General features: G+C 44.5%; 5 protein-coding genes across 6 annotated transcripts; 1 reads left to right on the top strand and 4 right to left on the bottom strand.

The window, feature by feature from the left end:
• Positions 1-314: 314 nt before the first annotated feature.
• ADAT1 (adenosine deaminase tRNA specific 1) lies at positions 315-19,255 on the bottom strand. The gene is made up of 9 exons (XM_009908932.2): positions 18,991-19,255; positions 18,254-18,322; positions 17,084-17,138; positions 15,904-16,034; positions 13,627-14,245; positions 12,038-12,183; positions 9,608-9,707; positions 7,519-7,605; positions 315-810 (listed from the first exon to the last, which is right to left on the bottom strand). Exons 1-9 carry the CDS (start codon positions 19,226-19,228, stop codon positions 678-680), a joined length of 1,578 nt encoding a protein of 525 aa, XP_009907234.2. The 5' UTR covers positions 19,229-19,255; the 3' UTR covers positions 315-677.
• Positions 19,256-19,802: 547 nt separating this feature from the next.
• KARS1 (lysyl-tRNA synthetase 1) lies at positions 19,803-28,284 on the bottom strand. Of its 2 annotated transcripts, none has more exons than XM_009908933.2 (14): positions 28,177-28,284; positions 27,359-27,509; positions 26,992-27,157; positions 26,501-26,594; positions 26,050-26,236; positions 25,745-25,870; positions 24,542-24,661; positions 24,149-24,311; positions 23,880-24,053; positions 23,127-23,212; positions 22,365-22,450; positions 21,924-22,050; positions 20,310-20,453; positions 19,803-19,913 (listed from the first exon to the last, which is right to left on the bottom strand). In XM_009908933.2, exons 1-14 carry the CDS (start codon positions 28,236-28,238, stop codon positions 19,827-19,829), a joined length of 1,773 nt encoding a protein of 590 aa, XP_009907235.1. In that variant the 5' UTR covers positions 28,239-28,284; the 3' UTR covers positions 19,803-19,826. The 2 variants fall into 2 exon arrangements, with proteins under 2 accessions (XP_009907235.1, XP_054026041.1); XM_054170066.1 differs by lacking the exon at positions 28,177-28,284 and adding an exon at positions 27,969-28,149.
• Positions 28,285-28,295: 11 nt separating this feature from the next.
• On the top strand, positions 28,296-29,823 carry TERF2IP (TERF2 interacting protein). Its single transcript, XM_054169982.1, has 3 exons — positions 28,296-28,803; positions 28,919-28,995; positions 29,367-29,823. Exons 1-3 carry the CDS (start codon positions 28,296-28,298, stop codon positions 29,799-29,801), a joined length of 1,020 nt encoding a protein of 339 aa, XP_054025957.1. The 3' UTR covers positions 29,802-29,823.
• Positions 29,824-32,491: 2,668 nt separating this feature from the next.
• Positions 32,492-33,639, bottom strand: CHST4 (carbohydrate sulfotransferase 4). Its single transcript, XM_009908935.2, has one exon. The coding sequence runs from the start codon at positions 33,630-33,632 to the stop codon at positions 32,496-32,498; it is 1,137 nt and encodes a 378-aa protein (XP_009907237.2). The 5' UTR covers positions 33,633-33,639; the 3' UTR covers positions 32,492-32,495.
• A 10,292-nt stretch (positions 33,640-43,931) lies between these two features.
• Positions 43,932-53,173, bottom strand: TAT (tyrosine aminotransferase). Its single transcript, XM_009908937.2, has 12 exons — positions 53,082-53,173; positions 51,180-51,422; positions 50,899-51,003; positions 50,032-50,099; positions 49,497-49,655; positions 49,189-49,327; positions 48,646-48,698; positions 48,144-48,296; positions 47,097-47,225; positions 46,594-46,677; positions 44,940-45,038; positions 43,932-44,176 (listed from the first exon to the last, which is right to left on the bottom strand). The coding sequence occupies exons 2-12, from the start codon at positions 51,412-51,414 to the stop codon at positions 44,033-44,035; spliced, it is 1,368 nt and encodes a 455-aa protein (XP_009907239.1). The 5' UTR covers positions 51,415-51,422; positions 53,082-53,173; the 3' UTR covers positions 43,932-44,032.
• Positions 53,174-57,147: the final 3,974 nt, after the last annotated feature.

Here is a 57,147-nt window from a genome sequence, read left to right as displayed (position 1 = left end):
GCCCACAGAAGCAAAGCAGGTGAAGGGATTATCTGGCAAAGTCCTGAAATTAAGAGAGATGCACAGGATGTAAGTGGTTCTCCCCAGAACTCTTCTGCTCTGGCTATATTTAGTAAATGGACGATTATGTGAAGGACTCCCAGAAGGAAGACTCTCTAACAGAACTAGTATTTCCAGTTAGAAGCAATGGGGCCAGAGGACATGGAAAATTCTACCAAGCTTTGGAGGAAGACAGCCAAGAGTGAGGGTTGTCCCAGCAACACAAACCCAACTATAACAGTATGAAGAGTAGAAGAAGAAAACCGTAATAAAATTTTACAATACCAGCCTTCCTTCCACTGCACTGCCTCAGTTTCAGTTGACATTACTTCTGTTGCAATGGACTATAGCTGATAGATCATATCCTCAGAGAACAGGACAGCACATCACTTCTTCCTTTCTTTTGGAGGCATATTGTTTCATGCAGCTCCGAACTTTGTCTGCAATGATCTTTTTCTGTGTTTCAATAAAAAAGGGATCCAACTCAACCAAAATAAAGATTTCCCTAAATTGCTTTCCTTTTCACTCCTCCCTGCAGCACATGAACTAGAGGACACCTTTTCCTAGCTCTTGAACTGCAGAGGTGTCTCTGCTGTGCACCAGGGTTCATTGCTGGATTTACACCTTTGCACGTATTCTCATGTGAACTGCAGATATTCCTTGGCGTTCTTGATCCAACCCAGCAGGGCTTGGCTACACAGCACTTTCCAGGCTTCCTGATAATTCAGTGCAGCTTCCTTGTAGTCCCAGTATGTTTCTAGAGTCTTCATCCTGACAGAAAATACACCCAAAAAAATAATTAAATTCTATTATCCTATTGGATGCAACATCACAAAATGAAGAGCAAGAAAACATCTAAAACCATGCTGCCCCCCTGTGAGCTCTTTCATGCTACAAAGTAAAGTTTTCTTGTGCTTCTAAAGAAGACTTGGAGAGGGCCATGCTCTGAAGCTCTTGTGTCTAGACATTGTTAGTCTTAAAAAAAAAAAAAGGCAAAACAACTCCTCTACACACTCTTTAACAACAAGCATGTCAGTGTTGGACTGTCACAATAGGTTACAGAAAACTTCCATGACAGCAAAAAGTGCTGAAGCAAAGCAGAAAAGGTGACTAGGTAGATGCTTTGGACTGGGTGGCCTTGTTTTGCTAGCAGAATGATTGCTGGCTGGAAGGGAAGGGGACAAGGCAGAAAGTTTTTTTATCTTCTCCCTAAAGCAAAAAGATTCTGAGCAGCTTTGGTGCCCTCATCCCCTTCCTCATGTAGCACCTGCTCCCCACAACCGCAGCAGAACAGTTGGTCACTGCAGGGTGCATTATCCCATAAATTTTGAAAATAGGGAAATTCAGGTCTAGAATGTCTGAACACAAGTGCCTCCAAGACAATTCCATCAAGACTTCTTTTCCTTTCCTTGCATTCCTTTCTTAGCCTCTTTCATTTTCTTTTGCCAAATAGCCTGTCGGCCACATGTGGCATGTAAAGTTTATACACTCAACAAGTTATGAAGGGAAGATTGTAGGCAACATGACATATAAATATAGATCCAGATAAAGACAGATAGATGTATTTTTTAAATTATTCTATTCCCTGCCCCTAACCCAAGAGAAAGGCTCCAATGCCCAGCTGTTCTTTATTTATTCCTTGCTAAAAGTTGCTCTTTTTCCTGAATCTGCTGGCAAACCAAGGCCTCTTCAGCTCATATCCGGTAGTCTGATTCAACTGAACTAAGGCACATGTGGGATTTTTCTAACATAGATTATTCCACAGATCCTTGTCTGGAAACTGTTGCAGTACATAAGGGTAAAACACAGCTACCACAAAAGCAGGATAGACAGTAAGGAGCAGCTCAGTAGTTTCACCCCACTTTAGCAGCCAGAAGAGCACATGTGACCACAGCCTCTTGGTGTCTCATTCTCCATGCAGACAACATCACTACAGGATTTAACAACAGATGAAAGAGAAAGCTAAAGCCCTCTTGGAATTAAATCTGGAAAGGGATGTGAAAGATAACAAAAAGGGCTTCTTCAAGTACGTCAGTAGGATAAGGAATACCAGGCAAAATGCCAGCCCACTGCTCAGGGTAGTGGGTGCCCTGGTGAGAGAGGCTACAGAGAAGGAGAGGGAATCGCAGTCCCTGGAGGTAAGAGAGAAAGTCTGGATGAAGGAAGGCTCTCCTTTAGTCAAGGCAGACTGGGATAGAGATCATCTAGACAAGCTGGACAGCCACAAATCCATGGGTCCCGACAGGATGCAACCACAAGCACTGAGTGAGCTAGGTAAGGTTTCAGAAGGTCGTGGAGAACAGGGGAGATACCTAAGGACTGGAAGAAAGCCAGTATCACTTCAGTCTTCAAATAGGGCAAGGAGGAGGTCCCAGGAAACTACAGGCCAGTCAGCCTCACCTCCATCCCCAGAAGGCTGTTGAACAACCTATTCTGGAAGTCATCTCTTTAGTGTGTGGAGGAAAAGATTATCATGAGTAACCAGCATGGATTCAAAAAAGGGGAAGTCACCCTTGTCCAATCTGATAGCCTTCTACAATGGTGTGATGAGGGGAGAGCAGTAGACATCGTTTACTTCAGCAAGACTTTAGGACACTATCTCGTAACATCTGCAGAGGTAAAGCTTAGGAAACATGGGTTAGATGAGTGGACAGTGAGGTGGATTGAGAACTGGCTGAATGACAGAGCACAGAGGGTTGTCATCAACAGCACAGGGACTAGCTGGAGATAGTGATGTTCCCCAGGGGTCAGAATTGGGTCCAGTATCTTCACCAATGACCTAGACAGAATGCACTCTCAGCAAGTTGCCTGATGATACAAAACTGGAGGTCAAGAGAATGAGGCTGGGCTCTTTTCAGTGCCACCCAGTGACAGGACAAGGGGCAATGTGTACCAACTAGAACACAGGAGGTTTCACTTAAATGTAAGGAAAAGCCTCCTTTACTTTGAGGGTGCCAGAGCACTGTAAAAGGCTACCCAGAGAAGTTGTAGAGTCTCCTTCTCCAGAGACTTTCAAAACTCACCTGGACATGTTCCTGTGAAACTTGATCTAGGCATGCCTGTATTAGTTGAGGGGTTGGGCTGGACTATCTCCAGAGGTCCCTTCCACCCCCTACCACTCTACGATTCTGTGATTAAAACAGTTGCCTCAAAAAGCTAACAAAAATCAAACAGATTTAATTCATGCGCAAATTCTGCATTAAGATTCTAAGAAATTTTCAACATATATACAGGAAAAATGTTTTCAAATATTAAGTACATTACAACTGCCTAAAAAACTCACATGATTTGACTCTTTCAGCTTTGGTTGGGCCATTAAGGCTCTGAGAATTTGTAATGAAGAACCTGTGACTTTTGGGGGCAGAAGGGAATGCTAGTTTGCTGCCTCTGGCAAAACCCAGTACGATCATAAAATCTCCAGCCTGTCCAGGTTTGCCTGACTACATTCCTTTTGTTTGCCTTTACTATTTCAATCCCTCCCCTATGCTACTGTGCAAGAGGTAACAGTGATTCCGATGGCTGCATGCCAAAGACATGAGAGGTGATCCACAGATTTCATTCTGCAAGGTATCACATATTGGAAAAATACTGACACAAGTCAGTGTTACGCTAGAACACATTCATGTGCTTAGCCACAAAGAAAGCTAAGCATGAAAGGGCCCACAAGCAAGACAGCCTGCAAAGAAAAGCAACACACTGCTGCAATCGTTTCTCCTCAGCAAACAACCCTACTTTTAACCCCATGTCCAGTTTCAAACATTTACATTCAATCCATAACATGCTCTTGAAATTACAGACATACTGCACATGAAGAATACTGACCTAAGCGCAAGGCATCAGCCAAAGCATTACTCTTATACCAAAATGAATGAATCACATCTAAGAGGGCAAAAGGCTCACAGATCTTCAATACCTAAAAACCTGCTCTAAATGCATAATGATAGTGGCCCAGGAAGCTTGGCCTGACAATAACTTTTGCAGTGCTTCAACTAAAATGCAGTCATTGCAGGCAGACTTTGTAACTGACACCAACTGTTACAAAAATACAGAATGAAGTAAGAAGTTTTAACAATAACATAAGATTATGCAGCATTTGGAACATTGTTACTGCATTACCCTCTCCAGCTTAGGAGACAGGATTTTCAGAACGTCATTGAAAACTGGAAAGTTAGCTTTGTAGCTTTTGCCAGCAACATTTAAGATGGGGTGGGGGAATCATGAAGAAAATACATAGAAGCTAAAAAATAACACTTGAGATAATTATGATGGGTGTTTTGATGGGGCAAAAAAGGCTACATAAAAGGCTCTTCAATCTGGCACAAGAATTCAAGTCAAGAATTAAAGGGAATGGAAGGCACAGAAAGCAGAAGTGGTTTTACACACAGGAAAGAAAACAGAAGAACGTTGGGATCGGTGTACTACTTCCATGTAAAGTTTTAACTGCCCCAGCACCCTAGTTCTGACAGTGGACAAGAGTAGATGAAGGAAGGGTTAAGTAAATAATGATCCCTGCCCTAAGATACACTACAGCTACCAAGACAAGTTGCTCAGGACATCTGAAAGGACTACAAAATGAGATTCCCCTGATACAGCAGAAAAGATGGGAGCCAAGACACCAGAGAGTGATCGAGAAGAGGCAGGGCAGGAACTTAGAGGCAAAGATGGAAAAGGAAACTGAGTGACAGTGTAACACAGTATTTGTGGGAGGAGATACCCAGATACATTTGAGTGGAAAGAAAATACAAAATTGGATAGCAGTTAAATACACAGTAGTCTGAGGAATAAATCTGAGATTTGGGATTTCTTATCTCAGATTTCAATTACAAGGAGGAAATGAGGGAAAAGGAAGAAACTACATCAGAATATTCTCTGGAAAGGGAAGAAAACATGAACAGCAGTGCAAGACATTCATTTATTTTGCCTTTTAAGTGAAGAGTAGGAAAAACAAAGACTCCAAAAGAAAAGCATTTGGACAAGCTGACTGGAGAGCTAGCACCTCCAGTGTATAAGTAGAGTTTATAAATACAGTCTAAACATGATGCCACATCTGCTGATCAGCTGGATTTTGTCAGGAGAAGCCCAGACAGAAAAATGGTTAAGGACAAAAAAGTCAAACGGAAATTACAAAGCCACTGGAGTCCAGAAAAGCCCTGAGGTAAAGTGTCTTTATGTAAGCAGCACATGATCAACACAATGAGTCACCTACCCAACAGTGCACTGGCTCACACTCCATTCTGAAGAAATTATAACGGCTAAACAAGCGAGGACAAACTCCCACCCAAGAGAGGCTAGTAATTTCACATTTAAAGAAGAATTAAGGAATTAAGGTGTATTGTCACCTACAGAATCAGTTTAAAACATTTCAGCAGTGGCATGGCTCATGTTGACATTGCTATCCAAGTGGAACTGTTTGACTAAATGCCGAAGTTATAGTGATGTTAAGTTAGGGTTAAATACACTGCACTCAGCAGGGCAAGCTTAACTTGCTGGGAACTTAAAGAACTGCTGACAGACTGAGGATGCCTAGCCTGTGCTGGAAGGTCCCATCCAAGTAAAACAAAAGGCTGTAAGAAGACACCAAGTACATCAGAACCTAAAGAAACAAGAGCTTGTCATCAGAAGAAACATTTATCACCAAACCATGGAGATGTAAAACTGTTGCAACTTAGGTTCCTAATAAGTGAACTTCACTTTCACTCAAGTGAATCTATCAGAATACTGAAACCCACCCTTGTGCTGAGAAGCCCCTTAGTGCAAGACCACCCCTCTCAGAACATGTGCTATCAAATTTGGACATATTGTTGTTTTAATTTAAGAAGTTTGGTGATATGAAATTGTATATAGCACGTGGGGAATTTCTGGGGAGGTGTGCTAGCTTTGTGGGTGACTCCTCAGCATCCAAAGTGGTGCAATATTGCTGAGCTCTGTGTGTATACTGGCTGTTGCACACTGGGTGAAATAACCTGTTTTTCAGACAACATCATCAGAACTTTAAAATAGTTATAAGATGCTGCTACAGACAAGAGCTGATAATTAAAGATCCAGAGTGTGCTGATTTTGGCTAAGTTTATCTCATCTAATGTCTTAGTACCATGAAAGATAGAAATGGCCTATCACCCCAGCTTCCAGCCACACATACCTCCCACTTCCTTTGCATAGGTTTCACTATCTTTCTTAGCCTAGCTCATTAGTCCAACAGAAAACAGAGAAGGCATGAAAATAATTTCTGCCACCTTAGCTAGTTGAATTTGGTCACTCTAAGGTTGGAGAAGTGCTACTGATAGAAGGGAGAAAACAGGAATCTGTAGCCAGTAGCAGCAGAGACTGCTGCAGAGCCACCCCCATCATCAGCTACAAGCACTTAAAGCAGCTCAACAGCTGGTATAACTGCATCCCAGCACTGCTGAAATCATATCTAAAACAGCATAAACCTTCCAAGGCAATGGATTTCGAACCTTCTCTAAGCCCAAGTGAGGTAGAAGTTTCTGTATATACAAAGCTACACCCTGCTCCGTGGTAGCTTTTCAGGCTGGAATACCACCAAATACTTAATGCATGCAATGCAGGATTGGAAGATTACTGCAAGAAACTCCAGCCTGATAAACCAAACCTTTTTCTAATAATGTAGAAGAAACCTCCATGTATACTTTCTTTAGACAGAAGCTTCTTTCTACTCTTTTCCACAAAGTCTCCACCTCTGTAAGATATGCACTGCAGAAATAGCCCTGCACACTACCTCATCTTACTGGGTCTGACTCTACCATACATTTAGATGAAAAAAGACGTAAACTTTTTGTTTACCTCAAACTCTTCCTTCTTGTGAATCTGAGAAGTGGCATTTGATAGAATTAATAATCACCAACCAGGCACCAGTAACTCCATGCCAGTTTTGGGATAGGGGAGTTTGAACACCACCAAAGGCACAGTGCTGCAGGCAGCTAATCTAACAACTCACATTTTCAAAAAAGGATAATACTTTCTCCTCTCTTTTCTCTCTTCACTTCTTCTGCATCTGGCCACTGCACTTTCAGACAAGTTCATTATAACTCAGGGGTAAAAAAAAAGAAGAAAGAGGTTTCTGCCAAGGCAGCAAGTTGAAGAGGCTTACAGAGGTGTCCAACAGACACCGGATCTAGCACAATAGAAGGATAAGGCTCCATCATCAAGAACAAAGTTTACTCTTTTGAGAAGAAGTAAGCCTTCAAATGAGATCAGCTGTCCAAAACTGTTACCTTAACTCCAAGCAAACCAACCACCTGCAATTTCTCCTGTCAACAACACATGAGATGTGTGACAGCTGTTTCACCAAGGAGATGATTAGAAAAAGCCAAAAGGAGAGTCTTCCTAACCCATCAAACACGTGCCAGAGTTCTCAAGTGTCAAATTTTAGCCATGAAGTTATCTAAAGTGAGATTCATGAGATTCTTGAGTTCCATTAAGATAAATGCACTCTTCTAAACATAATGAAAATGACTTTACCGGAGAGTGTCTGGTAGATCCTCTTGTGAAACACTTGCCACCAGCTTTTGGAACGTATGAAAGAGCTCCACTTTACAGATCTTGGATCTGATAGAGAAAAACTTAAAATAAAAGAATGTACAAAGTTCTCAATTTAACTTTTCCTGCCCCATCCAAGCTGCCCACTTGCCCTTTCTTTAATATGTTCCATTGAGAAAGAGCAGCATTGTCCCCATTATCCCAGCCAGCATTGTCAGTTTGCAGAGAGAACGCTTTAATACCCCCGCATTGTTATCTCTGCGAGATTGCACCATCATCAGCTCAAACTACAGCAGGTTTAGCCAGAAGGACTAGTCTCAGAACCCATCAAACAAGCAGAGAAGGCCTCCAAGGTTTGTTCAAACTGGCAAACTTTGTATTATTCAGGACAAATGAAAGAACCAGCGGAAGTATCTGGAACAATGCTGTCCTTTTCACAATGGTGACACATGCCGCAGCCCGGCTGAACGCTAACTGGCTCATCGAGAAATAAAGGGAAACAACGTCTCAAAAACCTTTTGAAGATACCGCATGCATCTCTGTCAGCTTTAGGCCCTTAGAGTGGTAGTTTTAGGCTATTCCTTTAAAATTCACTTTCCTTGATATTTAGTGTTATCTAGCACACTGAGAGGGGGAAAAACCTCAAACAACAGCCCCCCCCCACCAATCATCCTGAGGTTTCTTGAGGGAATAAAAACATGGTATAAACACAAGTCTTGTTTATTACTAAACACATCCCCCTCAACAAGGCTGTCAATTCCCTATTTTTATGATAAAAGTTCCTTTTGTGACTATTTATCATGAAAGTGTAAACAGTTTAATTATTTCTTGAGATCACTTTTAGTCCTTATTTGCTAAGGAAAGGAGACCTTTGCAATGCCAGTGTCTTGTAGGCCCTCTCTAATACCTTTTGAATGTTTTAGTCAATTTTGAGCGTATGTGAGAAAAAGAGAGCAACTCTCAACACGAAGTTCCTACAGTTTTGTGCACATGCTGGCAGCTAGCAAACAGCTCTGAAGTTTTAGAGCTGATGCACAAATGCTACCCAACAAATTTAAGCCTACTGAGAAGAAACAGGCTGATTGCTTTGTCTGATCTTTCTGGAGTATGTTACTCATCACATACTGAAAACCAATACACATAAGGCAGATAAAGACTGTCTCTAAAAACACTCCAGCTCACCCGGGTCATCTGTGCTAATGATACCCCAGACATCAGTACTGGACACAAATGACAAAGTTCCTGGTTCTCCTCTTTCCAGGGAAAATTTGGAAATACTAAGGTATACCAGGATGAGCTTCAGCCAAGTCAGGCTTAAATTCAAGAAGCTCAGAATGTGCAACTGACTGGCATGTGAATGAATTCCCCACAAGAACTGTCCAAGCTCTACTAATAATTTTATTTAATACTGTCAGGATTACCTTCTTTCTCCCAAAAGACCTGGGAAAAATGAGCAATGTGACTATTGACAAACTGGTAGTATAAGCAGTCAACCACCAAAACATGAGCTCAGCTGTGAAGCTGAACTTCCACAGACCAACGATAGCTCTGCTCACCTCCCCATAAGTGAGCAAACTGTGAAACAGAACTAGAAATTTCCCTGCAGAGGTTTACAAGCACATTTTTCAAACTCTAAGGCACATTTCACAGCAATACTTTTAACAATCATACATCCAAGGTCAGAGCCTTACAGAAAAGAAATGTAAAAAGAGGACTTGCAACACACATTTCCTTCACAGCCATCAACCTGAAAGCACAAAGCAAAAATTCTGCAAACTTCACCAATAAATGTCTTAAGTCAAATTGATCATAGCTACTCACTACCACGCTTTCTTTAATCAACAGTGACAAAGAAATAGGATATGCTTTAACTCTCAACTTTTGTCACTACTACTCTTCTCTCCCTTACACAGTTACTCTTCCTTTTCCTCCTCTCCCTACCTTTCCCATTTTTCTCCCACTCTTAGATTTCTCTCTGCTGAGATAATCCACTGCACATCACATGAGCGGACAGAAGCATGTATGCTAACGAGTAAGATATCTTCATCCAGGTATCACAGCATTTCCACACCTGCTCTGAAGGCTCCCAATCCTCTTCTTTGTTGTTCCCTGCCGGAAGCCATCTGAGGTGACATCCAGAGGCTGCTCAGGAACTGCACTCCAACTGATAGCTGTAGAAAAAATGATTATGAACAAGGGAGACACTCCCATCACAAAGGCAGAACTTAACAGTTCCTTTCAGTCTATGTCTTCACATGGTAACATGCTGCATCCCAAAATAGTTTAGACTAGAAAGAGAGCCGTGTTTTTTTTAGTCAGGATTCCAGGACCTAAAAGAACAGGTATATTATGTTCAAATAATTAAATAAATAAACAAAGTATATGCATACACACAGAGCTTTCATCTTAAATCCCATCCTATAAGAACCCATGCTTCTACACATTTGATCTCCAGCTTATTAAGTCTCTAATTCTTAGAGAGATTCTGCTTTTTTCTGTGCATCCTATCCAGACCAACATGGAAGAAATTTCCAAGTCAACCAGCTTCTTTTCCTATCAGGCTGTGAAATACTCCCCCACATTACCTGCACCAGTCACACTATGTTTTCCTTACTTATTGTATGCTACTATTTTATGGTATACTCTATCTCTCTGTGCTTGATAATTGATATACATCAAAAACCTGTAAGACTTCAGCTGAAAAATGCATTAGCTAGTAATCAAATAAAAATAATTTGTTAGGAGAGGTAACAAATGCCACCAACCTTATCCTTTGCCCCCATTATGGTAACCTTATTACCATCTTAGACTGTAAACTTCTTAATGCTGAAGCTCTGCACATCATATTTCAAAGATTTATAAATAACTAGCAAAGCATCAGTAGCATGCTAATGAAACCACAACTGATTGATAGGCTTAATCTGTCCTTCCATAGCCTAATAATAGTTCCTTTAACTTCCACAGCCTTGAGACAATTTTTGTTCCCTGAGTTCTTCCATTTCTCCCTGTTCCTAACAGGCACAGCAGCTGCACATGCATTAACTCTAAAAACAATTTTCAGAGCTTCTCTCCTTCATGATACCATCATGCTGTTCAAGATGCTCAAAGACTACACAGGATAAAGCCTATTATGGAGACTGGTTATGTTAATCACACTTGTGTTATGATCCAGCTGTATGATGCAGCTGCCGCACTCTTAAGTATAAATTGCATTTGTATTGTGACAGGTACAACACTGTATTTACTCCATGAAAATCCTGTGCAATATCTTAGAACATTAAACACACACAACTGCTATTAAACATTAAACCCTCCAGGTGTGTAATATTTAAAACCACCTGGTCAGAGGACAAGCAGATAAAAATGTACTGAAAATGAAAGTGTTATCATTTCTTCACAGTTATCACAAGTGTAAAAATATCAAACAGGACACATTCTTCTTTTTAAAAATACCAGCTGAAATGTTCCTATTGAGCATATTTCAACACTCAATGTAAAGCAACCCTGAATCCAGAGTTTATTCTGATTTCAACTCCTTCAAGAAAAATATCAGCTCAGCATAATTCATAGATGCAAAGTGTGATAAAGCATCATCCATCTTTATTTAACAGAATGACCTGAGCAACTGTACAGAAAGACAGGCACACAGAGGAACTTGGTCACAGTCAGCTTCAGATCTTCTTTGTTAAGTGAATTGAGACTATTTTTCAATGATGGATTTTGTTCTCTCTCTCACAGTATCAGAAGTATTTTCCTTCCTAGCACCTGTAAGTAACTCCAATGTAATGAATTCCATTAAGGGACCCCCTTTTTTTCATTCTACTTTATCATCAGCTCTTTGTAACAGAGTAACTTCCAGCTCCAGTTAAGCCAGAAAATTACACAAATAGAAGGCAGGCATGCCCAAGTTTAAAGAAACTGCTTAATCATACACATACAGCAGCAGCTCCACTGTTTTTTTTCCTCCCCAAATGTTGCTGAATCACAACGTGACTTGCATGTTCATTCACCACTGTGACAAAAAATGCAATGTCCAAAATCTCTGTCAATTAAACCCTTACACTATACTGCTCTGTATTCTTTCTACACTCACAGATTTCTGGAACAATTACAAGCATAACACAGCATGGCAAGAGTGTTCTGCTCATTACCAAGCAGAATGCAAAACTAACTGAAACAAGAAGCCTTTTGATATTTTTGTTTTCTTATTGCCCTCAAAACTTTTGCTTTTGCTGGTTATTTTCTGTTTTGGTTTAGAGTATAAATTCTTTATAGTATCAGCCAAGTGTTTATTCAGACTGAATATTCCCTAAACGGAAATAGAAGTTGAACCAAGTAATATGAATTATTAACAATTAATTTCCTGCTAAAAGTCACACTTTGCCTCTGTGATGATAATGAATGGTAATGAATGATGTTCAATTTTAGGAAACCAACAAAACCACCTAATTTCTATTTGGACTTCTACATACAATTATGCAACCAGCCCAGCTTAACTCACCTGCACTACAAGGAACAAGTTTTGTTTTGCTGTTAGCTTGAACCTCCTGGATTGCCTGACGGCTATGCTCAAACTGAAGATTCGATTGCAGCATCTTCACCTCCTGAGCACGGAAACCGTCCGGTAAAAGTGAGATGTGCTGACACCTAACGTAAGCACAGAAAAGTGCAAGTGGTTTTGAGTCTGGTCCCAAACAGATTCAGTGAAATTTATGATAGAATTGTCAGGGGTGGAAGGAACCTCGAGGATCATCTAGTTCCAACATCCCTGCCATGGACAGGGACACCTCTCACTACATCAGGTTCCTCAGAGCCCCATCCAGCCTGGCCCTAAAAACCTCCAGGGATGGGGCTTCTACCACCTCCCCAGGCAACCTGTTCCAGTGTCTCACCACTCTCAAGGTGAAGAACTTCTTTTTAATGCCCAATCTGAATCTACCCACTTCCAGTTTTGCTCCATTACCCCTAGTCCTATCATTACCTGACACCCTAAAAAGTCCCCCACCAGCTTTCTTATAGGCCTCCTTAAGATACTGGAAGGCCACAGTACGGTCTCCTGGGTGCCTTCTCCTCTCCAGACTGAATATGCCCAACTCTCTCGGTCTGCCTCCATAGGCGAGGTGCTCCAGCCTCTGATCACCACCCTCTGGACTCAGCTGTTCAGCTACTTTTCAGTCCACCTCACTGTCTGCTCATCCAGTCAGTACTTAACAGGTTTTCTGTGAGGGTCTTACAAAAAGCCTTACTGAAGTCTAGGTAGACAGTATCTGCTGCTTTTCCCTCACCACCAAGGCCAGAAGCTTTATCATAAAAGTTTTTCAAGTTGGTCGAGCGTGACTTCCTCTTGGTGAATCCATTCTTTTTCTGATTATCATGTGCCTGTAAATGGGTTCTAGAGCCTACTTCCCAAGGCTCAAGAGGAGGCTGAACAGCCTATAGCTACCCAAGTCCTTATTCTTGCCCTTCTTCAAGAATGGACTGACATCTTTCCTCCAGTCTTCAAGAACTTCTTCCAACTGCCATGATCGATCAATGACTACCAGAAGTCACTTCACCTTTAGGACAGATGGATTTGGTGACTTTTTAACTTAATTTTAGAAATGACCCTGCAAGGAAGAAAAGCTGCTTTTCCTCACCAACACTGTTGTATAAAAGGGAACTTACAGCTATTCAGAATGACTTTGTGGAGTATGGATAACTGAGTAAGTTAAAACTTTTCTTGATTGTTCAACTTCACTAGGCGAAAAATCTTCACTATGCTGAATTTCTGTCCTCCTAGCTGCTTTTTCTGCTGGAAGGCTTCTAGAAAAATCTTAGGTGGGTAACAGCTTCTCACTGCTCTGTAAAGGGACAATCAAGGAGATCATCCTGAATCTAATGGAAAATCTTTTGTGAATCTTCAAGTTTGATCTGTTAGCAGTAGTCATCTTTTTCCATACTATACAGGGCTATTTTCTGAAAATATGTATTTGCAGAAATTCACATTTTCTGCAGATCACTTTGGTGCAAAGTCCTGATATTTATGTGACATTGTCTTCCATAATTGATTTGTCTCCACACTCCTTTCCTGACTTCCCAAAGAGCACTTACCTTTCAATAATTGCTCTCCGCATAGCTTCTTGGCTGTATGGACACTTCCCCACCACAATTGCTGACAGATACACTGGATACTGCAGGAAGTGCATCAGAAGAGCTCCCTGACATCCCAAGACATTCCAGCGAGCCAGTTTATCACTGCAGGACATGGAGCACGTTCTGTCACCACGACCTGGCTTCACTCGTAATAATCCCACACAGTGATACCCGAGCCCAGGTGTTTTGGCATCACCTAGCTCTCCAGGCACACATTTTGCTCCAGTTCTATGAACATCTACTACCTCCTCTCTCCCTAAGCCAGTGTCTTTATTAGCTGCTGGCACCTCTGCAGAACACTCACAACTCTTTGGATTACTGTCATCTTCTTGTTTCACAGACTCTTGCTGAGTTGCCAGGTCTTCAGTCATGACAGGAAAATAACCATCATCATCAGTTTTCATTCTCTTGATCATATGATTACTTGGCATTTTCTCTGATTTCCTTTTATCTCCTGGGCCTAAATGATCATGGTTACTGCTACACTCTGCTGATTGTTCAGCTAAATCATCTCCAGCCACTGTCTTGGAAAGCTGCTTCTCTGTCTCAGTAATTGGAATTATAGATGCATCTCCACCTAGAACAAAAGAAAGAACATCAAAACTGGCTGAAAAATGCATCTCTCATTATTACAATACATCACACCAGTAGTATTACAACCACTACTAGCTTTCATAGAGGCACAGACATGAAAATTGAATTATGAGAACAACATTGCCCTGTACAATGATGAATCAGACTTCACTGACATTTGAGCCAATGTAAGTTTAATCTCAAGTTTTGCATTCTACCTACAAAATAATTTTTAAAAGGCAAAATTTAAACCCAAAATTATAAAGCAAAAAGTCTCAAAGTCATTTGACAGACAAGGAAAGTAGATGATTCATAATAAAACTAGTTTAATTACTCTTTTGAGGTTTGTATTGCTTAGTTAAATTAAAGAACAACTCATCAAATCAGGATGGAAATGTTAATCTGTATCACTAAACAAGCTCAAAACCAAAATTCTGAAGCTCATTTCAAAGCAAACAAAGCCTGACCAGCATGTGAGAAAAAGGCAGTCAAGAAATTATACTTGCTACAGAACTTGATGTAGGTTCTAGTCTCATACTGCACTAACAAAGAAAACCACCACAGCATATTCCATCAATGCTATGAAAATCATTAAAATGTTGAGCAGCTCATTTGCTACTGAAGCGCTGAGCAGGCAGATTTTGAGAGCGCTTAGACCTCTTTCTGTGGCTACAGGCTAGCAGTTGAAGATCACACCAGTGAGAGTGTAGTAACATTGAGTGAGACAAACAGTAAGCTGATACACCAAGAGGTCACATTCCTGCATTTTCCATGACAAAACAAAAAGTTCAATTCCATTCCACAAAAAGTTGGGGAGAGTGGCTTTTTTTTTGGCTGTTTGTAGAGGAAGCTTGTTTTGTGGTTGTTTGGGGTTTTTTCCCTGTTTTCATTTTTTTTGTTGGCTTTTGTTTGGTAACTTGGGAGTTTTGTGTGTGGTGGGTAGGGTTTGGGGGTTTTTGGGGCATTGTGGTAAATGCCAATGTTTTCCCTTAAAATTTGAATGCAAAGAGCCAATGTTCAAAAGCACCCAGCATATGACAGGAGCTCTCTTCAGTTTCTGGAAGAGAAAACAGTAGCCATTATGTTTTAAAGAGATGGTGAAATATTCCACTGTATGACCAGCAGTACATGACCTCATTAATGGTTATAAATACATGAAGGGCAAGTGTCAGGAGGACGGAGCCAGGCTCTTCTCAGAGATGTCCAATGAATGCAAGATGGAACACAGGAGGTTCCACATGAGCATAAGGAAAAACTTTTTTACTGTGAGGGTGATGAAACACTAGAATGGGCTGCCCACAGAGGTTGCAGAGTCTCCTTTTCTGCAGACATTCAAAACCCACCAGGATGTGTTCCTGTGTGATTTAGTCTAGGTGATCCTGCTCCAGCAGGGGGTTTGGACTAGATCATCTTTCGAGGTCCCTTCCAACCCCTAACATTCTGCACTTGGGATTTATTGAATTCTCATGAATCACATCCAGTGAGATAAAACATCAAATTTATCTGTGAAGGTCCAGTCAAGTACATCTTAAGGGGCATACAGATAACACTGAGTTACTGCCTCACTCACTCCAGACCAAAAACAAACCAAAGAAAGGCAAGGGGCAGAAAAAAAATTGTGCTAGGGTGAGCCATAAAACTGATTCACTCCTGAATACTCACATGGGGTGTGACTGCAGAAGAAAACAAATATGATACTTGGGTTGAGTTTCCATTTCCCAGTTTCCATTCCTGGAATAAAGATGCTGCCTTGCTGATGGGAAGTTGCCAGCCACATCTGGTGGAGAAGATACCTGTTAAGAAAGTTCTCATGAAACATTTACAATCTTGATTCATGGGAAAACAACAAAAATGATATGCCCACTGGTCTTTCCTGATGAAATCTCTAATGGAAAAGGCAGTTAGGCTTCTACAAATAAATCAGATCCAACTGACTCCAGAAACACAAACACGTTATTGGCACCTTAATAACAGACCACAAAGGGTTCAATTCAGTGAAGTTAGCTGCCTCCTGAAGTCATATACCTAAGGTCTCCTCCTCCCAGTCTGCATTTTTACCAGCACTGCAGCTCATCTGATTCTGTGAGCTGGTTTACAGAATCACAGAATCAGTAAGGTTGGAAAAGACCTCAGAGGTCATCAAGTCCAACCTGTCACCCAACACCTCATGGCTAACTAAACCACGGCTTCAAGCGCCACAACCAATCCTTTTTTTGAACACCTCCAGGGACAGTGACTCCACCACCTCCCTGGGCAGGACACTCCAATGGCCAACAACTCTCTCTGTGAAGAACTTTCTCCTCACCTCAAGCCTAAACTTCCCCTGGCACGGCCTGAGACTGTGTCCTCTTGTTCTGGTGCTGGTTGCTTGGGAGAAGAGACCAACCCCCTCCTGGCTACAACCTCCCTTCAGGTAGTTGTAGAGAGAGTTTGGTGGCACTGAACTGCAAGAAATGTACTTGTTTCAGTACCACTACTATTCTCCTGGCTTAGTTCCTTGAACCAGCTTACCCAATATGAATAAGAGGACTGGTATGTTTGAAACAGCAAAAAGGCTACCCTTGACAGCTAACCATCAGACTAGCACTGACAGTACATGAAACCAGATCCTACTTTTTCAGAGTCTCTACAAGAATGGAGAAGAAAAAAAGTCTTGTTAAAGGGCCTTAACAATACCTAGAAGTGTAAAAATTAGGTTAAACTGCTAACAAAGAGGGAAAAAAAAGTGTTACCTACTCTCCTCTCTGAAGCTGGCTATTTCAGCTATAGGTCAAAACCATTTCTATCACAACAAAAAACATCAAGAGGCAGTGGATAGCAGCACGTGGATTTCACACCTCACCTTTGGAAGCTCCTCTTGGCCACAATTTCAGCATGACTGTCATTCAGAATGTCTCCTAAAGCAACAACCAAATGAGAACAATATGAACCACTACTGGAAAGGAGATGAACAAAGCAATCTGAGAGACAACAGTTCTCCAGATTTGTTAGCATTTGAAAGTTTGACATATTAGCTTATTGCAAAATATTTAAACTTCCAATCACTACAAAAGGAGGTCAGCCTACTTAAATGAAGGATAAGTCTTCATTCCATGACAAGTCAGACTTGTTTAAACACCTTATTTTAATTCTTCTAATACCTGAAATATTTTGAATTGAATAAACAGTAGCTTCCTATCTCCCTCTCTGGAGATATTCAAAACCTGCCTGGATGCATTCCTGTGTGAACGGGTATGGATGATCCTGCTCTAGCAGGGGGGTTGGACTGGATGATCTTTCAAAGCCCCTTCTAACCCCCTAACATTCTGTGATTATCTTATTCCTTCAAAAACCATCCTGATGTTTGTCTTGAATAGTAAACCTTGATCTTCTAGGATTAAGTATAACATCCAGAAAGTTTCAAGTGTTTGTCAAGTTTTTCATTGCAGTTTCTTCTTGTACTATGTCCTACAATTTAAATTACTTTTCTTTGTAAGTAATTCTGATGTTTACCAAATCTCACCCTCAAACTTCCTGCAGTGCTTTCCTATTGCAGTGTCTAAAGGAACAGGATGTGTAGATCAGCTTTTATTTCACAAATAAGAGGCCAGATTATAGGAGTCCTCTTTCTAGAAGTTTTTCTGACAGATCACCTGGTTTCACCCCTACCCTTACTCAGCAGTGGTATCTTTTGCCACACACTACTATAAAACCAGAGTGTAACAGGTGACTGAAATACACTTATTTTGCTTATGTTTTGGTTTGCTTTTAATTATGAAATTTGTCTTTAAATACGCAGACTCAGAGCGTAAACTACAATTTCCACATACAAGGAAGTTTATTCATTTTCAAGGCAGCAAGTGAGGCATACTTTAAGGGCAGTCCTTCTGGCTGCCTGTTGCCCTCTCTTACACTTCTGGCTTCCATCCACAAGCCTGAGCTCAGTGCCTTGGACATTTTCATTGATTCTATGACAGCAGCAAGAACAAAGGTAGTATAGGTAGTCTGTTCACGGGTTTTACATCATACTTACCAGTTTTTCTCATTTTGTTTTGGCCAATACATTTTGTTCCAGTTCCCATAGCAACAACTTCCTTTGTTACTGAGAAAAGAAACATTAACTGAACAAACTTGTCACCAGGAACATTGTTCTCATGCAGAAGGGAAGGTACAAGGAGGCAGGGCATGTGACATTCCAGAAAGGAAATGGCATCAGCTGAAGAACTCAACATATCAGCAGAAGCATTAGTGCTAGGAAATAAAAATCTTAACATTCCATAGCAGGAGTACTAACACAGGATTGATATGCTAAACACACAGCAGGATATGCTAAACACACTAGTATAGGATTCCCCAAACACATAAGAAAGAAGCATGGGATACAATCTGCATGACAACAGTGCCAGTAAGGGAAAAGATGACAATGAACTAATACAAACACCCACTGTAATAATGCATCTGCCAAGGGAGAGTAAATGGAGACCTTCCTAGGCTTCTTTCAAACAGTAGCTGAACACACTTTTGCCAAAGTTTACATTAGCTGCAGTCTGGGAAGAATGGTATTTCACTAAACTATCTCTATTCAGACAGAAGCTGTAAAAGCTGTCACAGTAATAAAGAGCAAAGAATTTAGGAGGAGACAGAAACAGGACAAGCAGCAATGTACATCTGGGTTTTTTTAATGTGTCTTGGAAAAACAGAGAAGCATCAAGGACTGCCATCTCTTCCCCTTCCCCCCTCAGTCCACACAACTCATCAATTTAGTCTTACCCTGCAAATTCCCTGGACTAGCAAGAACCTCTCTTTGAGTTGCAGACTCCACTTTGACAACAGCTGCCAGTGAAGTCCATTCCCTCTTTGGATCTGGTTTCCCCTGCTTAGGAAGTCTGGTCCTATAATGCAGGTAACACAGCTCAGCAATTTCATCAGCTGACCACATGGCTCCCGATGCAAGGGCAAGCTCTAAACGGAATTGGATTCCATTACAATACTGATCAACAAACCCCATCTCGTCAAACCCTACTGCTTTCTTCTGCTTGACACCTTCGTGCAGCAGATTCCAATACCCAAGGGCTAATCGCATCACCTCTTTCATGATTTTGTACAAGAAATGCACCATACGAATTAAGAAACTTTTTCAAATCTCTAGGAATAAAAAGCAATGACAGAACCCCGAGTTCAGCAGCAGGTGGAGCTGATGTACTCCCAAGGTTCCTGTTCCGCAGCGGCGTGCACCAACACCGCCGCCCCCATGTGGTCCCAGCTTCACATCGCCGGAGGAACGGCACCACTCGTTCCGATGCCTCCAGGCCCCCGCTCTGCCCCACCGACCGGGGAGCGCGGAGTTCCAGCGCCCGAGCGAGCCGGTGTAGCACTTGGGGACCAAGACCCTACCCTGCAAAGTAACAGTACGACGGTCCTAGGGAGGCCGCGCTGCCAGGGCCCAGGCTCTCCAGACCCGTGCCGCGCAGCCGCTACCCCGTGCGCGGGGCCCGCCGGGAGCGCCAGCCCGGGGAGGAGGCGGGCCAGCGCCTGCGCAGGCGCACACACAGACACGGAGACAGGCGGCTGAAAACAGTGTCTTTATTAACGGAACAGGCCGGGATTCATACAGAAGTGCCTTCGCCAGGCTGGTCAGGCTGCACCTCCTTCTTGTTGTCCTCTGGTTTCATGGCAGGGAAGAGAAGCACCTCCTGCGAAACGGAGTACCGTCAGCGCAGCCAGGGCCACCCCATCGTGCCCCCGGGCCCGGGGAGCAAGACCCACTGGGCAAGTCCTGTGCTAGTAGCCCTCCCTTGACTCTCCCCGGCTCCCCCGCACCGCGGAGCCAGCTGCCCAGTGCGGCCGTGTACAGCGTAACACAAGCACACCGCCGTGCTCAGGCACAGCCACACTAGCGCTGCAGGCTCTGCAGAGGTTTGTAAGCATGTGCACCAAAGGAGCACTTTTCTGTAGTGAAGTTCTTTAATTCTTATTAATGAATCCTGAATGGCTACACTGCCTGGTGTTTGTTTATGGCCTGCTTTGCAGAATCTCAGTCCTGTTCTCTGACAAAGGCAGCAGCAGACACTGCCATCTCTCACATTTACCTTGATGTTATTGGAGTCCGTAAGGAACATGGTGAGGCGATCAATTCCCATGCCCCAGCCAGCTGTAGGAGGAAGGCCATACTCCAGTGCAGTACAGAAGTTTTCATCAATAAACATGGCTTCATCATCACCTGCAGCTTTTGCCTAGATGACAAAATTGCATGGTAAAAGGTGGATTGTACGGAGTTAGATAGTACCACATCTGCCAACTCCTACCCGAAAAAGAGGAATATTGGAATTTGTAGCAGCCAATGAAACCAAAGCCCTATACAAATAGCTCTAGGCCCCACTCCTTCCTGATCTGTAAGTTTCCTTTTCAAGGCAAAGGCCCTTCAATCAAAGCATCTCCAGGACCATAGGGCAGCAGATGACAGTGGACCAAACTGCTCTCAAAGGCTTCTGAGGTTCTTTTACTGCTTGCAATCTTTAATACTAGTTTGCAGAAGCAACCAATAATTGTTTCAATTGTCAGTAGCTGCTTCATGAAATAATGTTCAGGGACTGTTTTTTTCAAGTAGAACAAAGTAACACTACACTGAGATGGTAACTAATACATCTGACCCTGCCAGCCTCCAAGTGCCAAAACACAAATTAGCTAACCCTATTCATGTTTAGAAAATGCCAAGCATGTGTTAAAACACAGTAAACATCTTTGTTCACAGGTTCCACAAACACTTTAGCAGTCTTCTCCAAAGTAAACTTTACCACCCGAGCCTAAAATCTTGAAATGCAAACTACCATCCTTCCATCTCAATCTCCACCTTAATATTGAATTTTTAGGCAAATTTTTATTCAATACATATAATCATATGCCTGAAAAGTTTGGGCATACTCAACTGCAGCAAACATAAATACAACGGACCAAAGGTGAGAAAATCTGTAACGTTAGATTCATTCTGGATGACAATTTTGGAACTATCAAAGTTAGTTAACATAAGTCAGCTTTCCTAGTTTTGAAAACAGTTTAATCCTCTCAGACACTGTGATCCATTAGAAAGAGCAGGAAATTGGTGCAGACCCCAACATCTGACCTCAATCAGGCATGGGCACGCATGCGTTGATGGATGTGTGTACCCCACTGAACAACAAAAGCAATTTTGGTCACTCCTTTCTAAGGCTTGTCTATAGAAAACTACTACAATAAATTTGTAGGCCCTAATAATTTCCAGTCTGCAGCAGTGAGCCAATTTAAAAATAGATCAGGAAGTTGGGCTATTTCTTACTATTCAAACTCTAACCAGCCATGAAAATTAATTTAAGAACCTGGAAGTATAATCTTGTATGACTACATAAAAGCTTGACTGGGGAAAAATAACTTTCAACCTGAGACAGACAGAGAAATACTTTGTACATTTGCTTCTTGTCAGTTTAGTACTTCAGGCAGAGTAAGAGGGAAGATGTTTCAATACAAAGTTGCACTAGGGAAAACTAAATCAACAGCAGTGCTTGGACCTGGTCTCTAAAAGAAAACAAGCTTTCCCTTAAGCGAGAAACATTCACTCCAAGTAGTGAATGTCCCTTTTAAGCAGTAGGGACTAAAGACATTTGGAATAGAGATAGGGAACATTCTTTGCTTATGTGCCTATACCATTGATTCACTATCAAACACCATACCTTGGCCTGTTCCTCAAAGAGCTGTCGCTGCCGGATGGGATCGTTAAGTTCTGTGTATGCATTGCACACTTCCTTCTTCATTACAAAAAGTTCAAAGCGTTCTGTGAGCCCCGGGTAAGAGCGATGCCTATGTCAAGAAGGCAAAACAACCATACCTTAAAATAAACTTCTTTGCAGAAACAAAGGGCACACAGATTACTTCACAAGGATTGCCCATGCTTAGGGGCAACCGCTGTCCAAACTTCAAACTACTAAGCATCAGCACACCTCTTCCCTGGATGATGGCTTTCGGCTCAGGAACCAACATCTGTCTTGGCTGGTATTAGATCTACGAACATTAAAATCTCTATTTTGGCATATACGACTTTTTTTATGATTTCCCCCACACACCCAAGGAAGTAGAGGAGGGTTTAATTATTACACATTAATTGTTTCTCTTACCATTTGGCTAGAGGACTCATGACTTGTGGGTGATCACAGATGAATGTAGGGTTGATACATGTGACTTCCAAGAATTCACCGACTAACTGGGAAAACAAAAGCAAAACCATTATGTAGAGTGCAGTTTCACTTTCCTAGTGGGGCCTTCTGCAAACATCCTGCCTTCCTTCTATTCACTACTGAAGAATGTAATATAAAACTGGGATTTCCCAACTAGTAATAATCCTGACCATACTAATGCCCTTATTAACAGAGAGTCCATGTCCTATTTAGGTAAAAAAAAAGGATATTGTAAAGGCTGTATATAAAAAACCCAACAACTTACATCAACTTGGACATTACAATGAAGGTGAATGTGAAAATCTGAAGAGAAACTGCTATCAGGCAGTATTTTGGGTTAGGAATATTTGAAATACATGTGATAAAACTATATGGTAAGCCTACCAGTTTGGTAAGGAACATATGAATACACAGATCTCACAGAAAAGTGGCAGAACTGCTTTAATCACAAGAGACCAGGTATTCAACTAAAATCCTCCAATGCAGGCATCTGTAAACTACATTTTGGTGTAGACAACATAAAAAAAAAAACCAAACCAAAACATTTTGACACAGCAAGTTTTCTCACTGTGATACAGGAATAGCTGAAGTGTAGTTCAGTGAGTTTTCCCTGATACAGTTAAACTTTGGTTCTGAAGAGACTCCTTTGGATACAGGCATATCCTCAAAAGACATTAGGGTTATAAAAACACCTTGACTTACTTTGTCAAGAAGCCTGGCTGTTGTTCTGGGAGGTGGACACTCAACATTTCTCTCTGCACAAAGGTCATCAAAGAATTTGCGAGTTTCTGAAATTGTTGTAGACAAAAGTTAGAAAAGCTACCTAGATAACCATATTTTTTTTCCTTCCTGCATACTTCAACACATCAGAGTGATTTTTAAGATCTTAATGGTACACCTCAAGGAAAACATGAGCTTAAATGTGAAACTGCAAAAGTAGTAATTTGTTTTAAAATAACGTTACACCAAAATGTAAGTTACTTTATAGTTCAGAAACTTGACAACAATTAAGCACAACCCCACACAACTGCTGGACATAATCACCTGGGGGAGGGGGGAAATATAGGGAAAAATCACTACAAAGTGTGAGTAACAGCTCTGGATTCCAGGAGTAAAATAAACATACATAATTTAGAATGACAAATAATGCTATTCCTAACCTATGAACACAGGCACAACACTGCACAAAAGACAGAAGAAATAAAAAGCTGTGTCTCTTCGAGAGATCAAGAACTCCCCAGATCATGCCTCTTGAATACACAGCCATCAATTACACTCAACAAAGAGGCAGAAGGGTCAGATCCTACCAAAGAGTGCAAAGCACAAAGGCTTCTTTTTGGACTCTCAGGTAACAGGCCAATCCCATGCTGACGGAACACAAACTGAGAACTCCAAGACCTTTTGCATTTTTTCTGTTAATGAAGAATCATAGGACATTCATATTGATCATCTGACCTTCAGTTTCAAAACACTCAGTTGATGGAAATTTCACTCCTAAGATCTTTTCCAGATCATGCACCATGCTAATTCGCCGGAAGGGAGGGGTAAAATCTATCTCATAGGCTTCTCCATCCTGGCCATCTGGATGGTAAGTGATCTTGTAACTTCCAGTAATATGTTTCACCATCCCTACAAAAGGAACCTCAAGTTTAGGAATATGCCACATAATACACAACTCTTCCAGAGAGGCTTACTCTTTTTTTCATTAATTTTGTATACATCACCTGAAAGCAACTTCTCTGTAATTTCCATCAAGTCATGGTAGTCTGCATAAGCCATGTAGAACTCACAAGTTGTGAACTCAGGGTTGTGAGTTAAATCGATTCCCTCATTCCGGAACTGACGCCCAATTTCATATACTCTGTCCATGCCACCAACCACCAACATCTGAGCAAAAGAAAATTCTAGTTAAGACACTTAACTTTTCCACAAGAACTAACACACACACACAACTGCAACACAACCTCACATATCTCATTCATGATGAATTTTGTTTCCTCCAATCCAACGTGTCTACATTTCTTCAAGAACAGTCTTTGCTTCAGCTACATTTTTTTGGAGCAAGATCACAAGACTCTGGACAATATAGGCTTAGCCCTAAAGGCCTTGTATTTTACCTTGTGGTAAAGCTCAGGAGCAATTCTCATATATAAATTCATATCCAGATCATTGTGGTATGTGATAAAAGGTTTTGCCACAGCTCCACCTGGTATTATATTCATCATAGGAGTTTCAATCTGTAAAATGGTAACAATACAAATATTAATTGAACAGTGTCATATTTCCAGGCTCCTACCTCAATGCCTTGCTTTAATCTGTCTCCAAAGCTGAACTCTGCAGATCAAGCAAACAAACCACAGCTAGCTCTAATAAAAAAACTCTGTATTTCATTATTTGACCTTCCAGTATATGAGAAAAATTCTGAACTAAAGAACAGGTCTTCAATGCTACCAACAACCACTGTTATTTATTACAAATGCTAATCTCCTGGATTCAGGTTATGGAAGCCAAGTGGGCTGTAGGATTGTCACATAATTATCTCTGCATTTCAGATAATGAAGTTCAACAAGGCCAGGTGAAAGCTGGTCAGGTCAATCCCCAATCTCCAGTTCAACCTGGAGGGTGAATGGATGGAGAGCAGCCCAGCAACCAACTATATCCTGGGCTGCATTAAAATAATTGTGGCTAGCAGGTGGAAGGTGGTAACCCTCACTCTCTGTTCAACATTCCTGAGGCCTCACCCAGAGCACTGCATTCAGCTCTGAAATCCCCAGTACAAGCTTGAAGAACACAGACCTGTTGGAGCAGGTCCAGAGGAGACTACATATTCAGTTGCTAAAACAGTTGCAAATAAATCACATTAAGTTCCAACCTTTTGTTAACTGTAAAGTAGAACCAAGAATCTGGATGTAAGAGAGAGCAGAGCTAGTTTCATTTTCTCATATGCTACTCCCCAACAGAGCTTAAGATAAAACCAATTTTACTTACTGAAAAACCTGCAGTTACCTCCAGAGGCAAAACACCATTTTAAAGATGTTATTTTCACCTTAATTTATTGAAATAGGGAAGAGGCAGCAGTAGTTTGAAGTACTACCTTCACAGAAGTTTCACGAGTCACAGCCTAAACCAACTGAGTAATAGTCTTAACTTTGAGAGGAAAGGAATGGCTCCCTCTACATTAAACTGATAAAACACATAATGCTGAGGTAATTATTCTTACTTCTGTAAATACTTTGCACATAAGCCCAAACATAAAACATCCTTGAAGCTGAAGAGTTCTAAACGTTCAGTATGCAGAGAAATAAATACTGAAGTCTTACCTCAAGGAAGCCCAACTCATCTAGAAAGCTTCGAAGGTATGTAATGATCTTTGCACGGGTTATAAATTTCTGCCTCACATAATCATTAAGAATTAAATCCAAGTATCTCTGACGATACCTAGTTTCCTGAAAAGAACAAATATCTTCAGGACACACTACACAAACTGTGCTACCAAAGGAAGAAAAAAATCTCCAAACAAAACAGATGTTCCTTTGTTGACTGACACCATCAGCAGATTAAAAAAAATCATCCATTCAGACTTATGTGCCAAATTGCCTCCAGGAGTGACAGGCATGACAAGTACCTTATCTTTGAGGCCAAAATGAAGATGAGGCAACATGTGCAGGCATGGAGACAAGAGAGTTATTTCATATGGAATAATACTCAGTTCCCCTTTCTTTGTTTTCCCAGGATTCCCCTCTACACCAATAATGTCCCCACGACGCAGCTTGTTGTTAATACGGAAATAGTCTTCCTCAGATTTGTAGAGCCTGCAGATACAAAACCAATGCAGGTAAGTTTGATTAAAATTCAACATTCTAAACTGTCCTGCAAGTCTTCCCCCAGACCAAATGCTTTTAAAAAAGGATTCTTCCATGAGGGAAGCCAACCACAACATCCTAAGCAAAATACTGCCTAAGCCAACATACAGATTAATTGACTAAGAAGATGAAGAAATAGAATGCTCAACTACAGCCCTCTAGGCTCCAGAATGCAGTTAAGTTTAGAATGCTACTAGGAATACCTCTACTTACCTGGAATTTGCCATGACCTGTAATTTGACACCTTCACCACGGAGATCATAGAAAATCAGCTTCCCTCCAGAGGCACGCTTTGCATGGATTCGACCTAAAGATCAAAGTATGCAGGACATCAGCAAGAGTCACCAGCAGAAAGGGTACAGGGGCAAAACCCTCAGTATTATCACTAGGACAAAGAATTATCAGCTCTGAACTGATCACTACTTGTGAAAGAGAAACAAGTCAAGTCTCAAAATTAATACCAGTACACCAAATATCACATGAACTTTGGGTTTTGGAGCAGGTATCATCTTGTAGCTCTATGGGATGTTGTATGGGTCTACTCATTCCGAAAGGACATGTCCTGAATAGTCAGCTATGGACTTCGAGACCAAGTAATGAAGGATCAGCTTAATTCAAAGAGACCACCCCATAACTAAAAGCAGCTAAGACTTCTCTTAGTAAAACAGCAGACCATCTTTCTGTATCCCAGATTAAGTCCTTACCTGCCACTCTCACTGTAATGTCTGTCAGGTGATCTCCTGGCTGCAGGTGACTGTACTTTTCTATAAAGTCTGAGAGTGATAAGTCCACATTAAATTTGTGGGGATAGGGATCTTCATTAGTGCCTTTCAGCTGCTGGATTGCATGACTTCGAATCTTGTAGTATTGCTGTAACCAGAAACAAACAAAACCAAAACAATTTGTTAGAAATTGAAACTATTTTGCAGATTGTAAATTAAAACAGCTGCACTTATGTAGGAATATGTAGGTTGCTCTTCTCTTAACCATTTAGATCCTCTTGAATGTACATCAAATATAAATTAAAAGTTAGTTTCAGAATACTAATAAAGCATGAGGACAGATGCTCACATTGGGGTCCAAGATTTCCTCATCAGCACCAATGTTATTCTCAGAGTCAGAAGTCAAGGATGGTTTATTTGAATTCTTTTCATTTTGCTCTTTCTGCTTTGCCTCTTTTTCGGCTATTTTTCTCTCAGCCTTTAAACGTCTCTTCAGCTCACTATAAAAGAGAAGGAAACCAGATGCAACAGGTACTCTGACACTTCTACAAGGAAACACTTGACAGGATTCTGACAAAACCTCACTGGATAAATAACCCTGCCCAGAAGTCAAAATAATTCTTAAGTTCAAGCATTTTCTTCGCTGAACTGTTTTAGCTCATATATACAATACAAATATCCAGAACAAGTTAAAACTGACTTAAGCGTTATATAAAACGTCCTTGATGATGCGTGCCTATGTGCCCAAGGCCTTTTCCGATGACCATTTCACACATAAGAGCCTAGCAACACCATGCAGCACCCAAGCGGAGTAAGGCAAGTTCTCACTGCAAGAAGTTAGGCGCTACTTAAGAGTTCCCGAGCCGCCTTCACGGCCCGGACCGGCCTCCCGCAGCTCCCGACCCTGACGACCAGGACTTCATGAAGAGACGGGCCCAGCCAGACCGCAAAGCACGGACCTGCTTTGGTCATGAAGTGCCTGGTGCCATCGGAGCGCAGGCGCGACCCTCCAGGCCCAGCCGCGGAGCCGCGCAGCAGCAGGGCTCAGCATGGCAGAGACGCACACCAGGTCAGCCGAACATTCGCCTCGCCTTGTTTTGTTTTGCTTTGCCTCGCCTCCCCAGCCCGGCGCTGCCTGGCTCTACCTGCCCGCCCAGCCTCCCTCACTTTTTGCTGAGGTGCGACTCAGTCTCCGCTGCTTCACACGCACGCCCTGCCACCGCCGCCATCTTCTCGCCGCTAGCCGGCTCTTCCGGCAGGCCCGCGCCTGCGCGCGCAGCCCGACAATGGCGGGGCCGGGGCTCCTGGACGCGGCTGGGGCGTGCTCGCGATCACTGTTCCTGCAGGACGATGGCAGCCCCATGAGGTTCTACGTGCGGCCGGGGCTGGCCAAGCTGCGCCTGGCACCGCTGGTGCTGGCGGGCGGCGGGCGGTTGTGCCGCGTACAGGAGCCGGGAGCTGTGCTTCTGGCGCAGCCCGGGGAGGCCGCGCCAGCCGGTGCGGTCTCCACCGAGTACGTGACAGCGTGCGTGGAGCGCAAGCAGCGGCTGCCCCTAGAGTCCTTCCGGCTGCCCGCCACGCCGAGCAGGCCTCTCGTCGTGATCTCGTCGCGCGGGCGCCGGGCCTTCACGAAGGCGGAGGACACCGCGCTGCTGCGGGCTGTGCGCGGCCGCGCTAAGGCGCGGGTGTGCGGCCGGGCGCTCTGGCAGGAGCTGGAGCGGGCGGGGCTGACAGAGCACAGCTGGCAAGCCATGCGCGACCGCTACCTACGGCACCTGCGGCCGCTGCTCGGGGGTGAGCTGGGGGCGGCCGGCCGGACTTGGCGGCGGGGAAGAGGGGAGGTTGGTGGGCGGGGGGGTGACCGCGCACCCGCTGCGGCCCGGCACTCGATGCCCTCGTGTTTCCGCAGGGCCCCAGCAGATGGAGGAGCCCGCACAAAGCACGGGTGTTTTCGAGGCAGCGAATCAGGAGTTCGATGGCGCGGAGGTGAGCCTCTGGGCTAGCAGGGGAGTAGAGTGGCTGCTGCCGCTGCTTCTAGTTCTGGTTGTCGCAATGTGACACAACAGTAATTCGCTATTAACTTCTTAAGTGACAGCGCTACGGCTTCCCTTCTGCTAAGTGGGTGCTTCATGTGAGGTGTGAACTGTGTGCCTTGTGATGAATGGTGCCTCGCTGCGATGTTTTCTTAGATTGATCTCCTGTCCAAGTTAATTTTCTGAAATGAATGTCACAGTTGTCCCACCAAAAACTGCACTGGCACTGTACTTCCACAGTGGAAGGTGGTTGGGTAGTGGTGATAAAAAAGCTTGCCAGAAAATACCACATCTGATTGATGATTCCACTTCTCTTCATTTTAGTCAGGAAGTGACACTTCAAACATTTCACAAGAACTTTCTACAGAAGTTGGAGAAGGAAAGTACCCAGAAGAAACAGCATCTGGCTTGCAAACTGGATTGCAGGAGTGGGTTCTCCCTGACACTCAGTTACAAGGACCAACAAGCACTTGCTCTTCTTCCAGTGTGGTAGAAGAAGCAGTAAAAACTATGCAGTACTTCATGAAGAAGTTCAGCATGGACCTGCACACTGTTACACAGGCCTTTCTGAAAAACACTGGTGACGTGGAAGCTACTTCATACTTTCTGCAGACAGGACAGCGCTTGGATGGGTACCCTGTGTGGAGCAGAGAGGATGATTTGGAGTTGCAAAGAGATGATGAACATGTCAGAAACAAATTGATAACAAAATTTGGAGCTGAAAATGTAGCAAAGCGGGTGGCATTTAGGAAAAGTTAGATAGCAAAGCAGAGGAGACTCTAGAGCTGTGGCAAGAACTGAAAGTCATTTCAGAGATGCAAATGTGATGGAAAATGTCATGCAGCATTTTGAAGTTTCAGAAATACTTGTAAATATTTATAAAATACCTGTTTTGTATTTGATTTTTATTTGTAATATTTGATACAATAAACAGGCATCTTAAGTTTTTGTTGCTACTGGCAGCATATATTCTCCAGCACTAATCTTGCAGAGTTTGTTTAGTAACATCACCATCTTGCTTCATGATTTCAAAAATAATGAATAGGTGTCCTCCAGCTTGCATCTCTACAGCCTGACAAGTCACAAAGTAACACTTGTAGCAGACCATACAGTCTAGCTGGAAAAGTTAGACTTCCAGGATCATGTGTGAGGTATGAGATACAAGGTAAGGAAGAGTGCTCAGAGTTTAAGTATCTCTCACCTGCCATGTTTGAGAGGGAACACCCTTGCTAACGAACAGCCACAATCTGAAAAACTCAGTATTTTCCAGCCTGGCAACGGGTCACAGTTGGCTAGGTCCTGATTTTTTTCTGCTTTGTGCTGCCTTTCCCCCTTCTCCCCCCCGAAAACAGGCTAAGCTAAGGGAGTTGTGCATTGTATTATTATTACCCAATTTACCCAGTAAAGCTTTTTCTCTCAACCCAGAGTTTGTGTGTTATTTTTGGGTCACTTCTGTGTTGGGGAGAGGCAGGCAGGCTCACCTGTTTGTGATGTGGTAATCTTAAAATCGGCTGTATTTCAAAGTGCCTAGGTTCATGAACAGGAGAGTTGTCACTTCATGCAGCCCTAGCTTCCCATTGCAGTTTGGGTGGTGTGTGTGTTTCAGCAGATCCACAACCTCCTAATTCAGTGGTCCTATTTAGCTAAAACTGTTGTAGATTTCAGGAGAGCTAGAATAGATTAAATGGCCACAACATAAAAAGATCAGGTGTTAAGGTGGCTTGTGTCTTTTTACAATTTTGAGTGACACTGAGTGAGTTTGTCCTTTTCAGCACAGTTAGATGTGCAATGTAAGCTTGTGAGTCTCTTCTCCCAGGCAACCAGTACCAGAACAAGAGGACACAGTCTCAGGCTATGCCAGGGGAGGTTTAGGCTGGAGGCTAGGAGGAAGTTTTACACACAGAGAGTGATCGCCCATTGGAATGGGCTGCCCAAGGAGGTGGTGGAGTCGCTGTCACTGGGGGTGTTCAGGGCAAGGCTTGACAGGATGCTTGGTTCCATGGTTTAGTTGATTAGGTGGTGTTGGATGATAGGTTGGACACGATGATTTTGAAGGTCTCTTCCAACCTGGTTTATTCTATTCTATTCTAAAGTGTTTTTATCTTTGCAGAACCATGCAGACGTCTTAACACTGAGAACCTTTACATATGCATTTTCCATTTCCCTGTGGGGTCCCTGAACTATCAGGGAGTGTCAGGAATACTCTTCCTGTAGCTCGAAGCAGCAAAGAACTTTCCTCTTTCTGTTAACTGCCTGAAGCATTTTAAAATTCAGCAGCATGTTTCTGTTTGTAAGAAGATTGTGCAACTTTTTAATGACACACAGATGAGGTCTAGCTCTGCAACTGACACTCATTTTACTATAGAGGGCACCAAATACCCTTCTGCCAGGTTTAATATGAGCATTCCTCCCCAGAGCAACACTGGAATGAGAAGGGCATGATCTGAAGTTGCAAAGAGATGATGAACATGTCAGAAACAAATCGATAGCAAAATTTGGACCCTGTGGGTAGCATTTAGGAAGAGTTAGCAAAGCAGAGGAGAATCTAGATCTAGAACTGTGGCAGGAACTTAAGTCATTTCAGTGATGCAAATGTGATGGAAAACGTCATGCAACATTCTGAAGTTTCAGAAATAAAAGCCTATTTTGTATTTGATTCTTATTTGTAATACTGAATTAAAATCACAGAATCACAGAATACATCTGCTTGGAAAAAAACCTCAAAAGACCATTTAGTCCAACCTTCCACCCAGCCCTGAAGGGTCAACACTGAACTATGTCCATAAGTGCCAGGGACTCGGGAGCCTTTGTTTTCAGCTATAGCTGGTTTATTCCACTTTTCTCATCACAACAGTAAGTGAACACATTTCCCCAACATTGCCCAGTCACAGCAATGGAGCAAAAGGAAAACTGGGCTTGAAAACAGCCATTTTGAAAAAGGATCTTTCCAGAAACAAATGTGTAGTGATCCTTGTGTCTCTTCTGGCATTATGTATCCCAGGTGACAGCATAGCAATAACATTCTCTTTATTCAGCTTCTAATTTGTATCTCCTCTTCCTTTGCCACGCAACTGCTGCATGTGGTTTCACTAGTATTTAGATTCAGTCTGTGAAGAGTTTGAGCTCTAATAGCTGATACTGCTCCTTTGCCATTCTCTTTGCTCCAACCTACACATACTTCCTCTTTCGCATAAAGCATGGACTTCATTTGGAAAACACTTGTATCACCTCAGCCTGCATTGTGGTTGAGCCTCCAGGGGCCTTGGAGAGTGACCTGGTGCTGCTGAGGAAGCTCTCATGAGTGCAGATGGAGTTCTTGTGTTCCTTACCCATGAACACACTCTTACACGTGTGCATGCACCTCCATCCTCTTCTGTTGTAGTGAACAGTTCACCACTCTGCAACATTCAGAGAGCAGATGCAGAGAGCAGCTTTTTCAGCTTGCAGGGTTTGTTACTCTGTGGAGTTCTGGGCAAACAAAAGATCCAGTGACATATTTTTTTGCTCTTCTTCTGACTGAAGAAGCCGGTAACCCAGTAAGTCCATCGCATCCTTGCACATATTCTGTACTTTTTCTATTTTCTCAAAGGGAAGGGTCTTCCTCCAGGCCTGGGATACACCCAGGGCATCTCTGGAGCCAGTTTGAAAGGTCTGTGTGCCTTGCCCCTTCCCATGGGTGATGTTGTGCAACCACTTCTGAAGTTTTGGTGTGAAATGGAGTTCTGCAAACCTGTACATCTGAGCAGCCCTTGCTAGCGGGTCTCTGACAATGTCTTCATAGCGAACCAGCAAGTAGCGGTCTTTCAGGAAGCTGTAAATGGCCTGCCTGCCTGTCTTGTAAATCTCAACCTGGCTTTTGCAGATTACTTCCATTGCATTGTAAAGCCCCTTTTCTCCCTTTGCGCCCCCTATCCCTGCAACAATGTTACTGTCATGTGCCAGGTCTGCCCTTGCATTCTCTCGGGACCTGAACACAGCCCGAGGATCGCGGACCAGGTGAATGATTTTGAGGTTTAGGGATGGATCAGTGAGAAGCGGGTAGAGAACTTTCAGGTTGAAGAATCTAACCTCCTTGATGACGATATGGCTGTAGGTTTTACAAGCTTCCTCCACCTTGCTGAATGGATACTTGCTACAGATGATTTTGCAGTTGCCTGCAGGGATTATGTCACTGCGACTGAATGTATCACAGGCAGGGGGGGAGCACAAGGCTCGGCTTGTCTCCCACTGAAATAAATCAGACTTTTTCTTCTTGCTAGACATGTAAGCATCAAACACAGACATGTCACACAGAAAGACCGACCTGACTAGGTCCCTCACTGCCATGTGTAAGACACTGGCCCTGTTCTGGTACATCTTAACCCACACGTGCCATGCAGGCTCCATCAGGTAGAAGACACCGGGGTGCTGGCTGAAGATTTGTCCAGTGAAGGATGATCCCGACCGCCAGGAGGAGAGAATGAGAATGTGAACTGGAGAGCGTTTTCTTTCTGTGGGGGCATTGTTGCTGCAGCGTGGGAAATGGAAGTGGATCAGAAGGAAGGACAAAACTGCCAGAATCAAGAGCATTTGCACATTTCTAGACTTCATGGCTGTATGCGACCTGCAAAGACAAAGTACAGCATCACAGGATCATGATGAAAGAGGAGGTGGTGCATCAGGCTCCTGCCAGTTCCTCTGCAGGCTCAGGGTTTTCAAAAGCTGCCATACTACCAGTGGTACTGTGACAACTGTAGGAGAAGGTCTCTTTGCAGTGGACATAAATAGTGCAGGGATGAAAGCTTTCTTTAACAACACTACTGTTGATCAAGAAGCCATTATAGTGCAGTCTTAGAAGATCACTGGAAAGCTTGTCTGCACTTTTATCAAAGTTTAAGAGTTATTTCAGTGTATTGAAATAAGTTGGTACACACAAATATGTATTTAGAGTACATGTCCATTGTTCTGCCTAGGGCAAATTCATAACCTGAGTACTGCCTGGCACAGGAATTTGCAGGAAGTACACCATCAGGGATAGGATCTGAGGCAGAAAGGATTCACTTAATTGGCATGCTCTGCCAACTGCTTCTCTTTTGTGGGCTCTCCTCCCCAAGCCATGCCTGGCTGTGCCTTGTATATAGGTGGGTACATGAACTACTGGTTGCCCTAGGGGACCAGCTCCTTATATAACACAGAAGTCCACAGTATGGTTTTCTCCTCCGTCACCATGTGCCAGGCTGGCAGTTTATCTGTGCTGCAGTGAAGATAGGCCACTCTGGACAGTGCAACTGTTTTACATTTCCCAAGGTAAGATAAAATTAAACAACCTTATGGGCTCTCAGTCACGGTCGTTTTTTCCAGGTGCTTCCACAGCTAGATAGGATAGGGAGAGCAGGATTTTCAGGGCTGAATGGCAAGATGGAAGTCATCCTGGACAGAGCAGCGCTGGCGCCTAGGTCCTCAGCAGCTTTAGGTGCTGCTTTTATGCAGCCCACGACTGCACTGAATCCAGGCAGCTATGCCCATGCAGAGGAGCCTCCCTCTACTAAAGCAGCAGAGCTCCAGCTGGCCACAATGCAGATGCTGCTTCCCCACTATGTGCTTACCATGATTATCATGTTTATCATGGTAATGCATCAATGTTCCCAGGCAAAATTTCCCTTCCTTAATTTCCATATGCCCTACCTCAATTTCCCTCTGCAGCAAAACATTCAGACTAATGTGCACAGATATGCCTCCTCCCATAATTTCAGTTCCTGTACCACTGAAGTTTAGTCTTCCAGTTACAGTCACTGCTGTTAACCAGCTAGGAACAGTAGTCATCTTTCCCTCCAGCATATAAGCATAAATTGGCTTGTTTACCTAATCTACCTGCTCTGCATTGGTTTGGAGGTTAGGGTTTATTAAGGCAGAAATCATAAGTTCTCAGAAATAGGGCAACACTCAGCCCAACCAAGCCTGGTTGTTGCCAGTAAGTGCCATCACAATATGAAATTTATTTTAATAGTGTCTTACAAGCATGCATGGGGTCATGCATTTAGCAAGGGACCACATGCTTCTGGTCTCTTGGAGAAGAAGCTTGCTGGGGTTTTTTGTTATACAAATGGACTATAGTGTTAGATCTGACAAGAAGCTCATGAGATTGCCATTTGGACCAAGCATAGGAAACGCTGCAAACAAAGGCTGTTGTAAAAATAGGTCATGTATCAGCTTCCTTCTCTAAAATGAATACAGCAGTGTTTACCAAAAGCCCTGGCTTCCAAATGAACTTCGATGATATCGCTTCCATCCGGCACCATCAATATTGTCCTGACAGAGTTTCTGGACTATAGCCAGAAACACTTGAGTGAAAACTCTGTTGAGAAGACATGAACATTGCCATTAAGATATTCAGGCAGATTTAAAGCCACAGAAGTAATTATTTCTCTGGAAACCTGTGTGTAAACAGTCTGAGAGAATGAATCCAGATTCTTTTGGGAAGCAAGGGTGTAACTTTTATCTTGAATCAAATCTGAGTGGGACAGATGAATGTTTTAGACATTTTACAGAGTATGTAGACCATCCCTGTTACTGGTCTTGATAGAAATGGTCTCACATGAGGCCACAGACTCAACAGCGTCTTCATTCTTACACAAGAAGTAGTTATGAATGTTCCCCTGACCAGTCCATCCCACAAAGAGCAGGGAAGGACTGAAATGAGTTGTGTGTGGAATTGAGGAGCAGCAAAGAGCAGTAGAGTTTCAATCCCACATTTCCTAGTGTGTGAAATACCAATTGCATGGCCTTATTTTTTACTGTACCTCTCAGTCGTGACAGCTGGGATGTTTCTGAACCAAGGTCTTAAGCTTAAGCATGTTTTAAGCAAATATCCAGTCACGAGTGATTCAGTTAATTTCATATTGCAACAGTGGAGTATAAAGCCATCACAGAGCTGCAGAGTAAAGATTAGCCCAGAATGACTGAGACAATATCTGCTGCAGAACAAAATTTTTAAAACCCCAACCAAACAAAAAAAGGCAACACGGTTCCTGTCTGTTGACAGAGAAATGAGCCAGGCTTTGGCTGAGAGCAGAAAGAAAAGGAAGACTCTCAAGGCACTATGGATGAAGAATGGACACTACTGAAAATTATGACAACCCAGTGTCATCATGTTGGAGTCTCTCACAGCACACATAGGAGAAAGCAAAGGACTGGGATCTGCCTGTCTGAGCAGCTGGGGTGTCTATAAAAATTCACAGATTTCTAAGCTTTTCCGGAAGCACTTAGGGGCCTGGAAGAATCTTGATCCCATCAAAGAAAGAGCACTACAGAAAGTAGCAAGCAGCTCCAAGGAGACACATTCACTAAACACACTTTGAGCATGGGCAGCATGTCCCCAGAGTACAGGTTTGTTGCACCTGTGCATGTCTGGAGGGGAAGTGTCTGTGACAGTATGGCACAAAATACCTTGCGCTATGCAGATAGCTGAGTGCTGTGAGCCTGGGGGAGCTCTCCAGACCTGCACAGATTCCTCACTGCTGTAGTGACGGTAGTGTAGCAAAGAGGATCTGGTGCTAGGGAAGCTGCAGGCATAGCTCTGATGGTTGCTCTTAATTTTATCAAACCCTTCTTCAATGTGGCCTGATCAGTTTCTGCAAAATTAGAAGTAACTGCTCATTCAGTCAGGAGAACAGATGGCACAACTGCAGCTAGTGGGAAATAACAAGAACAGGCACTAAGACGACAGTTTGAAGAAGCAGGAATTACCCTGTAAGCTAGAGCAACAGCTTCCATCTGCAGAAGGAATCATGCAGCAATTTACTGGCACCTATATGTTCACAGTGTTTTACAAGAATCATCTCCCAGTTCAGGCTGGTGAGCATGAACAGTGAATACAGTTCTCAACACCAGAGCATTCACACCAGATAACAAGAAATGATTGAAAAGCTCACCTTAACAAGTCCTCTTGGAGCACCACCAGACCTGGTTCAAGCCAAGCTGCCCTCACACAGGTGCATTGCTATGGTACAATCCTCCAGGCAGGCACAGCAGCAGCTGTGCATTTACTGGCATTATGCCTTCATGCTTAGCTCTCCTAGATATATACATGTGCTCAGATCTCACCTATAGCTGTGCCTCCTCCCTCCTGCCCTTTCATTTGTGTATGTTACAGCTCTGAGCTTGACTGCTCTACATCGCCTGCCTACTTTGACCAGCCTTAGAGAACTCCACCCTGCATTCAACAGCAAAGCATGGCAATGGCAGGTCCTTGCAGGGGCAGTGCTAGTAAGTGAGAAAGGCCAGGAAATTTACAAAGGACACTGAGAGGTGCTTTGATGGTAAGTCCTATTGCAAGCTCTAAAAGAGGCTGCTTTCTGTACAAGGAGGAACAGGGATGTCTGTGGAGTGTTAGAGCAAAGAACAAACAGGAACCCCTACTGCAAGAAGGACCAGCTTGCCCACAAGGGGTGCAGAGAGAGACCATATTTGCCTACCATTGCAGGCAATGTATTGTCAGCAGATGCAGATTCATATAAAGACTTTTTGGGTCCTGTTTGTGCCTTGCTTGAGGTAAACATTTGGGACCTGGGAAAGAAAATTGTATGAAAAGAAAAGCTGTCAAAGGAACAGCTGGACTTGACCTGTTAATGATTCACAAGGGTGCTGGAGCTGCAGTGGGACTGTGCCAGATAAGGTAGTGAAGCAGGACAGCAGTAGGCTCAAGAGAAATGCATGGTATTCTGCAACCATGCAGAGACAATTGATCCGGGTCATTCCTATCCGTGTCTCTTCATTTCTACCACGCTGTCTGGAGAGGTGTAGACCTTCTCTCGATGGGGTTCTCTGATCTGAAGGCAAGTGGAGTATAGGAGACAGCAGAAGTAAAAATCTGGGCGAGGCTGGTTCTTCCAACAGGAGGGACAACCTGAATGGGGCAGGTCATGTTCCCTTTCACTTGCTATGTTGTGAACACAAATGGTCAAGCCCTGGTAAACCTGGGCTGGCAAACAAGGTGAGAAGCTGGCAGTGATCCAGGTAGGCTTCTGAAAAGAGAGCTATGCAGTGTACAGTGCAACCTTGATTTCAGTTACACATTCCTGGGCCCTGCACTGACACCATTTGTAGGAAGGGTTTACCTGTATGTTGTCAACTGTTACAAAGCTGGTTTGTAAAGCTTACACAATTTGAATGGCTCTTCCTGAAGCCTTATTCCTCCCTAACAAACACTTGCATGAACTTCTATTTCATTTGTGCATAGTTTGTCCAAGACATGCTGATCCTTTGGCACCAATTTTCAGGCTTCATGACAGCACTGAGCACTTCTGTACTGTCCTTTAGTCACAGCATCAAGCAGATTTTTGGTTTTTTTTTCACTTGCACTGATCCCAACTTCTAACTCCTTGGCTGAGCTTTCCAGAAGGCATCTTCTGTGGCATGAAAAGCTGCACAGAGGAGGGCAGCCTTTGGAGATGAGGCTTGGGAGGGCACACTGTTCTGGCTCACTACATTTCCTGAGACTTGCACATTGTGGAAAGCAAAGGAGGAATCTTCTGGCTCCTGAACAGCAGGTATCATTCTCATATAACTGACTTAAAAGTTTATAAAGCCAAACAAAGGCATATGGCAGCTTTTGCCCTGAGGCAATCAGCCCCATATCACCTGGCCTTAGACCTCTTGCTTTCACATCACATGATGGCTGGTCACAATTTTGCTTTCTACCCCCTTCCTGTGAACTGCCTACGCAGACAGACATTCCAATTTTTATAACCTGAAGAAGCCAGCATCTTGTGATCTGCTCCCTAGCACACATGCACAGAGCACATCTGACCTCATGCAGCAGCAAAGGGAGGAGCCTGAGGAGTAATGTCAGAGGTATGGACTGGAGGTAGCTCCTCAGTGCTGTACCTGGAGAAGGCTCCCTCCCTACGAGATAGTGTGATGAGAGAAACCTAGAGCAGTGGAACCAGCTCAACTGACCCCCCTCCATGCCTTGTCTTTTGCTATCAGCTTCACCATTCTCAATGTAAGTGTCCAAAACAAGCTACTGAGTGTCCTACAGTTCTTGCCTCTTTCTGCTAGCTGTCACAAGAGTCAGGTGTGATGCTTATGAATGCAATGGAAGCTGTCTAAAATGAGTTGAGCTCAAGCTTGTCTTTGCATTTCACCGCACTAGGGTTTTTTTTCTTTTTTCTAGTCACTTGTCCAGTCATGTTTTGAACTCACAGATACTTTTGGCATCAACAGTATTCCCTGACAGTGAGAAAATGGTTGGCTGCATGTTTTGAGAACTACTTCTCTTTGGTTTGAGCCTGGCATATAAAAAACTTATTTGTCAACACCAGCATTTTTCATCAAAACCCAGAGTGAGCAGTTTTGCCCTTTTCACAGTCATTAAGCTATACAGGATTTTATAATTCCCTCTTTTAAGCTCTGTAGAACACTACTTGTCTTGTATCAGGTTGATACCTGAAGGAGCTCATGCAAATCATGCTACAGAAGTCTCTGTCTTTTTCCACTGATTGCAAAAGGAGCCCACATGACAAAGTCATCAAAGGAATATTAACCCTGGAGCCATCTGTCATATGCAAGAGAGATCACAACCCTGTGCAACATATAAGGGGAGTCAGACTGATGAAAGACCTTCATATGTTCTGTGGCCGCCTTCTCTCTTCTTCAACACATCAACTTATCTCAAGAGCCCTGCCCTTGGGAGAACCCTCCTTTGGTGACAGCAATGTTTTATTCAACAACAGAACTCCAGGCAGAGATGAGCAGGACATTGTCTTATTAAATGTGAAAGGAAGTTTGCTCTCTTGCCACATCTTGCCTGGCTCAGACCACAACTTCAATCTTAGGCACACATTTAGATTCTTAAACATAAGGACTGGTGCACTGCCATTTTTTCTTGCCCTCCTGGCAGACTTTGAAGACAAGTGTCTCTTGTATGTTTCTTAATATTTATTTAGAGAAATTAGTTAGTCCCTGCTGTTGCAATAGATCTGAAAGGGGTATGTGATGGGATGACTCACATTTCCTGCATCCTAAGCTGGCATGAGAATCAATGTGATGACTATGCCCTGGTCAATGCCTGGCACAGGAAAATCACCCTTTCAGAGCAGAGGGTGTTCAGATGTTTTCTAGCTAAGACCACTAACACTGCAGTGGAAAGATGGAAGTTCTGCAGGATTGAGTGTGACAGAAAACTACCATGTGGCTACTCACTTAAGTGCCATGCATGATCTCCTGTACTGATCACTGGATTTTGAGTACTGCTACATTTTTGTGTTTTGAAATGCACAGGGAAACCCCTGGTCCTTGCAGAAAAGAAACTTGACAGTAATCTTTAAACAAAAATTGAAAGGAAAAAAGAACAAACAAACAAACAAAGCCACAAACAAACAAACAAACAAAAAAGGCATCTCTATGTCAATTGCTCATCTCTTTCACAGAGGTGAGAACTCTGGCTTTTACTCCATGATTTTGTGATTTCAGATGGCAGTAGCAAGACTCGAGTGAAACGGCTCTTGCCTTAGAGAGGTGCATGCAAAAAGATGGACGGTAATAGTTCGGGCAAGGAACCAAACAAGCACACAGACTTGAGGACTTCAGTATACAGTGAAGACAAATGAGCTATAAATGCAGACATCAGGAATGATGTCTGGCATCAGGCATCAGGAAAATCATAATGAAATATACTCAACCTCCAAGCAACAGAGCATACTTTTAAATGGAACTGTTTTACCCTTTTTCTGTAGAAAGAACCTAAAACCAAAGCATGCTGCAGTTGAGGAGGTAACAGTTTGGACCAGCAGAAGCCATTTAGGTAAATCACAAGCCTTGCATGGCAAGTGCCACGACATCACCATTATGGAGTGCAATCAACTATTCCCCTTTGTTACAAAAGACAGAGTTGCACATGAAGAAACATTAGCCTAGGAAAGTTACAAGCCTCACCCACATCTTAGTAGCAGGGCTCCTCACTTCACTTGACCTTTGTTTCTCCCTATCCAATTCAAACAGATCCCCTTTGTGTCCGTGTAACTGGAGGTTATTTTCCATTACTGTCTTCTACAAGATGATGGCTACTTGCCAAAACAATTTGGAATTAGTGTTATTTCTTATTAGATCACTAATTCAGTTAATCTCCCCATCGCCTCAGGAGCAATTGATTCCTATTGTTATTAGTGATGCTTGTTTCCCAGACTCTTCCTGAAAAGCTGGAAGTCTTCAATAATCATACAGCCCTTCATTATTTATTATTCTAATACCATGGAGATCTGTGTATGTAATCACTCAGGGTCAGTAAGACTCCTTCCATCATGCTTGCTTCTAAGTTGTCTACAAAGAGATTTTCAGACAAGCAATTGTGGGTTTTACCCCTGAGGCAGTTTTAGGCTATACCTTTAAAAGTTAGCTGCAGATTTTCGAGCAGAAGAGTGGAGAAATATAAACAATTCACAGTTGGGTGTAAAAAAGAAATAAAAAGATTATTCTAAACTAATTTCATTTGCCAGATGTGTGAAGGGTACCCCTAGCACTCTCACACATCCTACTTCATTCCTTTCCCTTTTCTTTAGCTGCTGAGGCTGCTTCTCTGGAAGGGATCTTGTCTAACAACCTTGAGATAAGAACACTAACAACCAATGATGTTTTTTTGAGCTACTGTTCTGGAATACCAGAAGTTGCAGAGGGACTTCCTGTGCTGTTTTCTGATTGTAAATACCTGTATAATATTGTAAATACTGTATATTTGTACCTATTCGTTGCATTCCATTGTAGAGTGTAGTTATTGTTTGTAAATATAGCTTCCATTTGCTTTCCCCACTGAGTGAGCTGTGCTTTTGTTAATGTGGTGGTAAATGTCAAGCCACTACAACCCCCATCATTGCTGACTTGTCACATGACTTTTGCTTGTGCTCTTACCCTTTATGAATAGTGTATCACAGTACCACAGCATCACTAAGGTTGGAAGAGACCTCGGGGATCATCGAGTCCAACCTATCACCACAGAGCTCATGACTAGACCATGGCACCAAGTGCCACATCCAATCTCTTGAGCACCTCCAGGGATGGTGACTCCACCATCTCCCTGGGCAGCCCATTCCAATGACAAATGACTCTCTCGGTGAAGAACTTTCTCCTCACCTCGAGTCTAAACCTCCCCTGGCACAGCTTGAGACTGTGTCCCCTTGTTCTGGTGCTGGTTGCCTGGGAGAAGAGACCAACCCCTTCCTGGCTACAGCCACCTTTCAGGTAGTTGTAGAGGGCAATGAGGTCACCCCTGAGCCTCCTCTTCTCCAGACTAAACAATCCCAGCTCCCTCAGCCTCTCCTCATAGGGCCTGTGCTCGAGGCCTCTCCCCAGCCTTGTTGCCCTTCTCTGGACACGTTCAAGTGTCTCGATGTCCTTCCTAAACTGAGGGGCCCAGAACTGGACACAGTACTCAAGGTGCGGCCTAACCAGTGCTGAGTACAGGGGCAGAATGACTTCCCTGCTCCTGCTGGCCACACTATTCCTAATGCAGGCCAGGATGCCATTGGCCCTCTTGGCCACCTGGGCACACTGCTGGCTCATGTTTAGGTGGCTGTCAATCAGCACCCCGAGGTCCCTCTCTGTTTGGGAGCTCTCAAGCCACTCTGACCCCAGCTGTCCTTGAATATGTGTGTTCCATTCATAATTGCCAGTCTAGGGCAGTCTGTAAGTTTCCTCCTCTCTGGGACCAGTATCAGAGTTGTAGTTCCTCCATTTTACTGCAAGACATCTGTCAGTATGTAAGCAAGAGCTAGTTCATTTCTTCCTGTCCCTGGGAGTGCAGAGTTGACCTGTGATCCCAGTTCTGCAGGACAGGTGAACAGAATTGTAGGTGATGACATGAGACACTCTCTATATTGCCTCCTTGCTCTTCAGTCCCTGAGCTGGCCCCTGGGTAATATCACCTCTTGACTGCACAGGCACTCCTTCTGTTTCCATGGAACTAACAGACCCCAGACCACCCATTTTTTATTACTTTATGGGGCTGTATATTCACCAGTCAATAACCCTGGCACTGCTGGCATATCTCAAACATCCTGCACAGTACAAACATTCCGTGGGCTGCCACCCATTTCTTCATTACTGCAGCATGAAATGCCTGGCTGCCCCGGATTTGAACACTGAGGCAGCAGCATCTGGCATGGCTGGCTCTGCAGCAGTGGGCACCAGCACCTGCCGCTATCTCCAGGGCTACGAGTGCCAGCAGGTAGACGCAGACAGGGCTGTTCTGTGGCAAGGGGCCAGGCTGGCACAGTGAGCTGCCAGCATCAGCAGGAGTATCCAGCTCTGGTCTGTGCCAGGCTGGCAGGGCCCAACCTGCCTTTGTGGGTCTGGTGACAGGGCAGTCTATGGACAGCCAGCTGCAAGGCAGGGGCAGGCCTAGAGCACTGCAGCACCATGAACAGAGCAAGGGTGACCCACACAGTGCCAAGGAAGACCTGGTGCAATAGGAGCACAGCACAAGGATTGGCATATCAGAATGTTTATTAATAAAAAAAATCAAAATAACTTACTCCCTTTATTGCACAAAGGGCTTGGTATAAAGAGCTCTGGCCTCCTAGGGTAACACAGGTAAGTGAGAGATGGGTACTTCTCTTGTTTTCTGAGATAGCAGCCTTCTCCTGTCCCCAAGGGGAAGCACAGCCAGCACAGAAGCTACTGGCCACATGGAATCTGGGCCATGGGGCCTGGCACAGGGGCAGCCTTTGTGCCCCCACCTGCAGCTGGTTCACAGGCAGCACAGACCAACACAGGGTGCAAATGCAGAGTATATGGAGACCATGGGCACTGAACGCCAGAGGGTGTGCAAGCTGCAGTGGAGGAGGAGAGAGAAGAGGCTGATTCTTCCCGTAGTGCTGAGGGGTCTGTGGAGCACAAAAAGTGAGGCAGCAGGACGACACCTGCTTGCAGGCAGGGGGATGTGTGGCTGGCTGGAAGCAGCCCTGCCTGCCCAGCTCCTGCCTCACACAAGGCTGGCAGAGGCAGGAGGCCAGCTGTGGCTACTTGTCACACTCCATATCCTGCCCTCCCTCAGCACCCTGGTAATGTATCTCGCAGAATTCCTGAATGCGACTGCAGGCCTCCAAGATCATCTCCTCAGGCACGGTGATCACCACACGGAAGAAGTTTGGATACTCAAAGCACTGAAATGAGAAAGGATGAAGCTAGCAGACTACCTGGGATAGTGCTATAGTTTCAGAGCCCTGCCTTAGTGCCTATGTGCTGTATCAGCAAGTCAAAATGATCAGTGAATGACAGACTGGAGAGCAGGAGGTCTGGGCTCTTGCTCCCTTGGGCTAGGTTTGATGTTCCAAGCAAATGTCTCATCTGCATCTGTGTAAATGTGACGCTCTGAGAGCAACAGGCTGCAGGATTCTGTGGTCTATGTGGGACCCAGAGAATGGGTTGGAAGGAGTGAGAGGGATGGAGATTATCCAAGGCCCCATCTGTGTTCAGAGCTGGAAGTGGAGCTGGAAGGAGGTAGGAACACACCACGGATTATCATCCTGTACTCCATCCCTGTGCCAACAGGGTTTGTGGACTGAAGAAAGGGCAAAAAAGAAACATAGGTGGGAGCAATTCTGGGCCTCAGAGAGAAGCCTGAGCAAGGAAGTATGGAGGTATACAGGGTTCAGTGATACACTTCTGCCAATTTGAGAAATAGAGAGCAAGCCTGGAACCAAGAATATCCTGGCAGCCTGAGTGAGGGCTCCTAGTGAGCCAGACTGCCAGTCCCCATCCCTACACACAGGACCAGGAGCTCAGAGCCAGTACAAACACCATCACAGACCACGGACACTGCACACAACTCAACCAGTCCCCAGAGCTCAGGGCTGCAAACTCCTGTTGCTGCTCTCCCATGCTTTGGCCACATAGCTCCCTCAGGTTCTCACATGTTTAACTCACCGAGGCTGGCAAGCAGAAAACAGACTGCTCTGAAATAAGTCGCTCAGTGAACTCCACATCATTTTCAAACTCAGGGAAATGTTCCATTTCAATCTCAACCTGCAGGGATGTATAGAACAGAATGACAGGGTCATTTAGGTTGGAAAACACCTTGAAGATCATCGAGTCCAATGGTTAACATGGCAACCAAGGGCAGTGTCCCTGTTTACCCACACGGCCCAACAACTTCTCAGTCAAGTGTAGCTGTCTGCCCTCAATTTTTACTCCTAATTTGGGCTGACTGGAATGCAAGACAAAGAGAAATGTACAAATAAAAATTTGGGCTTCTTCAAGAAGTATTCATTCCCTAGCTAAATCTGGAATTTCAGTTAAGGACAAATTTGGTTTAAAAAAAAAATAGGAAAAAAGATGGCAAAGATACAGCATCCAATTAGATGGGGAAAGGAATAAACAAGAAAGTGAAAAGAAAAACAAGCTTGGGAGACCACTCTAGTCAATACACATGAAAAATTGTCATGCAAGAAATCCATACAATAGTAAAAAGATGTTTTAAAAAAAGAAAAATAACACTGTCTCAAATGTCAAACCCAACATAAATCTTTGCAGGGTGATGCAATTGGTAAAATGACACCAAAATGCTGAAATGTTTACTAAATACTTCTGTTCTGTATTTGGAAAGAAGAGGTTGTCCCTTTGTCACATAAAGCCAATAATATCCTGGCCATTAGCTTGTAATCAAAGATGAAAATACTTGTAAGCCAAGTGCAAGAGTTTTCATGCAGAAGTTCTGAAAGAGCCAGTGGAAGAAGAAAAATTTTACTAGATGACTTGATTTGAAACAAATGTTCAGATATTGCAGGAATACCTTAGTTGTGAAACACTGATTTGAAACAAATGTTCAGATATTGCAGAAATACTTCAGTTGTGAAACAATCTTAGAGCTACGCCTCCACACAGAGCATAAACAGAATGACCTGTGTAGCTCTGAGGCTGGAAATGGAGTCAACCAATAAAGACTTATCTACAGAACCTGGGTCAGGCTGCTATTGCAGTATTCTCCAGTTCTGGGTCCATATTTTTAAAAACTGTTGAAAAACTAGAGACACCAATGGAAAACATGAGAAAAAAAAATATATTAAAAGTGAGTTGAATGAATGATATTTAAATGTCTCAACTGAGATTGTTGAGATTAAAAAGAATATGGAACTAGATCATTAGAAGTTTGGGGGTTTTCAGAAAAGCATAGAAAAAGGCAGAAAAAGAGGGAACAGCACAGGCAGAAGACAGACATGCTAGTATGAAGAAGGCTACATCTTCAACAGGAGGTATGATAGCCTGACTTGTCATGCAGGGGCTTCCCATTGCCAGTTAACTTCAAATCCAGGTAAAAAAACATTGTCTTATAAACTACAATTCAGGGCTGTGTGCAAGAGCAAGCAAGTGAAAAGTGCCAGCCTCACTAATGTGAGAAGGGGACAAAATATTTTGGCCTTCTGTAGCAATCAAGAGGTGTCTATTGCACAGGACAATGCGAAAATCCATGGTAAAGGAAACCAGGTCCCAAGCACCAGTCTGAAACCATGGACAAGCACTGGCAATGAGACCTAGCATGAGTCTTGGTGATCTGGAAATGGCCATCACTCTCCACACTTACCATGAGGTACATGGCTCCAGAGGGACGGACAGGCCGGAGGCCAGGGACAGCTGATAAGGCAGCGTAACAAAGGTCAGCATTGGACTGAAAAGCAGAAAGGAGAAATTTCAAAACAGGAGAAATTCTAGGAGCAGCTCAACAAATGGAAGCCAATCTCTGGATGAGGACTATAAACAGGTTTGCCCACTGCAAATAAAGGGACAACAAATGCAAACAGCACGGATGATCATAGCAAGTGTGACTGAGCTGAGCTCAGCAAATCAATATCAAACATCCCATTCCCTGGACCACCAGATGCTGGCCTGTCTGACACTTCGCATAGCCAACGTCTCTGCTCCAGTTACCATGTCTCCTGCTAGAATAGATTTGTTGGCCTCTCCTACTCACAGGCACAAGTGCACCTTGCAGTGAGGTGGGGAGGGATGGGATGATGAACTAGCGAGATATGATTCCCTCCAGACAGCCCCTGAACAAACTGTGCTGACCAGTTACAGCCTGTTTACCTTCAGGAAGCTGAGAGTGTTGTGGTAGAATTCAGGAGGTGTTCGTTGCAAGATATGTTCCAATGCTCCTTGGACAAGAGTACAAGGTCCTAGGATCCTTTGACTCAGTCTTAGAAGGCCATCCCTGATCTGAAGAAAACATGGTGATATTTGCAGCTCAGATTGTGCTTCTCTAAAGGACTCAGGCAGCCCCATGGACTACTCTCTGTATTGCTGCAGCTGTGCAGACCCCTCTCTTCAGTGAGCATAAAGAATATTGGCTTGATGGTCTAGCCATGAGGTCTGTGGTGACAGGTTGGACTCGATGATCTTTGAGGTCTCTTCCAACCTTAGTGATACGCCAAGTATTCACAGACTATTTTTGGTATCATTCTCTGTTTCTACACTGTGAATTGTAATGCAAACAGAGACAACCTTTGGAGCTTCACAATCTGACTGAAACCAGTCTGGAATACAGCCAATGCAAATAAAGCCGAAGCTGTTCCAAACAGCACTTTGCATTTCCCCCTTAGGTTTGGGCCCACAATCCACCCTTTCAAAACAGGGCAGGAACAAACAACATTAGCTCTTCTGCTCACTCAGTTGGTCCTCTTCTCCCTCTTCCTCTGCAGAGAGCCCTCTAGGTGGAAAGGTCACTGCAGCAGATGGTTGTCCTTGTAACACAACTGAACAAATAGCCAGATAAAGCACTGGCAGCACTGCAAGCTGCTTTGATCTTACTTTTAAGAGAAACAGCACAGAAGCGCCTAGAGACCACACATGAACTCTGCATACTGGATAAGCCATGCAATACCTTCAGTGCACACTGGCAAAGCAAAGGAATTAGAAGTTCACAAAACAGACACAACCTATGAAGGATCAGCAGACAGAAGGAGTGTGTTAGATCGTAGATGTGGGTAGAAGGCCACATATGGGAGCCGATGAAGTAAGGAAGGGATATGTGAGAGCAAAGGAGTAGTACATGCCTGTATCAGTTAAAGCCCTGGTGATCCACACACTGAAGACACTCTAGGTCTCTTGCAGACAGTGACAATGAGCAGTTCTCACCTCATTACCAAAGATGTCTCTCCTATCATGAATTAGGATCCAGCCCATCCGCCAGCCAGGCACTAACCACCTCTTTGCCAAGCCACCGCAGGACAAGATCGGCACATTTGTGCTGAGAGTTGCAATGGGTTCATACTTGCAGTCACCAAATACCTGCAACAGGAGGCTGTGTTATAGTTGTCCCTGCCTCTTACTGTGAGTATTGCAGGGGTGTGCACGAAGCACGTGAAAGGAGGCAGAGAAGTGATGGGAAATTGGTGGTGAAAGGTCCCACATTTTCACATGAAAATGAGCTACTTGGGAAGAGGAAAGGAGCTGAATGTGAGAGGTACTCCTGGGACTGCACACCAGAGGACTGGGAGCTCCAGGCATGGACTCAGGTACAGGATAGGGGAGTGAAGCTGTCACTGATTTCTGGAGACCTAGGTGCCATGGCCAAAGGGCAAGTGCCTTAGAAATGACATGCAGTATGGGGGTGCCAAGGGTTGCATCTGACACTCACCATGTCTCCATAGATCTCGTCAGCAAGGATGGGGATGCACTGTCTTGATGCCACTGTGGGAGAGAAGGCATTTAGCTCTGTGGGAGCTGACTTGATCTTGTCTGCTGGGCCTGGCAGAGCTCTGAGAGAAGCTCTGTCCCAGGGCAGAGGGTCCCTATTCAGACTGTTCATTTGAAGAACCCAACCGTGTCTTGGCTGAGCCTAGCTCTGCTGTTACCTGTGGAGGCAGGCAACAAAGCTTTCCCACTGAATGAACAGATGTCAGAAAGTATAGGGCTCCCTATAAACACTCTCCCTCTGCAAAACTAGGGTGGAGAAATGATCAGTCCAAGCCACACTGTTTGAGGAAGAAGACATGTTCTGCATGTTTTTGCCCAGACAAGGCAACACCTTCACACTGAGAAAGCCCTGCTTCCTGGGCCAAAGTCAATCATGGGCAGAGAAACAAAACCCTGGGCCATGGTGCTGCAGTGACTGAGGCATGGGCAATGTGGGTGGACATTGAATTGAAACCATCCAGACACAATACACAGTCAGCCTCACCTGCCAGGATCTTCTGGAGGTGGCTTTTGCTGAACACAGAGCCACAGGGGTTTGATGGATTGTTCACAATGAGGCAAGCTGTCTTCTCATCCACCAGAGACTCCAAGTGTTCCAAATCAATTTCCCAGGCCTTCTCTGGCTAGTGAAGTGAAGGGGAAAGCTGAGGAACTGGACTTGCCATACAGGGTGAGGTGTGATAGGGTGTCCACGTTTGCTCAGGTTATCTTCACTCACTTCCCAAGCAGGGCCATGGTATTTCGAGAGGCAGAAATATCAGAGCTGCCCCTTCCATGCCTGCCACCACTTACCAAGAGATTGTAGAGTTTGACTTCAATCCCCATAGACAATGCCAGAGTCTTGTAGAGGGAGAAGCCAGGCCGTGGCACCAGGATGTTCTGGCCGGGGTTGGCCAGCACTGCCAAGGCAAGCTCTATAGCTTGGCTGCAGCCACTTGTTAAGATGACATCCTGCAAAGAGTACACAGGAGTCAGTGGAAAGCCTGGGGACTCTGAAGTGCCCCAGCCATGTGGGAGTGATGTAATCCCCAGGCCTTGCCAGGTGAGAGCTTCTCAGCCAAAAAGACAAGTCCAGAGCCTGCCTGAAAGCAGGAAATCTGCACCAGCTGGAAAATTCAGCCCCTTCCTGAGGGTGGACAAGGGCTCTGGGCAGGGAATAAGAGTAGCAGGAGGCCACTGCAGGACAAGGTCATGGGCTAGCCTTCAGTCCCACAGATGAGCAGGGGAGAGACAGAGCGGGGCAGGGCCCTCATGCCATGTGGTCTAGGCAAGGGCAGCAGCACCCTGCCTACACTGCAGCAGGAGTGCCTCAGCTGGGCATCAGTACCTGAGCCTTCAGTGGTGCCTCTGGGCAGCTGTAGTATGCGGCCACTGCTTCCCGGCAGGATGGGTAGCCTAGGAAAAAAGGACCAAACATGGAAGGGAGAGGTTCACAGATCATGTCCTTTTAAAATTTTTTTTCTTTTCTTCAAGAACAGGGCTCACAGTTGCCACCCAGCCAGAGGAAGCTCATTTGTTTCTGATGCTGTCCCAAAGTGCAGAGACTGTCCTGCCTCAGGACAAGCACTGTGCATCCTGCAGCTGGGCCAGGCAGGCCAAAAGCAGCAAAAGACTATGGGCAAGGGGGCAGGCTCTGGCCCCATCATGCCCTGGGCACAGAACTGGCAGGAGCAGGACAGGGGTTAGCCAAGGAGCTGCAGGAGGACAAGTGCTTTTACATGGCTTTCACTGCTTACTGGTGGCATAGTGGCAGCCCGCCCTGTCAGCACATGGAGTGTCTTTCGAGGCAGATGTGATCTATGATCCGTGCATGCTTTTTGCTCTAACTGCAAACAAGGCCCATTTAGTCTGCCCAAAGGGAGACCTGGGGTCAAGGCAGATCAGAAGGGAACTTGGCTGAAACTACCAGGAAGACAGAGCACTGAGCCAACCTCGGTGCCCAAACCCTGCCTGCTGTAATGGCTAGGGGAGCAAACACGGCATCTGTAGGGGGCTCTGGAGTTCACACAGATCATGCAGGGAATGGCATTCAGGTGTGTCTGCGGGATATACATGGTTGTGTGCTCATAGGAAGGTGAAGGAAGCTGCAGGGTGCTACTGGAAAGATGTCCTCTGTCTCTGTAGGCTTGCTGTGAGGCAGGAGCTGGCACATGCCTTTGTCCTACCTTCACAGAAAAGAGCTTTGTCAGCTTACCAACAGATGGAGCATAGCCATTGTAACGTCCCGAGTCCAAAACCTCCTTCACAGCCTGTGTGACTTCATCACTTGTGGGAAGGTTTCCAAAGACAGTTGGGTCTCCTTTTCAAAAATTGAGAAACAGCAAAGTTCACTGATCTGTGACAGGCACAGAGCTGTAAGGTCGTATGGCCTACCCCTGGGTGTTTGCACAAGCTTTGTAATTCAAGGCCCTGCAGTCTGCCAGCCATACAGTTGACCCCACCACCCAGACACTTCAGCCACAGCACTATGCTCACCTAAGGACAAGGAGATCATAGCTTTCTTTGGGTTGGGCTCCACCTTCATGGTGTCTACAATGGCTCGGACAGGATTGAAAGTCTTCTTTGACATTTCAGAAGCCCTGACAGCCCATCTTGGCTTCCGGCTCTTCACCTTCCCCAGTGATATGTTGTTCCCATTGGTCTTGAGATGAACATCCAGCATGGGAGCATGATCTCCATGGCCATTCACTTGGATCAGGTATGAGTCCATCCTGAGAGCTGTCAGTGTGAAGTGGATTTCCTGGGCTTAGTTAACACAGGCCAAACAAGAGGTCTGCCTGTCTAGGGACACAGACCACAGCTCTTCAAAAGTAAAACTTCTGAAAGCCATAGACCCTGCTTACTGCCTATCAACATCTTAGCAGGAGCAAACAGGGCTGTGTTTGGGGACAGGATGAAGTGAAACCCTGTTTATAATTGAGAGCACAAAGCAGTAGGAAAGAAAAAGGCACCTCTCTGTGCTAGCTGCACCACTGCCTAGCATAGACGTACTGTGCTGAGGAGGAGCAGGTCCTGCTAAATCTAGCAACTAAGAGTTAGCAACATGTTGTAGTCTCTGCCTGACTGCAGATTCAAATGTTCCTCTGGCAGAAGGGTCAGCTCTCCTGGCCACCAGATAACCTTCTCCCCCCAGCTATCAGCTTGCAAAAGTTGCAGCCACAACGATCAGCCCACTGTATGTGTTCACATTCAGAATAACTCTCCAGTTTGCAGACAGAAATGCAGCACTCTTCAAATCAAATCTTGGATGCCAAAAAGGTAGTTCTGGTCCAATGCGATCAGGATGCACTGAGCAGTGGCAGGGGGTAGGTTACAGGCACTTGCCACTATCAGCAGAGCAACAAGGAGTAACAGTCCAGCACAGAGAGCCTACATCAAAAGATTGTGCTTAGAGAATGGAGCATGACTGGTATGGCCAAGAGGGAAATCGGGGAAGTGGCAAAGGGCCTGTGGTCCTGCCCAAGGCTGGGTAACAAGCAAGGCACAGCAGAGGAAGACTTGCCTTCTAGGCCCCAAAACACACACAAAAGTGTTTATACACCCCATCATGTATACTCAGAGCACAAGCTGGACCCAGCCAGCAAAAGCCTTACTTATGAACTGCTGCTTACTCAGGACTTTCCACCTGCAGAAGGTTAGGGAACAAGCAGGCAGACCTGTCCTGAGCTACTACCCCCATTCTTGCTGATACTAGCACAGAGTCTTGTAAGCCTACCACAAATTGCTTAGGCTTCCTGTATTGCCCTGTTTCTCTGCTCCACTGAAGGGCAATTCAGTGAATGGTGGTCCTTTCTTGGTAGTTAATTAGCCCCATGCTCACAGACATTCACAAGAAATCTACCCCTTCCTTACTGCAGAAACTGAGCTGAAAGACTTGAGACATTGCCTGGTTCAGGCAAGATTTGCCATTCCAACAAATTTCTCAGTGCTTCAGTGAAGCATGCACCTCGAGATGCCCCATGATGCTGTAGTTTACTCTGCTAACAGCGTCTCACTAGCTTAGTTATAGAACTCAGGCTGATCTAACAGAGCCACAAAACAAGACTTCAGCTCCTTTGCTACCAGTACCTTTTTGGTCTTCTTTCAACTGAAAGAAAGACAGCTAAAGACATGTGCAGCAGGGCTGCAACAAAAAACAAGCCAAACCGAAACCAGCAACAACAACAAAAAAAAGAGCAAAGAATGAGCCACATAGTTCTACAGCAGGGCTGAGACTCAAATGCACAGTGCAGAGTCACAGTAGAGCCTTCACAGCACCCCACAACATGGTTCTCTTGTAGACAAAGGCACAAAGGACCCCTTCCATGTAGGCAGCCAGGGAAGATTGCCCCACTTCTCCCCCTGGAAAAGCCAAGGTACCAGAGTATAGCACTTTACCTTCTACAGAACAGAGAGGGAGACGCCGGCAAGCTTTGGGGTCCAGTCCCTACTTTTCATTCAGGACAAATCCCTTTGAGAGGAATTTCCTGCAAATTCTTGCCCATGAAATAAGCCCCAAAACTGGGCGTTGGGACTAAATCGTTTAGCCATTGGCTCGCAGAGAGGGCTGCTCTCCCCACCCAAAATTGCCCTTTCCTCCCCATTGCAACTATGTTCACTTCAAACACCTGGAACATGCCTGTGCATTAACTCTTTCTGGGGGCAGACCACAGAGACACAGCTCAGCTTCCTGGAGGCCCTGGGCTGTCCCTTCGGACCACTTCCCTCAGTCCTCAAAGGCTGTGGGAGGCAAAGCTTCACATAGTCCAGGTACTCCAGTCCTGGCACTTTGTAATGCATCATGAGTGGATTCATGGTTCCCAAATCCTGCAGAAAGCATCAGCCTGTCCTGATCTCAAAGGCTCTGGGCTCCCAGTGCAGCAGCTGAGAAAACACAGCATGTGGAATCATTATAATGAGGAGATACTTTACTCTGTAGGCTGGCACTTGCCTAGCTGGTGTCTCAGAGGCACCAAGGCCTGAAGTGTTAAAGGAAGTTCACATTGCTATGGGTTGGGGTTTTGGTTTGTTTTGATTTTGGTTTTCTGGTTGGTTGGTTTGTTTTGGTTTGATTTTTTGGTTGCTGCAAGGTCCAAGTAAACTTATAATTCTGGCAGCTAGCAGAAATGATGCAGTTCTCTCTTTGATGGTACTGCCAATCACAGTGACGCCATTCTCAGAAGGCCTTTTTTGGCTAAGTGATGTGAAACCTATGCCTCCCTGTCCCTTCACTGCTGCAGGTCTGGGATAAATAAGAGAATCATCCTCACCCTCCTTGTCTTCCAATGGCTGCTTCAAGTCTTCCTTTGCTGCCTTGACAGAATATGTGCAGAGATCAAAGAGTCACTCAAGTACAAAAGGGATCCTGCTAATCTTTTTACAAGTCTGCTGGCACGTTCCCTGCAGTGGCGAGCAGTCACTGTGGTTTTTTTCCCCCTGTTTACACTTACTCCTGAATGGTAAAACAAAGGACCACTTGTGCTCAATCCATGCTCACTACACCAGCTATAAGGCTGCATCTACCCAGGTGCAAGCCCTGGCTTCTTCCCTGAGTGCTGGTACTGAGCTGGCAATACTGGGGAGCCACGACCTGCTCTTGGCCACAGTGCCTCAGTCAACATTACTGAGGCCACAATGGAGGCCAGGGACTTGGGGCTGGAGGCAGGCTGGGAGGTGATGAATTGCAGGTAGCAGGTCCAGCCAGGGTCCCCAGTCCCACCTTGGTTGGCAGGCCTCCCACAGCAGCCACCCCACCACAGGCTTTGGACAAGGAAGAAAACCTTTTAAAAACACTTCATGGATAAATGTAGTGAAGCTGCTGGGGCTCTCTGCCAAATGCTGCACAGTTCCAGACTACTTTCGCTCCTTTTGCTGAAGCCTTATATGAGCAACCTTTAGAAGTTCATGGAAACCCTCTCCAAGCCTAGGGTTTGTTTCCTCACTTCCCCCACCTGGTCTCATCTTTTGCCCTGCTGCAGCTCTGACAGGGTTAAACACAGCACGGGGAGGACTCAAGGACGATACTGCATGTTCTGCTTAGCAACAGCCCTGCAGGTGACGCAACTGAGGCTCTACCTGTAATACTGCACAGAGAAGTGGGGTTCAGGGGAGGGCATGGCAGAACCCTGCTGCCAAGACGGTAGCAAATTGGGCTCTGGAGACATAGGTAGACCCAGTTACATAAGGCTGAGAAACTGGCCAGACGCAGGGGGAGGGGATGTGGTGTACAATGGGGTCAGTGGGTTTCTCCTGCTATCAGTATGTCTTTCTCCTCTCTCTGCATGACTCCAGTCTGCCTCTGGATGCTAGTGAGGTCTTCAGGCCTCCACAACCTTGTGGTGCACAGAGCCTCCCACGCCTGAAGCATGAGACACAGCTCAGCACTCCACATTCAACAAATATGTCCAACCCACCCCTTGCATGATGGATGATACTAAAAGCCAAGTTGCAGTGGAGCTAGAGGTGTCACTTCTGGAACAGCATTCTGTGTACAGCAAGCAGTTTGCAGGGTGCTCTTGCCAAGGCTGTAAGCAGGGCTTTGGAGAGGGGAGCGGTGGTATGCAGGGCCTGTCTGATCCCTGCACTTCATTTGAAAGCAGATGAGGTAGCTCACAACACGCATGAATGCAGGGTGCTGCAGCCCGGACAGTGATACTCTGTCAAGCTCCTGATAGAGCTCTCTTCTGCAGGCTCTGGGCCAGTCTGAAACCAGCTGCATCAACACACCTGCTTTAATGAGTGTGATCTCCTACAACTGCAGTTTGTCAAGAAAACTACGGAATGCTTTTAGGACAACTTGTGAGCTTCCCACAATCTCAGGGTCTGGAAATGCAGTGCTGCAACCAGGTATCAGCTGTGTGGCACCATCCAGATTCGGGTCCCCAGCCATGGACTGCTGCCCCGCTGTGGAGGGGAAGTAGTCCAGCAGCTGCAAAGGCCCTTGCACGCTGAGCCTGGGCACTGAGTCCCTTGCAAGCATGCTGAGAGACACAGAGTGCACTCTAGGTTCATTCATGGAGAGCTGGAGTCACTGGTGAGCTACAAGCCCAACAGCCATGACGAAATACAGATGCTGAGAGGAATGCTCTACAAAGTATCAACATTATTGTCTCCTGGGTACAGGCAGTGAAGAGAGACATCTTGGTCAGCCTTGCTTACATTTGCTTACAGGCAAACATTACGTAAGTGCATACGCTGTGTTTGAGTTATGACTTCAGAGAGTTGAGCTGTTGCACGTTTTGTTGTGGCAGATGCCCCCTGATGGCCTTGAAGCCACAGGGGCACTGACCAGCCAATGGGGAAGAGATAGAAAGGGGCATGGTGACTTTGCATGTGGGGCAAGGCAACGCTGTGAACGTGCTGTGAATGGGGTGGTGGGGTGGATGAGTTATTTAGATCATTTAAAGAGTTATCATCAAAAGTATTAACAAAAGTGGCTTTAATATGAACTTACAAAAGTGCAACTTAACAAAGTTCGATGACAAGGTTTGCTCTATTGCTTACTTTTAAAGGTCCTACACAATTTTGAGGTATTTAAGATTTATTAGCACTATTATGATAAATCACAATGTTGGGTTGTGTAAGTTTTAACAACACTTGTTCATCAGCCAGTAATCAGACTGATTTAATAATATTTGCTATAATCAATGCAGTGACTTGAAGATTCAGAAAAGGTTCCCCCCCAGATTTATGATAAAGTTTTCTCAGTCAAATCTATCACACACAAAGACACATATACACACAGAGATGCAGAGCTTAATGCACACAGATACAAAGAATACATAGAGAGACATTATATTTGAAACTTTGCTCTCCTTAGGCAGCATTTGCAAGCTGAACATCTTTGAAACCTTTCTCTTCATCATCATCTCTGAGTAGACGAATCTGAAAATCCTCATGATCTTCAAAATCTTAATGCAATCTGGTTTTTGAAGTCCTCAGGAAATCTACCCCGAGATTCCCAGCTCAGGGGAAAGAGATGGGGTCACAGCCTTCTCTGATCCCAGACAGCTTTAAGGGTCTGACTTAGGATTGCTATTTATAGGATTGCAAGATTATTGTTCCTTAGGTCAAGTTATTTTTGTGTTTTGGTTTGGGTTTGGGTGGGGGTTTTCTTGGGTTTGTTTTCATTTTGGTTTGGGAGGTTTTGTTTGTTTGTTGTTCCTTTGTTTTGCTTTGCTTTGTTTTCATTTGGCTATAATTCTTGTCAGGTAGTTCTGTCTCCCTCCAGAGTGGGCTATGACCCAGGCAGCAGGAATTTCCCAGGCAACAGGAGTTTCAGTGAAATTTAGGGAGTGCCCAATTGTTCCAACTCGCTGCACTTGTGGCCAAGGAAGTGGCAGACTGTCCCAGCCCATTGCACTCGTAACCAAGACAAGAACACAGTGTTGGCTAGTCCTGACATTGCAATGTGTCTGCACCACCACAGCTGGGCAGTACCAGGCACCTCTTTCTCTGGAAACAC

Source organism: Dryobates pubescens, chromosome 19 (genome assembly GCF_014839835.1).
Source record: "Dryobates pubescens isolate bDryPub1 chromosome 19, bDryPub1.pri, whole genome shotgun sequence".
NCBI classification, from domain to species: Eukaryota; Metazoa; Chordata; class Aves; order Piciformes; family Picidae; genus Dryobates; species Dryobates pubescens.
The sequence above is the reverse complement of the archived record's forward strand: the minus strand, read 5'-3'. Positions and strand labels throughout refer to the sequence as shown.

Excerpts from the sequence above, each read along its gene's own strand:
- TAT (XM_009908937.2), bottom strand. The coding sequence starts at position 51,414 with ATGGACTCATACCTGATCCAAGTGAATGGCCATGGAGATCATGCTCCC. Across the intron at positions 48,297-48,645 it reads ACGAGATCTATGGAGACATG|GTATTTGGTGACTGCAAGTA; the intron begins GTGAGTGTCAGA and ends CTCCTGTTGCAG. Across the intron at positions 44,177-44,939 it reads TTTTCTGCTTGCCAGCCTCG|TGCTTTGAGTATCCAAACTT; the intron begins GTGAGTTAAACA and ends TTCTCATTTCAG.
- TERF2IP (XM_054169982.1), top strand. The coding sequence starts at position 28,296 with ATGGCGGGGCCGGGGCTCCTGGACGCGGCTGGGGCGTGCTCGCGATCA. Across the intron at positions 28,804-28,918 it reads CCTGCGGCCGCTGCTCGGGG|GGCCCCAGCAGATGGAGGAG; the intron begins GTGAGCTGGGGG and ends GTGTTTCCGCAG. Across the intron at positions 28,996-29,366 it reads AGGAGTTCGATGGCGCGGAG|TCAGGAAGTGACACTTCAAA; the intron begins GTGAGCCTCTGG and ends TCTTCATTTTAG.
- KARS1 (XM_054170066.1), bottom strand. The coding sequence starts at position 28,060 with ATGCTGAGCCCTGCTGCTGCGCGGCTCCGCGGCTGGGCCTGGAGGGTC. Across the intron at positions 23,213-23,879 it reads TGAGTGTTTTGAAACTGAAG|AAACTCGCAAATTCTTTGAT; the intron begins GTCAGATGATCA and ends CAACAATTTCAG. Across the intron at positions 22,451-23,126 it reads CAGCCAGGCTTCTTGACAAA|TTAGTCGGTGAATTCTTGGA; the intron begins GTAAGTCAAGGT and ends TTGTTTTCCCAG.
- ADAT1 (XM_009908932.2), bottom strand. The coding sequence starts at position 19,228 with ATGGGGTTTGTTGATCAGTATTGTAATGGAATCCAATTCCGTTTAGAG. Across the intron at positions 14,246-15,903 it reads CTTCTGCAGTCACACCCCAT|GTGGAGATGCATCTATAATT; the intron begins GTGAGTATTCAG and ends CTTTTGTTCTAG. Across the intron at positions 9,708-12,037 it reads ACTTGTTCCTTGTAGTGCAG|CTATCAGTTGGAGTGCAGTT; the intron begins GTGAGTTAAGCT and ends TTTTTTCTACAG.
- CHST4 (XM_009908935.2), bottom strand. The coding sequence starts at position 33,632 with ATGAAGTCTAGAAATGTGCAAATGCTCTTGATTCTGGCAGTTTTGTCC.